Source organism: Staurois parvus, unplaced genomic scaffold (genome assembly GCF_062004578.1).
Source record: "Staurois parvus isolate SC_StPar_1 unplaced genomic scaffold, SC_StPar_1.0 ptg000476l, whole genome shotgun sequence".
In the NCBI taxonomy this organism is placed as follows: Eukaryota; Metazoa; Chordata; class Amphibia; order Anura; family Ranidae; genus Staurois; species Staurois parvus.
In genome coordinates this window covers 1,697,009-1,769,097 of record NW_028318272.1, presented here as the reverse complement: position 1 = coordinate 1,769,097, position 72,089 = coordinate 1,697,009, and positions in this window count along the sequence as shown.

The following is a 72,089-nucleotide window of genomic DNA, read 5'->3' as shown; positions in this document are numbered from 1 at the left end:
ACAATAAATTATGTTCTCCGAAATAGACTTAGGGAAAAAAAGCATACCACCAGATGTACATGGGAGCAGCCATCCTTTAAGTAAAAGAATAGTTTCACAGTAGCATAGGTGCAGCCAATTTATGTACAGAGTATACGTATGTCTGTATAGTATTACCGAAGTCTGTGGCTGACTGCTTTTATTAACACCTTATGGTGTAACTGCTTTTAATTCATACCCATGTATATAGGGGTTAAATGCACGACTATCAGTCCTTATTTACCAAAGGTATGCATATACATTATTATCATCCCAGACATTTAGACTCCATGCATACTAGCATTTTTTTTAAGCTAAAAAAATGCTGTATAAAAAACACCGGTAAAAGCGGTTTTTAGTAGTGTTTTAGTAGCGTTCAGAAGCGTTTATGGGCATTAGCGTTTTATCAGCATTTTTACAGTACATGTTGAGGGAAAAAAAAGCTAGACAAAAGCTGTCCTACATCTACAAAACTGATCTGAAAACATTACAGAAGGTTCCAAGCACACTTTCAAGGTAGCCAGCATAAGAAACCTTACCAAACTGTTTCAACTACTGAGGTTTTTCTGTCAATGTGCACCGTTTTTATTTTTTGTTAATTTCAAACTAATCACAAAAACAACTGCCATTGTTGCTTTTTTGAGTTGAAACATTTCATCAATGATCCAAGAGGCTAATTAAAATCTTCTGATGCAATTTCCTTGAATGTAAACATTTATGGGTAGTATATGACCAAAATCAAATTACTGCAATTTAAGGCACAATATTATATTGCAAGATTTGTTTGTAACCATGCACTTCATTTAGGATGCATTTACACTTGTGAATGCACCCTGCCAGTGATTACATGATTGCCTGTGACTGGACTCTATTAGCTGTGATAGCTTTCCGATTTCTTTCAATGGGGTTGTCTGCTTGTAGCTAATCATGCTAACCCTTACTGAGGTTTTTAAATGTAATCACTGGTAGGTGCAATCGAAAGTGTGAATGCCCCCTAAAGCTAGGTTCAGACCTATGCAGTTTGCGTTTGACCCGTTTCTTGAATTCTTGCACCTGTGTTTTTGACGCGTTTTTGATGCATTTTTTTAATTTTTGTTTTTACTTTTCTTGTTGCTAGGCAGATTTAAAAATGCATGACACATCAAAATTACAGCAAAAAAACGCACTAAATGCTTTTCTGCAGAGTATCCATTGAAGTCTATAGAATCAAAATGCAACTTTTTGCATTAAAAAAAGTCCCTGACACTTTACAAAAAATACACCGGGTGAAAATGCAAAGATGTGAACGTGTCTGACTTTCGGTCCGTGTGTACAACTGTCTGTTCTAAGAAGCCGGTCCCATGACCTTCTTCTGGTAAGCAGGCATGCTAGAAAACTGCTATCCACCTTACTCGTTCTATTTGGAGCACCTCAGGTTGCTACATCATTGGATTTCATTGTTTTCTGTAAGACTTTTCCATTTACACAGCCAGCTTCTTGTTCACACCTGGTTCCATATTCTTCCCACGGTGAACTTTTTAACTGCATTTACTGTACTTATGTCTGATCATCATTATTTACTTTCCATCTATAGACTGCCTTCTATTATATTATATCCTGTTGTATTACCCACTTGGTGTCCCCCCCCCATCTTTTTTTCTTTTCCTTTAAGATGGATTTACTAACTCAAGTGGAATCCAAAAAATATGCTACATTAGAAAATCTGTACTGTGTTGTCCACGCGTCCCTATTTCTCCTTACAGTATGGGAAAATTAATTCATAAGCAATATCATACCCTTTGTACTCTCTTTAGAAAACTAGAGAGGATCATCCTGTCAGCCAATATCCAATGGTGGGATAGTTTTTTCCTACAACAATACTCCTCTGCCCACATCACCCCTGGAGGTTTAAGGATCCTTACGGAATGTAAGTTCTTTGACTTTTCCGAAGAATTGTTTTCCATCTCGGAGTTTTGTACCACAAAATGGATCCAGCTGATCACACAGCAGAGAGACATTAATTGCACACAACTAATCCATCAAGCACAAATTATTTTCCAAGATATTTCAAACATCACATCCCAGCTACCAGCCAGATGGCTCACCAAAATTACGCAGGGACCTTAATGATTATAACCACAACAAGGTATTTTCTTGGAAAATACACAACTCCCCCTCCATTCCCCCACTTATGTCACTCACCATTCTTCCCCCACCACAGCCCATAGACCCCAGGTCCACACGCAGTACATATAGACCCTCGTCTCATTCCCCACTACCTCCAAAAGGAGCCGCCTTGCACTGTTCCAGTTTCCATACCACCATCCCTTCCATCATCTAGGAGATCCTTACCTCATCTCAAAGACCACAACAAGAATAATCATCACAATACCAGTCATACTCATTACACACACTCCTACCACAATAAACATCAATTACAAAACACCACTTAAGATCCATTTAAGATACCCTCCACCACTGCTAGGGGGAAGACCACCCCCACTGTCTCCCCCAAGTACAACTCATACATAGGACCACTCCATCAACCATCGGATTCTAATAATTCTTTGACCTCCTCTGGCATCATTGCACAAACTAGTCATCACTGTGTGACGTGTGTTACATCCCCCACCCACACCCACCAACCATCATACACAGCTGGTCCCGTTACTTCATCTTCTATCATAGAGAACACCCCCCAAACTAATATCACTTCTATTCCCAGTTCCACTGCCCCCATAGTGACTTTTTTAGGAACCAGCCTCCTCCCCCACAGACCTCCCAAAAGAAAACTTATTGTAGAGGAGGGAGGGATAGAGGAGGCAGACCTACGTTCATATCCCAGAAAGCCAGGTCATCAGAAAAAATTTTAAATGTGTCCACCCATCAGTTAACGTCAGAGGAATACAGCTTCCTAAGTCGGGGCCTTTGCTTCGCTCCTACCACCCAACCCAACCCTTTTCAGCTGATTCAAGATCTTCATAAATTTATTAGAAACCTTACACTCAAAAGATTTTACAACATCAAATTAGCCAAATCTGACCCATCCCATGATACCGATTAAAACCACACTGCTCCATCATAGGCCATTGACAATTCTTTAGTATTAAAATTATAACAAGAACTGTATATTGATGACCCGGACTTTCCGGGCCAATCGGTTGTTTCTGATGAGGATCTATCCCTTTTCACCCAACATCTGACACAATTTCCTCCTATCACACATACCCAATTACGACCCCAATCCAATTTCTACCCTACCCAATCCAAAGGGCCGAGCATAGAGGCCTTTTATCGAGTTATCTATGCAGAATTCATGCTCATGTGTAATGCCACCAAAAAAACCACAAATAAAGTACATAACCTGACCGCCCCTGAATGACTAGCTCTGAAAAATCTCACTAATAACATCAACTTAGTCATCAAACCTGCCGACAAAGGTTGCAGTATAGTTATCCTTAATAGAACAGACTACATTACAGAAGCTATACGCCTCTTATCTGTTACACACACCTACATGAAACTAAGAAGTGACCCATTGGCCGTCTTCCAAAAAGAAGCTAAGAATTTAGTCAGCCAGGCATGTCTTGACAGAGTTATTTCCCAAAAGGAAGCTTTCTTCATTGTCAAAGAATACTATCACACCCCCTTCTTCTATTACTTACCCAAAATACACAAGAACACCATGCATCCATCGGGCAGACCCATAATGGCAGCCATGAACAGTGTCACTAGTGGGTTTTCACTTTATATAGACAATTTTCTGCAACCTCTGGCACAAAATCTGCAATCATACATCAGAGATGGCATACTCCTGTTGGAAAAAATCACTCTTTACCCCTGGGAACAAACCTGTCTTTGTGTCTCATTAGACATACAATCTCTTTAAACCTCAATACCACATGATATTGGTATCAGAGCATTACAATCCTTTCTGTCTGAAGATCCCACGATCAATCCCAAGCAAGCCCAGTTCATAATAGATGCCATTCAATTCTGCTTAACACATAATTATTTTGAGGTATTTTGGGAGGAGCCTGAACATGGCGCCAAGCGGGAGATCAATGTGAGATCTCCCAGCACCAGGCGTCTCTATTGTCCCGCTAGAGCACAAGAGGAAATCCCCTAGGAGCAGCCGCAATGACCTACCTGGGAGAGGGAGTGGTCCCCTGTGGAGGAGAGCGAGGCGTGCAGACCCTTCCAGGTTGGGCTGGCCGGCCGGTGACGGAGAGTGAGAGTGCGGCTGAGGCTGGATGAGGAGAGCAGAGATCCAGCGTGGATGCCGAGCGGTCACATGACTCGCCGGAAAGGAGTCTTGGGAGCTGGGAGAAGCCGGCCGGTGTGAAGGAGTGCAGGAAGCGGCGGACCTCTCTCCCCTCTCCTTACCACACCCCCCCTCCTGCATACCATCAGGCTGGAGCTGCCGGGTCCCCTGTAGGGGCGCTGAGGGAGCCCCCCCCTTGAAAGCTGTACCAACAGCCAGGGAAGCAGACATCTCACTCATTCAGGATAAGACCCATCTGAAGACTGAATCATCTCGTGGGGAGGAAAAAGAGATCAGGATGGTAAGTGAGATGAAATGAAAAGGAAATTTTAAATGAAATAACTTATTATTTATTTATTTATTTATCGAGTTTATATAGCGCCAAAGGGTTTGCTCAGCGCTGTACAATAGAGGGGGGGACAATACATGAAACAGAACAGTAACATGAAACAGTACACAAGGGGTAAGAGGGCCCTACTCTTTCGAGCTTACAATCTAGGAGGGAGGGGGTAGAGGCACAGGAGGAAACGGCTGTGGGGGATGGAGTGGTAGGAGGAGGGAAGGGCAGAGGCTGTTAGGTGAGGGTGGGGTAGGCTTCCCTGAAGAGGTGGGTTTTCAGGGAGTGCCTGAAGGTGAGGAGGGAAGGTGACAGTCTGATGGATTGGGGTAGTGAGTTCCAGAGGATGGGGGAGGACCTGGAGAAGTCTTGCAGTCGTGCGTGGGAGGAGGAGACCAGGGAGCAAGATAGAAGGAGGTCCTGTAAAGAGTGAAGGGTACGGGTAGGGTGGTACCTGGGAATCAGGTCGGTGAGGTAGTTAGGGGCAGTGTTGTGAATGGCCTTATAGGTCAGGGTGAGCAATTTGAATTTAATGCGTTGGGCAATGGGGAGCCAGTGGAGGGAGAGGCAGAGGGGGGTGGCAGAGGTGGAGCGGCTGGTGAGGTGGATGAGTCTGGCCGCTGAGTTCAGGATGGTCTGAAGCGGGGAGAGCCTGCACTGGGGGAGGCCGGTGAGGAGGGAGTTGCAGTAGTCAAGGCGTGAGATAATCAGGGAGTGTACGAGTAGTTTAGTGGTGTCTGGGGTGAGGAAGGAGCGTATCTTGGCGATGTTCCGGAGATGGAGCCTGCATGTGTTTGTAAGTGTTTTGATATGAGGTTGAAAGGAGAGGTTTGAGTCCAGAATGACGCTAAGGACCTTGGCTTGCTGGGCGGGATTGATGGTGGTGTTGTTGGTAGTGATGGAAAGGATGGGGGGGGGCGTGGGCTGGGGGGAAGACGAGAAGCTCGGTTTTGGAGAGGTTGAGCTTGAGGAAATGGAGCGACATCCAGTCAGAGATGTCGTTTAGGAGGTGAGTGATGCGGGCGGAGAATGTGGGGGTGAGGTGAGGGGTGGATAGGTAGATTTGAGTATCATCAGCGTAGAGGTGGTAATTGAAGCCGTGGGAGTGTATGAGTTTGCCAAGGAAGGAGGTGTAGATGGAGAAGAGAAGGGGTCCAAGGACAGAGCCCTGAGGGACCCCAACAGAGAGGGGGAGGGAAGAGGAGGTGGCATCGTTGTAGGAAACGCTGAAGGAGCGTTGGGATAGATAGGACGAGAACCAAGAGAGAGCGGTGTCTCTGATGCCAAGGGAGAGTAGTTTATTAAGGAGGAGGGGGTGGTCGACTGTGTCAAAGGCCGCGGAGAGGTCTAGGAGGAGGAGGACAGAGTAGTCGCCTTTGGCTTTGGCGGTTAGTAGATCGTTGGTGATTTTGAGGAGGGCAGTTTCGGTGGAGTGTAGGGGACGGAAGCCGGACTGTAGTGGGTCAAGGAGGTTGCTGTCAGTTAGGTGGGCGCTTAGGCGATCGAAGACCAAGTGCTCAAGGAGCTTGGAAGTGAGTGGCAGCAGGGAAATTGGTCTGAGGTTGTTGAGGTCAGTGGGGTCCAGGGAGGGCTTTTTGAGTATGGGGGTGATGTGCGCATGTTTTAGGGGGGAGGGGAAGACGCCAGTAGAGAGGGAGAGATTGAAGATGTGGGTAAGGGAGCGGATGAGGGAAGAGGGGGGTGACCGGAGGAGTTGTGACCGGAGGAGTTATTATAATTGATTGGAACTGTGACGTAAATCTGAGGGGGAGAGGCAATCAGGGGACAGAACCCAGGGGATCCTGTCAAAAGAAGAAGGGGAAGGAAGATAAACTAAAATCGATAGGACCGAAAAAGGGAATGGATACTTTAGCAGGGGGAGAGAAAGGAGAAAAGAAAAAAAAAATTTCAACAGTATGAAAAATAAAGGGATAAACGGGAGGAGGGCCAAAGGCCTCCCAGACAAGCTCAATTAAAAAATATATGCCCCAACAAGAGAAACAGACCCCCGAGAGACAGTAAGGAATAAGTGGAAGAACAGAGATGGAAAACAGCACTGGAGAATGCTCTAGATTATCCCTGGACAAGACAAATGTTAGTAAAGATATAGAGGAAGGAGATATAGGAAAAACAGCGGATTTGGAGAACATAGAACAAAAAAAGAACTCTCAATTACCCACTAAAACAGAAATTGCAGAAATGTTTAAAGGGTTAGAAAAGTCAATAAAACAGAAGATTGCGAAACTGCACAAAGATTTGGGGCAGGTATTGAAGAGGGTAGAAGAGACAGAGGAAAAATTGGATAAACATACCCAAGCCATAATAAATTTAGAGAGACAGATGATGGAAATGAGAAAAGAACAGAGGGATCTGCTATATAAATTGGAAAATCAGGAGAACAGGGATAGAAGATGCAATTTAAGGATTCAAGGTTTCCCAGAGATTTCCCAAGGAGAAAAGTTAATGGAAACAATAGGGAAAATGCTTGTGACAGTAATGGACACACCTGCAACAGAGCCACTTAAAATTGATAAAGTATATAGAATTGGAAGATTATGGCAAGAAGGTAGAAGAGAAAATTCGAGAGATGTGATTGTACAATTTCATTATTACTAGAGATGAGCGAATCGAAGTAGGCGAAGTGGAATTCGAGTCGAATATTGGAAAATTTTCGATTCGCGCCGAATCCGAAAAATAGCCTACTTCAGACGCGCGAATCGAAATTTTTCCTAAAATGGCGGCGGACATGTGCGGCGACGGAGCGGGGATGTCTGGGAAGGCGCGCAGACAAGGCGCGCTGACCCATAATGCATTCCTTAATGACATGTGATCGCATTAGCCAATCAGCAGCCAGCCAGCCAGCACTGTGTAATGGTCGAGCTATAAATAGCGGCCATTTTAGAATTCTTCATTTGCCTCCAGTCATTCAAGAGAGGCAGACCGCTCTGTATTAGGGACAGAGTTAGGGCCACAGAAACGTTACTTGGGGACAGAGAAACGTTACTTAGGGACAGAGAAGCATTACTCAGGGACACAGAATTGTTAATGAGGGCCACAGAATCGTTACTTAGGGCCAAAGAAACGCTAGTTAGGGCCACAGAATTGTTACTCAGGGACAGACAGAATTGTTACTGAGTGCCAGAGAATTGTTACTTAGGGCCACAGAAACGTTAGTTAGGGCCACAGAATTGTTACTCAGGGACAGACACAGAATTGTTACTGAGGGCCACAGAACTGTTACTTAGGGCCACAGAAACGTTATTAGGGCCACAGAATTGTTACTCAGGGACAGACACAGAATTGTTACTGAGTGCCAGAGAATTGTTACTTAGGGCCACAGAAACGTTAGTTAGGGCCACAGAATTGTTACTCAGGGACAGACACAGAATTGTTACTGAGGGCCACAGAACTGTTACTTAGGGCCACAGAAACGTTAGTTAGGGCCACAGAATTGTTACTCAGGGACAGACACAGAATTGTTACTGAGGGCCACAGAACTGTTACTTAGGGCCACAGAAACGTTAGTTAGGGCCACAGAATTGTTACTCAGGGACAGACACAGAATTGTTACTGAGGGCCACAGAATTGTTACTTAGGGCCACAGAAACGTTACTCAGGGACACAGAATTGTTACTGAGGGCCACAGAACTGTTACTTAGGGCCACAGAAACGTTAGTTAGGGCCACAGAATTGTTACTCAGGGACAGACAGAATTGTTACTGAGTGCCAGAGAATTGTTACTTAGGGCCACAGAAACGTTAGTTAGGGCCACAGAATTGTTACTCAGGGACAGACACAGAATTGTTACTGAGGGCCACAGAACTGTTACTTAGGGCCACAGAAACGTTAGTTAGGGCCACAGAATTGTTACTCAGGGACAGACACAGAATTGTTACTGAGGGCCACAGAATTGTTACTTGGGGCCACAGAAACGTTACTCAGGGACACAGAATTGTTACTGAGGGCCACAGAACTGTTACTTAGGGCCACAGAATTGTTACTCGGACAGACACAGAATTGTTACTCAGGGACACAGAATTGTTACTGAGGGCCACAGAACCGTTACTTAGGGCCACAGAATTGTTACTCAGGGACACAGAATTGTTACTGAGGGCCACAGAACTGTTACTTAGGGCCACAGAATTGTTACTCAGGGACAGACACAGAATTGTTACTGAGGGACACAGAATTGTTACTGAGGGCCACAGAAACGTTAATCAGGGATACAGAATTGTTACTGAGGGCCACAGAACCGTTACTTAGGGCCACATAAAAGTTAATCAGGGACACAGAATTGTTACTGAGGGCCACAGAACCGTTACTTAGGGCCACAGAATTGTTACTCAGGGACAGACACAGAATTGTTTCTTGAGGGACACAGAATTGTTACTGAGGGCCACAGAACCGTTACTTAGGGCCACAGAAACGTTAATCAGGGACACAGAATTGTTACTGAGGGCCACAGAACCGTTACTTAGGGCCACGTAAACGTTAATCAGGGACAGACACAGAATTATTACTGAGGGACACAGAATTGTTACTGAGGGCCACAGAACCGTTACTTAGGGCCACAGAATTGTTACTCAGGGACACAGAATTGTTACTGAGGGCCACAGAACTGTTACTTAGGGCCACAGAATTGTTACTCGGACAGACACAGAATTGTTACTCAGGGACACAGAATTGTTACTGAGGGCCACAGAACCGTTACTTAGGGCCACAGAATTGTTACTCAGGGACACAGAATTGTTACTGAGGGCCACAGAACCGTTACTTAGGGCCACAGAATTGTTACTCAGGGACAGACACAGAATTGTTACTGAGGGACACAGAATTGTTACTGAGGGCCACAGAAACGTTAATCAGGGACACAGAATTGTTACTGAGGGCCACAGAACCGTTACTTAGGGCCACATAAAAGTTAATCAGGGACACAGAATTGTTACTGAGGGCCACAGAACCGTTACTTAGGGCCACAGAATTGTTACTCAGGGACAGACACAGAATTGTTTCTTGAGGGACACAGAATTGTTACTGAGGGCCACAGAACCGTTACTTAGGGCCACAGAAACGTTAATCAGGGACACAGAATTGTTACTGAGGGCCACAGAACCGTTACTTAGGGCCACGTAAACGTTAATCAGGGACAGACACAGAATTGTTACTGAGGGACACAGAATTGTTACTGAGGGCCACAGAACCGTTACTTAGGGCCACAGAATTGTTACTCAGGGACACAGAATTGTTACTGAGGGCCACAGAACTGTTGCTTAGGGCCACAGAATTGTTACTCGGACAGACACAGAATTGTTACTCAGGGACACAGATTTGTTACTGAGGGCCACAGAACCGTTACTTAGGGCCACATAAACGTTAATCAGGGACACAGAATTGTTACTGAGGGCCACAGAAACGTTACTTAGGGCCACAGAATTGTTACTCAGGGACACAGAATTGTTACTGAGGGCCACAGAACCGTTACTTAGGGCCACAGAATTGTTACTCAGGGACACAGAATTGTTACTGAGGGCCACAGAACTGTTACTTAGGGCCACAGAATTGTTACTCGGACAGACACAGAATTGTTACTGAGGGACACAGAATTGTTACTGAGGGCCACAGAACCGTTACTTAGGGCCACATAAACGTTAATCAGGGACACAGAATTGTTACTGAGGGCCACAGAACCGTTACTTAGGGCCACAGAATTGTTACTCAGGGACAGACACAGAATTGTTACTGAGGGACACAGAATTGTTACTGAGGGCCACAGAACCGTTACTTAGGGCCACATAAACGTTAATCAGGGACACAGAATTGTTACTGAGGGCCACAGAACCGTTACTTAGGGCCACAGAATTGTTACTCAGGGACAGACACAGAATTGTTACTGAGGGACACAGAATTGTTACTGAGGGCCACAGAACCGTTACTTAGGGCCACAGAAACGTTAATCAGGGACACAGAATTGTTACTGAGGGCCACAGAACCATTACTTAGGGCCACGTAAACGTTAATCAGGGACAGACACAGAATTGTTACTGAGGGACACAGAATTGTTACTGAGGGACACAGAATTGTTACTGAGGGCCACAGAACCGTTACTTAGGGCCACAGAATTGTTACTCAGGGACAGACACAGAATTGTTACTGAGGGCCACAGAATTGTTACTGAGGGCCACAGAACCGTTACTTAGGGCCACATAAACGTTAATCAGGGACACAGAATTGTTACTGAGGGCCACAGAACTGTTACTTAGGGCCACATAAACGTTAATCAGGGACAGACACAGAATTGTTACTGAGGGACACAGAATTGTTACTGAGGGACACAGAATTGTTACTGAGGGCCACAGAACCGTTACTTAGGGCCACATAATTGTTACTCAGGGACAGACACAGAATTGTTACTGAGGGACACAGAATTGTTACTGAGGGCCACAGAACCGTTACTTAGGGCCACAGAATTGTTACTCATGGACAGACACAGAATTGTTACTCAGGGACACAGAATTGTTACTCTGGGACACAGAATCGTTGAATTAAAGAGTATGTCAGACAACATGCAGAGGAGTGGCAGAGGAGGCAATGTTTTAGGAGCGAGCAGACGTGGCAGCAGAGGAAGGGGTCGAGGCAGCACTATTCGCAGCCAGAGGCCAGTGCTCCCGGTGTCATCCAGCGGTCGTGTCTCCACCAACAACCCTGCCGTCATCGATTGGTTGGCTCGGTCGTCTTCCTCTTCCCAGGTCACCTCTGACACCTACAGCCAACGGTCGGTGGGTACGTCAGACACAACCGTTAGTTGGCATGGCCCGGGACCAAGCCCACTGAAATCACGTGTCCTCTACCTGCCCCTGTCCTTTGGTGTTCCCTCACCAAGCGAAGTATCGCATGCTGTGGGCTCAGCCCCACTGTACAGTGAGGAAGAGCTAACAGAGGGCGGTCAGGAACGGGGGGAGACATCCGCCTTTTCAGCAGCCAGGCGAAGAAGTAGTGGCGAGGAGAGTGGCTCGGTAGCCGATCTAGAGACAGGTCCTGACCCAGACGCAGCCGAGGGGGCTAGTAGTGAGGCGGAGACCCTACTTGATGATGAGGAGGTTGATCGCACTTGGCAGCCTTGTCGTCATCAGGCAATTTCTTCCGCATCATCAGGAGAAGAGGGTGGCAGCTTGGCAGCGAGCGAAACAGTCGGTGGGTTGCCCAGGAGGCAGCAGGGTCGCAGCAGTGTCAGTGGAGCCAAACGGCCACGGAGTAGAGCACCAGCTCCACTGCAGCCTACCACCACGGCCAGTAGTGGTGCCGGTGTGCACGGAGGAAGCAGCAGTCAGCCAGTGAGGAGTATCGGGGGCAAAGTTTCCTACTCGGCGGTGTGGCAATTTTTCGTCAAGCCGCCCGAGGAAGTAAACGTAGCCGTATGTCGACTATGTGGCCAGAAAGTCAAGCATGGCCAGGGGGCCCATGTTGGGACTACAGCGTTGCGGCAGCATATGCAGCGTCGCCATTTGGTGGCCTGGGAAAACCGTGATAAAGATACGGCGGTTCTGCCCGCCCCAGCCCCCGCTCCATCACCCGCTCCGTTACTTGCTCCGTCACCCGACGTCAATCGCCCTCCATCAGCCAGTCAAGGCTCCAACACCTCTGCTGAGGGGAGTTGTCGCTCGTTGGCATCTTCCGCTCGTTCAGATGCTCCTTCTCCTGCTACTCCTCTTCACGGATTCCGTCAGCAGTCTTTCTTGGAATCCGTTTCCAAGAGACAACAGTTTGCGAGCACGCACCCGACGGTGCAGAAGCTGAACGTCCTCCTGTCCAAGTTGCTGGTGCTGCAGTCCCTCCCTTTCCAAGTGGTGGACTCAGCACCTTTCCGAGAAATGATGGCTTGTGCCGCGCCGCGGTGGAGAGTGCCAAGCCGTCATTTCTTCGCCAAAAAGGCAGTGCCAGCCCTGCATTCACATGTAGAAGAGATGGTGGGCCAGTCTTTGAGCATGTCGGTCTCTGCCAAAGTGCACGGCAGCGCCGACGTGTGGAGCTGTAACTACGGTCAGGGACAGTACATGTCATTTACAGCCCACTGGGTGAACGTGGTGCCGTCACAGCCGCACCAGCAACTTGGACAGGTCACGCCGCTTTTGCCTCCACGTTTGCACGTCCTTGGTCCACAAAAGATGTCCGCCTCTACCACCTCTTCTTCCGCCGTGTCCTCAGCCGCCACCCCCGTGCCAAGTCCCATTACCCGACCGGCATATCACATGTGCAGGGCGCAACGGTGTCACGCTGTTCTGCACCTGGTATGCCTTGGCGAACGTAGTCACACAGGGGAGGAACTTCTGAGTGTAATGAACAGAGAAATCGACAGATGGCTGTCTCCGCGCAAACTGAAAATCGGAACCATGTTGACCGACAACGGAAAGAACATGGTGTCTGCTCTGCGTCAAGGAAGGTTGTGCCATGCGCCATGCATGGCTCACGTGTTCAATCTGGTTGTCAAGCGGTTCCTAAAATCCACCATCCCACTGCAAGACATCCTTAAAATGTCACGTAAACTTTGCATGCATTTCATCCATTCCTACACCGCAAAGCACACCCTCATTGAGCTGCAGCGGCAGAACGGAATTCCACATCATCGCCTGATCTGCGACGTTGCAACAAGGTGGAATTCAACCCTACACATGTTAGACCGCCTTTACGAGCAGCGAAAGGCCATCACCGATTTCCTGATGTTACAAGCGGATAAAGGTACTCCCCTGTGTAACTTCGATGTCAGCCATTGGCAGCTCATGCGTGACACCTGCCGCTTGCTCAGGCCCTTTGAGGAGGCCACGCTATTCGTGAGTCGGCAGGACTATGGGATGAACGACGTCATTCCTCTGTTGCACGTCCTTGAACAAATGCTGTTAACAATGGCTGGTCAGGGTGCGGTAGACGTGGCGCACAGATCTCAACGCCACATGACCCCTGTGGGGGCAGGACAGGAAGAAGAGGAGGAGGTAGACGAGGGCATTGGTGCTCAGGAATTATTGAGTGAAATGGGTGGTTTTTCCACTCAGCGGACAGGAGTGGAGGAGCAGGAGCATCTGGTAGAGGAGGAGGAGGAGGAGACAGAGGACCCAGACGCACCGTGGCAGTATGCTGTGGAGATGGAGGCAGGGAGTCCCTCGCATTCCTTGGCACAAATGGCCCATAGCATGCTCGGTTGCTTGCGTAGCGACAGCCGAATAATAACCATCAGACAGAGGGATGACTTTTGGCTGTCCACCTTGTTGGACCCTCGCTACCGTTCAAAAATGGTGGCCTTTTTCACACCTGCTGAGAGGGAGGCCAAAATAACGTACTATAAAAACCACCTATGTAGTCAGTTGGTCTCTGCCTTTGTGCGCCAACGTCCATCCTCAGACACTGTGGGCCCTGTGCGCTCGCGTTCCACTGCCATGGCAGCAGGGGAGGGGTGGGGTGGTAGGAGCAGTGGCAGCTCCACCAGCAGCGGCTGCCTCAGTCTGCAGTCGATGATGAGTAGCTTTCTTCACCAGCGCAGTGAGGAAACTACTAACCAGCCGCAGCAGCAGCAGCAGCAGCAGCAGCAGCAGCAGCAGCATCAGGTGGACCTGGAGCAGGACCTCAAACAACAGGCTTGGGCCTACTTGGACAGCACCCTGCCAACCGAGGTAGACAATCCCCTTGACTACTGGGCAACGAAACTTGACCTTTGGCCCCAACTAGCTGAATTTGCCCTTGAAAGGCTGTCATGCCCGGCCAGTAGCGTGGCATCGGAGCGCGTGTTTAGTGCGGCAGGAGGTATTGTAACTCCACGGAGGACACGACTGTCCACCCAAAGTGTGGAGAGACTCACGTTTGTGAAAATGAATCAGGCGTGGATTAGTCTGGATTTCAAACCACCAGTTCCTGACACAACTGACTAAATCCGCCATGAATCATGCCTCAAACATGTGCCACTTTCAGGTCTCCTCACACACTGCTGGTGTGTTCCATTTTTTGTCATAGGGTGCTGGCAGATTACGGGCCTCCCATAGCTGCTGCCAGGCCCCTAATCTGCCATAGGCCCCTATATACCGCCTCCTCATGCTGCTGCCAGGTCCAGAGTCTCTCATGGGTCCCTGTACGGCCTCCCATTGCTGCTGTCTCCATCGCCACACTCTGCCATGTGCCACATTCAGGTCTCTTCACACTGCTGGTGTGTTGAATTTTTTGACATAGGGTGCTGGCAGATTACGGGCCTCCCATAGCTGCTGCCAGGCCCCTAATCTGCCATAGGCCCCTATATACCACCTCCTCATGCTGCTGCCAGGTCCAGAGTCTCTCATGGGTCCCTGTACGGCCTCCCATTGCTGCTGTCTCCATCGCCACACTCTGCCATGTGCCACTTTCAGGTCTCCTCACACTGCTGGTGTGTTGAATTTTTTGACATAGGGTGCTGGCAGATTACGGGCCTCCTATAGCTGCTGCCAGGCCCCTAATCTGCCATAGGCCCCTATATACCGCCTCCTCATGCTGCTGCCAGGTCCAGAGTCTCTCATGGGTCCCTGTACGGCCTCCCATTGCTGCTGTCTCCATCGCCACACTCTGCCATGTGCCACATTCAGGTCTCTTCACACTGCTGGTGTGTTGAATTTTTTGACATAGGGTGCTGGCAGATTACGGGCCTCCCATAGCTGCTGCCAGGCCCCTAATCTGCCATAGGCCCCTATATACCGCCTCCTCATGCTGCTGCCAGGTCCAGAGTCTCTCATGGGTCCCTGTACGGCCTCCCATTGCTGCTGTCTCCATCGCCACACTCTGCCATGTGCCACTTTCAGGTCTCCTCACACTGCTGGTGTGTTGAATTTTTTGACATAGGGTGCTGGCAGATTACGGGCCTCCTATAGCTGCTGCCAGGCCCCTAATCTGCCATAGGCCCCTATATACCGCCTCCTCATGCTGCTGCCAGGTCCAGAGTCTCTCATGGGTCCCTGTACGGCCTCCCATTGCTGCTGTCTCCATCGCCACACTCTGCCATGTGCCACATTCAGGTCTCTTCACACTGCTGGTGTGTTGAATTTTTTGACATAGGGTGCTGGCAGATTACGGGCCTCCCATAGCTGCTGCCAGGCCCCTAATCTGCCATAGGCCCCTATATACCGCCTCCTCATGCTGCTGCCAGGTCCAGAGTCTCTCATGGGTCCCTGTACGGCCTCCCATTGCTGCTGTCTCCATCGCCACACTCTGCCATGTGCCACTTTCAGGTCTCCTCACACTGCTGGTGTGTTGAATTTTTTGACATAGGGTGCTGGCAGATTACGGGCCTCCTATAGCTGCTGCCAGGCCCCTAATCTGCCATAGGCCCCTATATACCGCCTCCTCATGCTGCTGCCAGGTCCAGAGTCTCTCATGGGTCCCTGTACGGCCTCCCATTGCTGCTGTCTCCATCGCCACACTCTGCCATGTGCTACATTCAGGTCTCTTCACACTGCTGGTGTGTTGAATTTTTTGACATAGGGTGCCGGCAGATTACGGGCCTCCTATAGCTGCTGCCAGGCCCCTAATCTGCCATAGGCCCCTATATACCGCCTCCTCATGCTGCTGCCAGGTCCAGAGTCTCTCATGGGTCCCTGTACGGCCTCCCATTGCTGCTGTCTCCATCGCCACACTCTGCAATGTGCCACATTCAGGTCTCTTCACACTGCTGGTGTGTTGAATTTTTTGACATAGGGTGCTGGCAGATTACGGGCCTCCTATAGCTGCTACCAGGCCCCTAATCTGCCATAGGCCCCTATATACCGCCTCCTCATGCTGCTGCCAGGTCCAGAGTCTCTCATGGGTCCCTGTACGGCCTCCCATTGCTGCTGTCTCCATCGACACACTCTGCCATGTGCCACATTCAGGTCTCTTCACACTGCTGGTGTGTTGAATTTTTTGACATAGGGTGCTGGCAGATTACGGGCCTCCTATAGCTGCTGCCAGGCCCCTAATCTGCCATAGGCCCCTATATACCGCCTCCTCATGCTGCTGCCAGGTCCAGAGTCTCTCATGGGTCCCTGTACGGCCTCCCATTGCTGCTGTCTCCATCGCCACACTCTGCCATGTGCCACTTTCAGGTCTCCTCACACTGCTGGTGTGTTGAATTTTTTGACATAGGGTGCTGGCAGATTACAGGCCTCCCATAGCTGCTGCCAGGCCCCTAATCTGCCATGGGCCCCTATATACCGCCTCCTCATGCTGCTGCCAGGTCCAGAGTCTCTCATGGGTCCCTGTACGGCCTCCCATTGCTGCTGTCTCCATCGCCACACTCTGCTATGTGCCACTTTCAGGTCTCCTCACACTGCTGGTGTGTTGAATTTTTTGACATAGGGTGCTGGCAGATTACGGGCCTCTCATAGCTGCTGCAAGGGCCCTAATCTGCCATGGGCCCCTATATACCGCCTCCTCATGCTGCTGCCAGGTCCAGAGTCTCTCATGGGTCCCTGTACGGCCTCCCATTGCTGCTGTCTCCATCGCCACACTCTGCCATGTGCCACTTTCAGGTCTCCTCACACTGCTGGTGTGTTGAATTTTTTGACATAGGGTGCTGGCAGATTACGGGCCTCCCATAGCTGCTGCCAGGCCCCTAATCTGCCATGGGCCCCTATATACCGCCTCCTCATGCTGCTGCCAGGTCCAGAGTCTCTCATGGGTCCCTGTACGGCCTCCCATTGCTGCTGTCTCCATCGCCACACTCTGCCATGTGCCACTTTCAGGTCTCCTCACACTGCTGGTGTGTTGAATTTTTTGACATAGGGTGCTGGCAGATTACGGGCCTCCTATAGCTGCTGCCAGGCCCCTAATCTGCCATAGGCCCCTATATACCGCCTCCTCATGCTGCTGCCAGGTCCAGAGTCTCTCATGGGTCCCTGTACGGCCTCCCATTGCTGCTGTCTCCATCGCCACACTCTGCCATGTGCCACATTCAGGTCTCTTCACACTGCTGGTGTGTTGAATTTTTTGACATAGGGTGCTGGCAGATTACGGGCCTCCTATAGCTGCTGCCAGGCCCCTAATCTGCCATAGGCCCCTATATACTGCCTCCTCATGCTGCTGCCAGGTCCAGAGTCTCTCATGGGTCCCTGTACGGCCTCCCATTGCTGCTGTCTCCATTGCCACACTCTGCCATGTGCCACATTCAGGTCTCTTCACACTGCTGGAGTGTTGAATTTTTTGACATAGGGTGCTGGCAGATTACGGGCCTCCCATAGCTGCTGCCAGGCCCCTAATCTGCCATGGGCCCCTATATACCACCTCCTCATGCTGCTGCCATGTCCAGAGTCTCTCATGGGTCCCTGTACGGCCTCCCATTGCTGCTGTCTCCATCGCCACACTCTGCCATGTGCCACTTTCAGGTCTCCTCACACTGCTGGTGTGTTGAATTTTTTGACATAGGGTGCTGGCAGATTACGGGCCTCCTATAGCTGCTGCCAGGCCCCTAATCTGCCATAGGCCCCTATATACCGCCTCCTCATGCTGCTGCCAGGTCCAGAGTCTCTCATGGGTCCCTGTACAGCCTCCCATTGCTGCTGTCTCCATCGCCACACTCTGCCATGTGCCACATTCAGGTCTCTTCACACTGCTGGTGTGTTGAATTTTTTGACATAGGGTGCTGGCAGATTACGGGCCTCCTATAGCTGCTGCCAGGCCCCTAATCTGCCATAGGCCCCTATATACCGCCTCCTCATGCTGCTGCCAGGTCCAGAGTCTCTCATGGGTCCCTGTACGGCCTCCCATTGCTGCTGTCTCCATCGCCACACTCTGCCATGTGCCACTTTCAGGTCTCCTCACACTGCTGGTGTGTTGAATTTTTTGACATAGGGTGCTGGCAGATTACGGGCCTCACATAGCTGCTGCCAGGCCCCTAATCTGCCATGGGCCCCTATATACCGCCTCCTCATGCTGCTGCCAGGTCCAGAGTCTCTCATGGGTCCCTGTACAGCCTCCCATTGCTGCTGTCTCCATCGCCACACTCTGCCATGTGCCACTTTCAGGTCTCCTCACACTTCTGGTGTGTTGAATTTTTTGACATAGGGTGCTGGCAGATTACGGGCCTCCTATAGCTGCTGCCAGGCCCCTAATCTGCCATAGGCCCCTATATACCGCCTCCTCATGCTGCTGCCAGGTCCAGAGTCTCTCATGGGTCCCTGTACGGCCTCCCATTGCTGCTGTCTCCATCGCCACACTCTGCCATGTGCCACTTTCAGGTCTCCTCACACTGCTGGTGTGTTGAATTTTTTGACATAGGGTGCTGGCAGATTACGGGCCTCCCATAGCTGCTGCCAGGCCCCTAATCTGCCATGGGCCCCTATATACCGCCTCCTCATGCTGCTGCCAGGTCCAGAGTCTCTCATGGGTCCCTGTACGGCCTCCCATTGCTGCTTTCTCCATCGCCACACTCTGCCATGTGCCACTTTCAGGTCTCCTCACACTGCTGGTGTGTTGAATTTTTTGACATAGGGTGCTGGCAGATTACGGGCCTCCCATAGCTGCTGCCAGGCCCCTAATCTGCCATAGGCCCCTATATACCGCCTCCTCATGCTGCTGCCAGGTCCAGAGTCTCTCATGGGTCCCTGTACGGCCTCCCATTGCTGCTGTCTCCATCGCCACACTCTGCCATGTGCCACATTCAGGTCTCTTCACACTGCTGGTGTGTTGAATTTTTTGACATAGGGTGCTGACAAATTACGGGCCTCCTATAGCTGCTGCCAGGCCCCTAATCTGCCATAGGCCCCTATATACCGCCTCCTCATGCTGCTGCCAGGTCCAGAGTCTCTCATGGGTCCCTGTACGGCCTCCCATTGCTGCTGTCTCCATCGCCACACTCTGCCATGTGCCACTTTCAGGTCTCCTCACACTGCTGGTGTGTTGAATTTTTTGACATAGGGTGCTGGCAGATTACGGGCCTCCCATAGCTGCTTCCAGGCCCCTAATCTGCCATGGGCCCCTATATACCGCCTCCTCATGCTGCTGCCAGGTCCAGAGTCTCTCATGGGTCCCTGTACGGCCTCCCATTGCTGCTGTCTCCATCGCCACACTCTGCCATGTGCCACTTTCAGGTCTCCTCACACTGCTGGTGTGTTGAATTTTTTGACATAGGGTGCTGGCAGATTACGGGCCTCCTATAGCTGCTGCCAGGCCCTTAATCTGCCATAGGCCCCTATATACCACCTCCTCATGCTGCTGCCAGGTCCAGAGTCTCTCATGGGTCCCTGTACGGCCTCCCATTGCTGCTGTCTCCATCGCCACACTCTGCCATGTGCCACATTCAGGTCTCTTCACACTGCTGGTGTGTTGAATTTTTTGACATAGGGTGCTGGCAGATTACGGGCCTCCTATAGCTGCTGCCAGGCCCCTTATCTGCCATAGGCCCCTATATACCGCCTCCTCATGCTGCTGCCAGGTCCAGAGTCTCTCATGGGTCCCTGTACGGCCTCCCATTGCTGCTGTCTCCATTGCCACACTCTGCCATGTGCCACTTTCAGGTCTCCTCACACACTGCTGGTGTGTTGAATTTTTTGACATAGGGTGCTGGCAGATTACGGGCCTCCCATAGCTGCTGCCAGGCCCCTAATCTGCCATGGGCCCCTATATACCGCCTCCTCATGCTGCTGCCAGGTCCAGAGTCTCTCATGGGTCCCTGTACGGCCTCCCATTGCTGCTGTCTCCATCGCCACACTCTGCCATGTGCCACTTTCAGGTCTCCTCACACTGCTGGTGTGTTGAATTTTTTGACATAGGGTGCTGGCAGATTACGGGCCTCCTATAGCTGCTGCCAGGCCCCTAATCTGCCATAGGCCCCTATATACCGCCTCCTCATGCTGCTGCCAGGTCCAGAGTCTCTCATGGGTCCCTGTACGGCCTCCCATTGCTGCTGTCTCCATCGCCACACTCTGCCATGTGCCACATTCAGGTCTCTTCACACTGCTGGTGTGTTGAATTTTTTGACATAGGGTGCTGGCAGATTACGGGCCTCCTATAGCTGCTGCCAGGCCCCTAATCTGCCATAGGCCCCTATATACCGCCTCCTCATGCTGCTGCCAGGTCCAGAGTCTCTCATGGGTCCCTGTACGGCCTCCCATTGCTGCTGTCTCCATCGCCACACTCTGCCATGTGCCACTTTCAGGTCTCCTCACACTGCTGGTGTGTTGAATTTTTTGACATAGGGTGCTGGCAGATTACGGGCCTCCCATAGCTGCTGCCAGGCCCCTAATCTGCCATGGGCCCCTATATACCGCCTCCTCATGCTGCTGCCAGGTCCAGAGTCTCTCATGGGTCCCTGTACGGCCTCCCATTGCTGCTGTCTCCATCGCCACACTCTGCCATGTGCCACTTTCAGGTCTCCTCACACTGCTGGTGTGTTGAATTTTTTGACATAGGGTGCTGGCAGATTACGGGCCTCCCATAGCTGCTGCCAGGCCCCTAATCTGCCATGGGCCCCTATATACCGCCTCCTCATGCTGCTGCCAGGTCCAGAGTCTCTCATGGGTCCCTGTACGGCCTCCCATTGCTGCTGTCTCCATCGCCAAACTCTGCCATGTGCCACTTTCAGGTCTCCTCACACATTGCTGGTGTGTTGAATTTTTTGACATAGGGTTCTGGCAGATTACGGGCCTCCCATTGCTGCTGCCAGGCCCATAATCTGCCATGGGCCCCCGTACCGACTCCTCATGCTGTGACGTTGCAACAAGGTGGAATTCAACCCTACATATGTTAGACCGCCTTTACGAACAGCAAAAGGCCATCACAGATTTCCTGATGTTAAAAGCGGATAAAGGTACTCCCTGTGTAACTTAGATGTCAGCCATTGGCAGCTCATGCGTGACACCTGCGCTTGCTCAGGCCCTTTGAGGAGGCCACGCTATTCGTGAGTCGGCAGGACTATGGGATGAACGACGTCATTCCTCTGTTGCACGTCCTGGAACAAATGCTGTTAATAATGGCTGGTCAGGGTGCGGTAGACGTGGCGCACAGATCTCAACGCCACATGACCCCTGTGGGGGCAGGACAGGAAGAAGAGGAGGAGGTAGAGGAGGATATTGGTGCTCAGGAATTATTGAGTGAAATGGGTGGTTTTTCCACTCAGCGGACAGGAGTTGTCAGGAATGGACTGGCCAGCAATGGTGGGACTCACCTGCCTTTTGATCTGCAGTACCAGGGCTGGCCAGCGGGTGCTCCCAGCAATCAGAGACTCAACCTTTCAGCCAGCTAACACCTGGAACTGATGATACTGGTGTATTTAAGGGATGGCCAGACTTGCAGACTCTGCCTTGGTGTTGTGTTTGTCCTGGGCCCTGTATCCTGTTTCTGTCCTGCACGATCCAATGTCTGACCCAGTGCCCGCGGTCATACCAGTTGACTCGGAGCCCACTGCCTTGCCAGTTGACGCGGTGCCCGCTGTCGAGCCAAATGACCTGATGCCTGGTGACCCAGTGCCCGCTGTCATACCTGGTGACCCGATGCCCGCTGTCGAGCCAGACAATCCGGTACCTGATGACCCGGTGCCCACTGTCGTGCCTGTTGACTCGGAGCCCACTGCCTTGCCAGATGACGCGGTGCTCGCTGTCGAGCCAAATGACTTGATGCCTGGTGACCCGATGCCCGCTGTCCAGTCAGACGATCCAATGTCTGACCCAGTGCCAGCGGTCATGCCAGTTGACTTGGAGCCCACTGTCGTGCCTGGTGACTCGGTGCCCGCCGCTTCGCCTGGGGGCCCGAGACCTGTCGCTCCGCCTGGGGGTCCGGCGCCCGCCGCCCGCCGCTCCGCCTGGGGGTCCGGCGCCCGCCGCCCCACCTGGGGGCCCGAGACCTGTCGCTCCGCCTGAGGGCCCGAGACCTGTCGCTCCGCCTGGGGGTCCGGCGTCCGCTGCTCCGCCTGAGGGCCCGAGACCTGTCGCTCCGCCTGGGGGTCCGGCGCCCGCCGCTCCGCCTGAGGGCCCGAGACCTGTCGCTCCGCCTGGGGGTCCGGCGCCCGCCGCTCCGCCTGAGGGCCCGAGACCTGTCGCTCCGCCTGGGGGTCCGGCGCCCGCCGCTCCGCCTGAGGGCCCGAGACCTGTCGCTCCGCCTGGGGGTCCGGCGCCCGCCGCTCCGCCTGAGGGCCCGAGACCTGTCGCTCCGCCTGGGGGTCCGGCGCCCGCCGCTCCGCCTGGGGGTCCGGCGCCCGCCGCCCCACCTGGGGGCCCAAGACCTGTCGCTCCGCCTGAGGGCCCGAGACCTGTCGCTCCGCCTGGGGGTCCGGCGCCCGCTGCTCCGCCTGAGGGCCCGAGACCTGTCGCTCCGCCTGGGGGTCCGGCGCCCGCCGCTCCGCCTGAGGGCCCGAGACCTGTCGCTCCGCCTGGGGGTCCGGCGCCCGCCGCTCCGCCTGAGGGCCCGAGACCTGTCGCTCCGCCTGGGGGTCCGGCGCCCGCCGCTCCTCCTGAGGGCCCGATGCCTGTCGCTCCGCCTGGGGGTCCGGCGCCCGCCGCTCCGCCTGGGGGCCCGGCACCCGCCGCTCCGCCTAGGGGCCCGATGCCTGTCGCCCCGCCTTGGGGCCCGATGCCTGTCGCCCTGCCTGGGGGCCCGGCGCCCGCCGCTCCACCTGGGGGCCCGGCGCCCGCCGCTCCGCCTAGGGGCCCGATGCCTGTCGCCCCGCCCGGGGGCCCGGTGCCTGTCGCCCCGCCCGGGAGCCCGGTGCCCGCTGCTCCGCCCGGGGACCCGGTGCCCGCTGCTCCGCCCGGGGGCCCGGTGCCCGCTGCTCCACCCGGGGGCCCGGTGCCCGCTGCTCCGCCTGGTGGCCCGCTGCCTGCTGCTTCGCCTGGTAATCCGATGTGCCTCTGCCCGGAGTCCAGCCCGATGTGCCTCTGCCCGGAGTCCAGCCCGATGTGCCTCTGCCCGGAGTCCAGCCCGGTGTGCCTCTGCCCGGAGTCCAGCCCGGTGTGCCTCTGCCCGGAGTCCAGCCCGGTGTGCCTCTGCCCGGAGTCCAGCCCGGTGTGCCTCTGCCCGGAGTCCAGCCCGGTGTGCCAGTCTTTGATATCCCGCCAGTTACCAGACCCGGGCGGTGGAACATTTTGCCCAGCTAGGACTGTTTGGAGCGTCCTGAGGCCGCTCCTTGGGGGGGGGGTACTGTCAGGAATGGACTGGCCAGCAATGGTGGGACTCACCTGCCTTTTGATCTGCAGTACCAGGGCTGGCCAGCGGGTGCTCCCTGCAATCAGAGACTCAACCTTTCAGCCAGCTAACACCTGGAACTGATGATACTGGTGTATTTAAGGGATGGCCAGACTTGCAGACTCTGCCTTGGTGTTGTGTTTGTCCTGGGCCCTGTATCCTGTTTCTGTCCTGCATCTTGTTTCTGAACCGCTGCTGACTTCTCTTGCTCTGATCCCGGCTCGCTCCTGACCATCCCTGTGTCTGACCCTCTGTACCACACTGCTTGCTACCTGTTCTGATCCCTGGCTTGTGACCCTGACCATCCCTCTGCCTGACCCTCTGTACTACGCTGCTTGCTACCTGCTGAACCTGGCCTGTGACCCCGACCAATCTCCGCTTGCTCCCCCTGTACCTACCTGCCCTATTGATATTGACCCCGCCTGCCTGACGACGCTTGCTTGTATGTACTGTTATCTGTGGGTGGTTGGTTTGGTTTGGTTTGGTTGCACTGTATTATGTTTTAATATTGCACTGCGTTTATGTTTGTATTGTTAGTGTTAATAAATTATATTGTTTATAACATATCTGAGGTCTGCGTTTCCCTGCGTCAGCCACACACCTCTGGTCACACCTGGGAGCCCTGACATTACACCAAGGCCAATCCTGACCAGAAGTGGCTGCACAGGGAAGCCATCTTGGCTTGTTGCTGGGAAGGATGGATCTGGATGAGGTTGTGTATTTATCTCTGCTAGTGTTTGATGACAGGGAGTATGCTTATCAAACTCTGAAGGAGTATACCCGGGATCAACTACTATAATGTATACGGCTTGCTCATGTTCTAGTAGATCAGGGCACAGAGTTCTCTGAGGTGCAGCCTTTGATTGAGGTTTGTGCTGAGTTGGTTTCATCTGGTTCCCCCGAATGCAGGGATGAATTTTTGCCACCATTTAGTGCAGACCAGGTAGAGTCCCTGGTGTGGTTATTAGAGGATGATGTGGGTTACTTTCTGGAGCGTTATTCTGCATGTTCACCACAGATACTAAGTGATTGTATAAACGCAGTGCAGTCATTGACCAGACAGGCTTTGTGTAAGCTCAGCTTTGTTCAACCCATACTGCAGACATGGACAGACTTGTTGCACCCAGCCTCAGTCAGCTTACAAAAACCCAGTCCTGCTTCTAACTCTACTCCTGTATTCCCACCAGCTCCTACAGTTACAGCCCAGTATACTTGGCTATCTACCGCATGTCAGTCCCCTGTTCCCACTCGCTGCACCTATCCTGCCTTTAACCCTGTAAAAAAGCCCTCTGTAGCAACTGCTCCCTCTCCTGTTCCATCCTCCAGTTTTTCTCTGTCTCCAGCTGCTCCATTCGTTTGCAGACCTGCGTTTACTTGCAGTGCTCCAGTAGTTAAAACCAGAAAAAAGCTAAAATTCTTTCCAACCAATACCATCCTGCCAGTATCCAAACCGGTGAACCTGCCTTCCGTGGTTCAGCCTGAAGCCTCTACTCGGCCTGAAGCCTCTACTCGGCCTGATGCCTCTACTCGGCCTGAAGCCTCTACTCGGCCTGAAGCCTCTACTCGGCCTGAAGCCTGTACTCAGCCTGAAGCCTCTACTCAGCCTGAAGCCTCTACTCAGCCTGAAGCCTCTACTCAGCCTGAAGCCTCTCTTCAGACTGATGCCTCTCTTCAGCCTGATGCCTCTCTTCAGCCTGATGCCTCTCTTCAGCCTGATGCCGCTGCTCAGCGTGATGGACTGATCCAGCCCGGCGATCCTATTGGGCCAGTTGACTCGGTGCCCGCTGTTGATCCAGATGATCCGGTGCCTGATCCGGTGCCCGCTGTCATGCCAGTTGACTCAGAGCCCACTGTCATACCTGGTGACCCGGTGCCCACTGCCTTGCCAGATGACGCGGTGCCCGCTGGCAAGCCAAATGACCTGATCCCTGGTGACCCAGTGCCCGCTGTCATACCTGGTGACCCGATGCCCGCTGTCGAGCCAGACAATCCGATGCCTGGTGACCCGGTGCCCACTGTCGTGCCTGTTGACTCGGAGCCCACTGCCTTGCCAGATGACACGGTGCCCGCTGTCGAGCCAAATGACCTGATGCCTGGTGACCCGATGCCCGATGTCCTGTCAGACGATCCAATGTCTGACCCAGTGCCCGCGGTCATACCAGTTGACTCGGAGCCCACTGCCTTGCCAGTTGACGCGGTGCCCGCTGTCGAGCCAAATGACCTGATGCCTGGTGACCCAGTGCCCGCTGTCATACCTGGTGACCCGATGCCCGCTGTCGAGCCAGACAATCCGGTACCTGATGACCCGGTGCCCACTGTCGTGCCTGTTGACTCGGAGCCCACTGCCTTGCCAGATGACGCGGTGCTCGCTGTCGAGCCAAATGACTTGATGCCTGGTGACCCGATGCCCGCTGTCCAGTCAGACGATCCAATGTCTGACCCAGTGCCCGCGGTCATACCAGTTGACTCGGAGCCCACTGCCTTGCCAGATGACGCGGTGCCCGCTGTCGAGCCAAATGACCTGATGCCTGGTGACCCGATGCCCGCTGTCCAGCCAGACGATCCAATGTCTGACCCAGTGCCAGCGGTCATGCCAGTTGACTTGGAGCCCACTGTCGTGCCTGGTGACTCGGTGCCCGCCGCTTCGCCTGGGGGCCCGAGACCTGTCGCTCCGCCTGGGGGTCCGGCGCCCGCCGCCCGCCGCTCCGCCTGGGGGTCCGGCGCCCGTCGCCCCACCTGGGGGCCCGAGACCTGTTGCTCCGCCTGAGGGCCCGAGACCTGTCGCTCCGCCTGGGGGTCCGGCGCCCGCTGCTCCGCCTGAGGGCCCGAGACCTGTCGCTCCGCCTGGGGGTCCGGCGCCCGCCGCTCCGCCTGAGGGCCCGAGACCTGTCGCTCCGCCTGGGGGTCCGGCGCCCGCCGCTCCGCCTGAGGGCCCGAGACCTGTCGCTCCGCCTGGGGGTCCGGCGCCCGCCGCTCCGCCTGAGGGCCCGAGACCTGTCGCTCCGCCTGGGGGTCTGGCGCCCGCCGCTCCGCCTGGGGGTCCGGCGCCCGCCGCCCCACCTGGGGGCCCAAGACCTGTCGCTCCGCCTGAGGGCCCGAGACCTGTCGCTCCGCCTGGGGGTCCGGCGCCCGCTGCTCCGCCTGAGGGCCCGAGACCTGTCGCTCCGCCTGGGGGTCCGGCGCCCGCCGCTCCGCCTGAGGGCCCGAGACCTGTCGCTCCGCCTGGGGGTCCGGCGCCCGCCGCTCCGCCTGAGGGCCCGAGACCTGTCGCTCCGCCTGGGGTCCGGCGCCCGCCGCTCCGCCTGAGGGCCCGATGCCTGTCGCTCCGCCTGGGGGTCCGGCGCCCGCCGCTCCGCCTGAGGGCCCGATGCCTGTCGCCCCGCCTGGGGGTCCGGCGCCCGCCGCTCCGCCTGGGGGCCCGGCACCCGCCGCTCCGCCTAGGGGCCCGATGCCTGTCGCCCCGCCTGGGGGCCCGATGCCTGTCGCCCTGCCTGGGGGCCCGGCGCCCGGCGCTCCACCTGGGGGCCCGGCGCCCGCCGCTCCGCCTAGGGGCCCGATGCCTGTCGCCCCGCCCGGGGGCCCGGTGCCTGTCGCCCCGCCCGGGAGCCCGGTGCCCGCTGCTCCGCCCGGGGGCCCGGTGCCCGCTGCTCCGCCCGGGGGCCCGGTGCCCGCTGCTCCACCCGGGGGCCCGGTGCCCGCTGCTCCGCCTGGTGGCCCGCTGCCTGCTGCTTCGCCTGGTAATCCGATGTGCCTCTGCCCGGAGTCCAGCCCGATGTGCCTCTGCCCGGAGTCCAGCCCGATGTGCCTCTGCCCGGAGTCCAGCCCGATGTGCCTCTGCCCGGAGTCCAGCCCGGTGTGCCTCTGCCCGGAGTCCAGCCCGGTGTGCCTCTGCCCGGAGTCCTGCCCGGTGTGCCTCTGCCCGGAGTCCAGCCCGGTGTGCCTCTGCCCGGAGTCCAGCCCGGTGTGCCAGTCTTTGATATCCCGCCAGTTACCAGACCCGGGCGGTGGAACATTTTGCCCAGCTAGGACTGTTTGGAGCGTCCTGAGGCCGCTCCTTGAGGGGGGGGGGTACTGTCAGGAATGGACTGGCCAGCAATGGTGGGACTCACCTGCCTTTTGATCTGCAGTACCAGGGCTGGCCAGCGGGTGCTCCCTGCAATCAGAGACTCAACCTTTCAGCCAGCTAACACCTGGAACTGATGATACTGGTGTATTTAAGGGATGGCCAGACTTGCAGACTCTGCCTTGGTGTTGTGTTTGTCCTGGGCCCTGTATCCTGTTTCTGTCCTGCATCTTGTTTCTGAACCGCTGCTGACTTCTCTTGCTCTGATCCCGGCTCGCTCCTGACCATCCCTGTGTCTGACCCTCTGTACCACACTGCTTGCTACCTGTTCTGATCCCTGGCTTGTGACCCTGACCATCCCTCTGCCTGACCCTCTGTACTACGCTGCTTGCTACCTGCTGAACCTGGCCTGTGACCCCGACCAATCTCCGCTTGCTCCCCCTGTACCTACCTGCCCTATTGATATTGACCCCGCCTGCCTGACGACGCTTGCTTGTATGTACTGTTATCTGTGGGTGGTTGGTTTGGTTTGGTTTGGTTGCACTGTATTATGTTTTAGTATTGCACTGCGTTTATGTTTGTATTGTTAGTGTTAATAAATTATATTGTTTATAACATATCTGAGGTCTGCGTTTCCCTGCGTCAGCCACACACCTCTGGTCACACCTGGGAGCCCTGACAGGAGTGGGGGAGCAGGAGCATCTGGTAGAGGAGGAGGAAGAGGAGACAGAGGACCCAGACGCACCGTGGCAGTATGCTGTGGAGATGGAGGCAGGGAGTCCCTCGCATTCCTTGGCACAAATGGCCCATAGCATGCTCGCTTGCTTGCGTACCGACAGCCGAATAATAACCATCAGACAGAGGGATGACTTTTGGCTGTCCACCTTGTTGGATCCTCGCTACCGTTCCAAAATGGTGGCCTTTTTCACACCTGCTGAGAGGGAGGCCAAAATAACGTACTATAAAAACCACCTATGTAGTCAGCTGGTCTCTGCCTGTCTGCGCCAACGTCCATCCTCAGACACTGTGGGCCCTGTGCGCTCGCGTTACGCTGCCATGGCAGCAGGGGAGGGGTGGGGTGGTAGGAGCAGTGGCAGCTCCACCAGCAGCAGCTGCCTCAGTCTGCAGTCGATGATGAGTAGCTTTCTTCACCAGCGCAGTGAGGAAACTAATAACCAGCCGCAGCAGCAGCAGCAGCATCAGGTGGACCTGGAGCAGGACCTCAAACAACAGGCTTGGGCCTACTTGGACAGCACCCTGCCAACCGAGGTAGACAATCCCCTTGACTACTGGGCAACGAAACTTGACCTTTGGCCCCAACTAGCTGAATTTGCCCTTGAAAGGCTGTCATGCCCGGCCAGTAGCGTGGCATCGGAGTGCGTGTTTAGTGCGGCAGGAGGTATTGCAACTCCGCGGAGGACACGACTGTCCACCCAAAGTGTGGAGAGACTCACGTTTGTGAAAATGAATCAGGCGTGGATTAGTCTGGATTTCAAACCACCAGTTCCTTACACAACTGACTAAATCCGCCATGAATCATGCCCCAAACATGTGCCACTTTCAGGTCTCCTCACACTGCTGGTGTGTTCAATTTTTTGACATAGGGTGCTGGCAGATTACGGGCCTCCCATAGCTGCTGCCAGGCCCCTAATCTGCCATGGGCCCCTATACCGCCTCTTCATGCTGCTGCCAAGTCCAGAGTCTGTCATGGGTCCCTGTACGGCCTCCCATTGCTGCTGTCTCCATCGCCACACTCTGCCATGTGCCACTTTCAGGTCTCCTCACACACTGCTGGTGTGTTCCATTTTTTGTCATAGGGTGCTGACAGATTACGGGCCTCCCATTGCTGCTGCCAGGCCTGTAATCTGCCATGGGCCCCCGTACCGCCTGGTCACGCTGCTGCTGGGTCCACAGTGTGACATGGGTCCCTGTACCGCCTCCCATTGCTCCCACTGTGCCATGTGCCACTTTGAGGTCTCCTCACACTCCTGCTGTTTTCCATTTTGTCATAGGTTGCTGGCAGATTACAGGCCTCCCATAGGTGCTGCCAGGCCCCAAATCTGCCATGGGCCCCCGTACCGCCTGGTCACGCTGCTGCTGGGTCCACAGTGTGACATGGGTCCCTGTACCGCCTCCCATTGCTCCCACTCTGCCATGTGCCACTTTGAGGTCTCCTCACACTCCTGCTGGTTTCCATTTTGTCATAGGTTGCTGTATGGCCTCCCATTGCTGCTGCCTCCACCGCCACACTGTGGCTCCAAACACTGGTTTTGGCCCCGTGACTGGCCAAATGAGTGAAGTGTGCGGTGATTCTAAGATCGACGGCACTCATCTGCATGTCATACTGACTGACAGTATTATTTCTCTTCCCCAGCAGACTCCAAGGGCATTTAAATTAGAGGTACAGTGTTCTGCACTAATATTAAGTCTCTCTGAAGCCTAGAAACACCCTTTTTTAAGTTAAATTCACAGCGAATATATTCGACTCGAATCGAATATTTTCCACGAATTCGCCGAATCAGTCGAATCGAATTTTTGAATACTTCGCTCATCTCTAATTATTACCATGATAAAGATGAGCTTTGGAAGAAGATAAAAGAAAGGGCAGCAACAAAATATGGAAATATAAATTTGCAGATCTTTGCTGACCTAGCAGTGGAAACTTTAACAAGAAGGAGAACATTGAAACCATTACTTGAACAAATGAGAAAGCAGAACGTTAGATATAGCTGGGGATTGCCAGCATGTTTAATCGGATGGAAAAACGATCGTTCAGCAAGAATGAGATTCCCAGAGGACTTGAGAGATTTTTGTGAAAGACTCGACTTGCAGAAAATAGTCATTCTTGGTTGGGGGGAGGGGGAGAGGGAGATAGGGGGTATAGAAAAAGAGAGGTGGCAGGTAGCTCATAGGGGGAACAAGTAGCAGAAATAATGATGTGGGGGAGGAGAAGGAGAGATGTGTGGTTTTTTTTTTATATATATACCTTTCTCTCTCTCTTTATCCCTACTTATGTACCATTTTCCCCATATGTGAATCGTGGGGAAGGGGGGATTTTTTTCTTTTTTCTCTCTCTTTCTCTCCTCCCTCCTCTCCCTTGGTTACTAGAGAAAGGCATGACAAGGGAGATGGGACTAACAACCTGGAAGAAGTACATGGTCAGAGTTCCACCTTAAAGTTGAATCAAGGGTGGGATTAGGACCACAAATGATTCGTAGGCAAATCATAGGCCTAAAGGGGGTAGGGGTGGGCTGTGGGGGGGGGGGGATTATGGAGGGGAGAGGGGAGGGGAGAGGGGAGGGGAGGGGAGAGGGGTCAGGGGGAGTAAGGTATGTGGAGTGGGTAGGTAGTTTAAGACTCTGCGATATAGTAGGAGATATATTAGTCTGGAGAAAAATACCCTGTGATATAGTATGAGATACATTAGTCTGGGGAAGATATGAAAAAGAGAGGAGAAGGGACAGTGGAGAGGAGAGGAGAGTAAGGAAAGAATAGAAGAGTTACAGTTTGTAACTTACAATGTCAATGGATTAAATAGCCCTGAGAAGAGATTTAGGTTATTTAAGGAGCTTCAACACAGACTGTCTTCAGTGGATTTCTTACAGGAGACACATTTGGGGAGAGAAACAAACGTGAAATTAAATTCTAGATACTATCCAGTGTGGTTCTATGCAGATTCCCCAATTAGAAGAGCTAAGGGAGTGGCAATAGGATTCACGAAAAATATAAGGTTTAAGTTGGAGGACAGATTGGTAGATCCTGAAGGGAGATTTCTGTTTTTAAAGGGTAGATTACAGGAAATAGATTGTACATTAGCAAATATTTATTGTCCAAATAAGAAACCGGAGATATTCTTGAAAAATGTCTTGAAAAAATTAATGGATTTTAAAAAAGATTTCAATCTTTGCATGGATCCGCAGATAGATATGACATCTCCTGTGCAGAGGGAGGAGAGTAACTCTCTGAGATCCTTGAAGAAGATGATATTTCAGTGTCAACTTGTGGAAATATGGAGAATTAAGCATATGAAGGACAGAGACTATACGTTTTTCTCACATGCACATGAGATGTATTCAAGATTGGATTATATATTGTTGGAACATCGACTTATAGAGTCTCTGGCCAAAGTAAAAATAGAAGTAATGTCAATATTGGACCATGCTCCTGTTACAATGAAATTAATATGGGGAAAGGAGCTGAAGGGGGGAAAAGTATAGAGATTAAATGAGACACTTTTCCTGGATCAAGAGACTGATCAAAGAATTAAAAAAGAAATAGAGCAATTTTTTGAGGAAAATTATACAGGAGATGTGTCTGTAGCAACAGTGTGGGAGGTTCATAAGGCTTATATTAGAGGAATCATTAATTGTGATTGGAGCAAAGAAGAAAAGGGAAAGAAGAGAAAAAATTAATGGGCTCCTCAAGGGACTCTCTGAACTTGAACAGACGCATAAAAGTAGAGTAACAAAAGAGATAATGCAGAGGGTAATAAATAAAAAAGAACTAAATAATTTTCTGGAAGAAGAAAAGAGAAGAGTATTTAATAAAATGATAAGTGAGAGGTATAGATGGGGAGATAGGCCAGGAAAGTATTTAATGAGGGCTCAGAGGAAAAACAAATCTAGGAATTATATAGAAAAAATGAGAGACCCCCAAAGGAGAATTAGTACATTCAACCAAATACATCACTAGGGTGTTTAAAGAATATTATAGTAATTTGTATAATATTACTCCCCATAATTTTACAAATAAGGATGGAATAAGAAAAGCGTAAAAAAGGAGGACATATCTAAAAAACGCAGGATTACCGAAAATAAGCGAGGTACAATTGAATTCCCTAGAATCAGAAATAACGCAGGAGGAAATACAATTGGCATTAAAAGGTACCATGGTTGGGAAAAGCCCAGGGCCAGATGGCTATACGGTGAGGTATTATAAAAAATATAAAGAACTTTAGTACCTAAATTAAAGATATATATGAATGCATTGGGGGGAGAGATGGAAATGAGGCGGGAATCCCTACAAGCACATATAGTTTTCATTCATAAAGAAGGAAAGGATGTTACTCAATGCTCAAGCTATAGACCGATTTCTTTACTGAACACAGATACTAAATTATTCGTAAAAGTTCTGGCAAATAGGTTGAAAGACCTAATGGTTGAATGGATACATATAGATCAAGTGGGCTTTGTTCCAGGGAGAGAGGGTAGAGATAACAGTTTGAGATCCTTGTTCCTCATCCATAAAAGTAGAAAGATCGACACCGAAAAGGCATTTGATAGAGTAGATTGGGGATATATGATGGATACACTGGAAGTACTGGGGATGGGAGTTAGAATGAGAGAATGGATAAGGAAGTTATACAGTACCCTCTGCAGCAATCATGGTCAATTGAGATCTATCAGAGTATTTCGGGATGCTAAATGGAACAAGACAGGGATGCCCTCTGTCTCCACTATTATATGTTTTGTCATTAGAATCTCTATTGTCTACAATAAGGAATAATGTGGATATAAGGGGAATATGGATAGGAGACACAGAGCATAAGGTGGCAGCTTATGTGGATGATATGTTGTTCTATGTGGGGAACCCTAGGATAACTTTACCAAACTTAATGAAATCACTGAAAGAGTATGGGGAGATATCAAACTTAAAAATGAATCCAACAAAAACAGAGATCTTAAATATAAACCTTCCAAATAGAGAGAAAAATAAGATACAAGAGGAATTTCCCTTCGTTTGGCAAGAAAAAGAATTAAAATATCTAGGAATAAAATTAACTGCCTCCTCCAAAAACTTATATAAATCAAACTATATTCCATTGTTAAATGAGATTAAGGATGAACTAAGGAAACTAAGAGGGGGAACCCCATCATGGATAGGTCATATAAATCTGATAAAAATGGTGATTGTTCCAAAAATCTTATATAAATTTCAAATGATACCAATTAAACTCCCAGAAGCATATTTTAAAATAATTAAAAAATTATAACAATATATATTTGGAGGAATAAAAAACCAACAATAGGTTATGACATTTTAAGTAGAAATAAAGAGAAAGGCAGACTGGGAGTACCAGATATTAAAAGATAATATAACTCAGTAATATTGGCGAGAATTTTTGACTGAAAATGTACTAAGTAAAACTAATTTAAGTAGGATCATATGGGTGCCCACACAATATCGAGGATCAGCAGAGAGCACAAGATGGTTCACATTAAATGTTTTAAGAGTATGGGATATATTGCACAGACAGAAGGGATGGCAATTTAATTCACTGTTAATGCCCTTAGGGTCTACAGAGTTTTTTCTCCCGGGTAAAGAAGGCATCACAGGGAAGTGGGATTAAGAAGGAGGATGCACAATTGAGGGATATAATGGTGGGGGAGGAAATTGGTTCATTTAAGGATTTGGAAAAGAAAAAGGGAAAAGTTTTTACGAGAATGGATGAGTGGCGTTATTTTCAATTGAAACACTTTGTAGAGAAGCTTCCAAAACCCTTTAGAACAAGAAAGGATTGGAACCCCTTCAAGCGGTTATTAGATACACGGGGGGATGGGAAACACGGAACTTCTAAAATATATAAGATTCTCACTGAAATAAACACAGATATAAGGCCACCATATATAGAAAAATGGGAAAGGGATATTGGTGTAATAATAGATGTAGAAAAACAGAGGAAAATGTATAGATTAATTCATGAAAATATAAATATGCGGGAGGTAGAAATGAACTATAAATGTATGGCAATATGGTATATCACACCGTGTGTGGCACGCAGACTGAGTGGAGATAATTCACCTTTGTGTTGGCGGGGATGTGGAGGTACAGGCACTATGTATCACATGTTATTATTATAGAGTATTTATAAAGTGCCAACAGTTGGCTCAGCGCTGTACATTACAATAGGAGACAGTACATGCGACAGTACAAAACAATACAATGTGATACACGTGGGGTTCGAGGGCCCTGCTCTTTCGAGCTTACAATATAGGAGGGAGGGGATATTGGTACAGGAGGAAATGGCTGTGGGGGATGGAGTGGTAGGAAGAGTGGAGGAGGTCGGGGTAGGCTTCCTTGAAGAGGTGGGTTTTCAGGGTGCGCCTAAAGGAGAGGAGAGTAGGTGATAGTCTGATGGATTGGGGTAGGGAGTTCCAGAGGATGGTGATGCCCTGGAGAAGTCCTGGAGGCGGGCATGGGAGGAGGAGACCAGGGAACTAGAGAGAAGGAGGTCTTGTGAGGAGCGGAGAGTGCGTGTTGGGTGGTATATGGATATTAGGTTGGTGATGTTGTTTGGGGCAGTATGATGGCCAGCTTTGTACGTCAGTGTTAGCAGTTTGAATTTGATCCGTTGGGCAATCGGGAGCCAGTGGAGGGATTGGCAGAGGGGGGTGGTGGAAACAGAGCAGTTGGTGAGATGGATGAGTCTGACTGCCGTATTCAAGATCAACTGAAGCAGGGGTAGCCTGTGGCGAGGCAGGCCAGTGAGGAGGGAGTTGCAGTAATCGAGTCGTGATATGATGAGGGAGTGGATGAGCTGCTTAGTGGTTTCCGGGGTTAGGAATGTGCAGAATTTGGCGATGTTGCGGAGGTGAAGTCTGCAAGAGTATGTTAGTGATTGGACTTGGGGCTGGAAGGATAGATTGGAGTCAAGTATGACACCAAGTACTCTGGCTTGTGAGGCGGGCCTGATGATGGCATTGTTGTACGTGATGGAGAAGTCGATGGAGGGTGGTGTGCGGGCTGGGGGGAAGATGAGGCACTCAGTTTTGGAGAGGTTCAGTTTAAGGAAGTGGAGCGACATCCAGTCTGATATGTCGTTCAGTAGGCTTGTGATTCTGGCGGAGACTGAGGGGGTGAGGCGAGGGGTCGAGAGATAGATTTGCGTGTCATCGGCATAGGTGGATAGTAGGAGGTGATAGTTGAAGCCATGAGAGTGTAGGAGTTGGCCAAGGGAGGAGGTGTAGATGGAGAAGAGAAGGGGCCCGAGGACAGAGCCTTGAGGGACCCCAACAGAGAGGGGGAGTGAGGGGGAGGTAGTAGCGTTATAGGTAACGCTGAAGGAGCATTGTGATAGGTAGGACGAGAGCCAGGAGAGAGCGGAATCTCTGAGGCCGAGGGAGTGTAGCTTTTGAGGAGGAGGGGGTCGTCAACTGTGTCGAAGGCAGCGGAGAGGTCGAGGAAAAGGAGTACTGAGTAGTGGCCGTTAGCTTTGGCGGTTAGCAGGTCGTTGGATAGTTTGAGTAAGGTAGTTTTGGTGTAGTGTAGGGGCCGGAAGCTGGACTGTAGGGGATCGAGAAGGCTGTTGTGGTTGAAGTGGGAGCTTAGGTGATTGTAGACTAAGTACTCGAGGAGTTTGGATGTAAATGGCAGCAGGGAGATGGGTCTAAGGTTGTTCGGGTCATTGGGGTCCAGGGAGGGCTTTTTAAGAATAGGGGTGATGTGCGCGTGCTTCAGAGGGGAGGGGAATGCGCCGGAAGAGAGGGAGAGATTAAAGATGTGGGTGAGGGAGCGTAGGATGGAGGAGGAGGGGGGTCGTAGGAGTTGTGAGGGGATAGGGTAGAGGGGGCAGGTGGTGAGGCGGGCATTAGAGAAGACCTTGGTGACCTCCTCGATGGTAGTGAGGTCGAAGGAGTGGAGTGTTGAGGGGGCTTCAGTGTGAGGAATGTTAGGTGGGGTGGAGGTCAGAACAGTGGTAAGGCCGCGGGAGAGGGGTGATGAGGGAGTTGCTGTGTGAGAGGGGACGGGTGGGGAGGAAGTTTGAGCAGCGGCGATGTCCCTGCGAATAGTGTCAATCTTATTTTTGAAATGATTGGCAATCTCAAGGGCAGTGAGTGAGGTGCTGGATGGAGGTGGGGGCGGAGAGAGCAGAGAGTTAAAGGTGGAGAAGAGCCTGCGAGGATTGGAGGAGAGGGTCTTGATGAGGGTCAGGAAGTAGGCTTGTTTGGCAGCGTGGAGGGAGGAGGTGTAGGTGTGGAAGGCAGATTTATAGCAGGTGAAGGCTAATTGAGATCTGCTTTTGCGTCATAGTCGCTCCAGCGCATGACTGCGTCATTTGAGAGTTTTGGTGTGTTCAGTCTGCCAGGGCTGGAGCGGTCGGGGTCTGATGTTTCATGTGGTTAAAGGCGCTAGCGAGTCAAGGGCGGCTGACAGTGAGTTGTTGTAGGTAGTCATGGCCAGGTCAGGGCAGGACAGGGAAAGGATGCTGTCGTAGAGTTGATCAGCTGTGGAGTGGAGAGGGGCAGGGTTCAGGTTGCGGAGGTTACGGCTGGTAGTAGTATGACACTTGGAGGGGTAAGCGTTAGAGGATGAGGAGACAGAGAAGGTAATAAGGTTGTGGTCAGACAGAGGGAAGGGGGTGTTTGTGAGGTTGTGGGGAGCGCAGAGATGGGGGAAGACAAGGTCCAGGATGTTCCCGTCGGAGTGGGTGGTGGATTGTATGCACTGTGTGAGTGCAAAAGAGGAGGTTAAGTGGAGGAATTGTGATGTGGCCGGGTTGTCGATGTTGACAGGGATGTTGAAATCCCCAAGGATGAGTGGGAGTGTCCTAGAATACAGGAGTACTGGGAGAAAAAAGTGAATTTGATTCGAAAAATTACACAGGTTGATATAATATTAGATCCAGAGACTTTCCTTTTCCTTAGTACTAAGCTTTCAGTCAAAAAGTATAAAAAATCTGGTGTATTGTATTATTTGAATGCAGCAAAAGGCTTGATACCCAAGTTTTGGCGGAGACAGGAGGTGCCGAAAATAGAGGACTGGGTTGATAGGGTGGATCAAATATGTAAGATGGAGGAACTATACCATATGAACGAGGATAAGATGGAGAGTTACTTATTTAAGATGGAACAAATGGGAAGATTTTTAAAATTCAAAAAGTCAAAGTTAAATAAAGAATGTATGAGGGATAATATAATATAAAACAATATGGCTATACTTTTCTCATCTCTTTGGAGGATGTGGATCTCCAGAAAGGAATAGGAAAATGCAGAGTGGAGGGGGTGGGGGCGGGATGGGATGCAGATGGGAGGGCAGGGGGGTGTAGGGGGGGTAAAAAAGGTGATATGATAAATGTATTGAAAATGCGTCAATGTTTTTAAAAGAGTATGTTTGTATAATTTATCTATTTGAAAATCAATAAATATTTAAATAAAAAAAATAAAAAACATGATTATTTTCAGTTTGATGGTGATTATTACCTCCAAATTCAAGGCTCTGCCATGGGCGCCAACTATGAACCTTCATATGCCAACCTCACCATGAGCTACTTGGAGTCACTATACATTTGGAATAATAACCTACACTCATCACACATCGTATACTACGGAAGGTACATAGACGACATCATCATCATCTGGGATGGCGATGTTGACAGTGTTCAACAATTCATTTCCCACTACAATAACAACAATATGGGTCTGACCTTCACATCTGTGGCTGATCAAAACACCTTAGCATTTTTGAACTACTCATGTGTCATAAAAATCATCTTATCTTCACCCAAAACTACACAAAACTAAGTGCAGGTAATTCTTTCTTACATTACAAGAGCTGAAACTACCCCAGGTGGTTGAGTAACATCCCTAAAAGTCAGTTTTGTTGATTAAGACATAAAACTGTACCAAACTTCAAGACTACTCAACACAAAGTATTACCCTTAAAGAAAAATTCCTTGAGAAAGGCTACCCACCCTCATTGATGAAGCCCAGACAGTCTACAACACCAATACCATGCATTTTGCCCTGAAGATAATAATTCCACCATCAGATTTACCACTCAGTTCCATAACTGACACACACACATGGAAAGGATAGTGCGTAAACACTGGTCTATCTTTTTACAAGATCCACACCTGCTTGACAGCATACCTACCAAACCTAAATTCTCTTACCAAAAAGCTTGTAATATTAAAAGCAAATTAGCACCTAGCAAATTAAAACCAATCAAGTCAGACACTGCCCCCCTAAGTTTATTCCCCTTTACAAGCATGCAGCGATGCAAAAAGCCACTCTGTTTAACCTGCCCATTTGTCCACCATGGCCAAAAAGACTTTAACATTAAAGGTGAAACATATAAGATCCCTGCCTTTTACATATGTTCTTCTGAGTTTGTGGTATATTGTTTGGCTTGTCCTTGTGGTCTTTATTAAGTAGGAACAACCATCCATACCCTGATTAAACGGTTTGGCGAACACCATCGCCTTATTGAAGACGGTTTTGACAAGTACAGTGCCCCCTGACACTTCTCAGAACAACATAGTAAATCAACTTCGGATCTATGAGTCTGGGTAATTGAAGCCATGCCCACTGACCTCCCGAGAGCCAAGAGATTCCAACGCTTAAGCTGTAGGGAGACCTACTGGATTTACTCATTAGATGTACTAGCTCCTGGTGGTCTGAATGAGGACCTTGAAATCCATACCATCCTATGCACCGCGTTCTAAATTATTATGCAAATTCTATTTAAGTGTCACAAAGATGATTTCAGTTTAACTCATGGATGGCATTGTGTGTCAGGGCTCTTTTGATCACTGAAAACAATCTCAGACACCTGTGATAATTAGATTAGCTGGTGAGCCCAATTTAAGGAAAAACTACTAAAGGAGGGTGTTCCACATTATTAAGCAGAGCACCATTTTCAAGCAATATGGGGAAGAAAAGGGATCTCTCTGCTGCCGAAAAGAATGAAATAGTTCAATGCCTTGGACGAGGTATGAAAACATTAGATATTTCACGAAAACGTAAGCGTGATCATCGCACTATTAAGAGATTTGTGGCTGATTCAGAGCATAGACGGGTTCGTGCAGGTAAAGGCCCATTGAGGAAGATTTCTGCCAGATCCATGCATCGGATCAAGAGAGCAGCTGCTAAAATACCATTACATAGCAGCAAACAGATATTTGAAGCTGCTGGTGCCTCTGGAGTCCCACGGACATCAAGGTGTAGAGTCCTCCAGAGTCTTGCAACTGTGCATAAACCTTCTATTCGGCCACCACTAACCAATGCTCACAAGCAGAAACGGCTGCATTGGGCAAAAAAATACATGAAGACTAATTTTCAAACAGTCCTGTTCACTGATGAGTGCCGTGCAACCCTGGATGGTCCAGATGAATGGAGTAGTGGATGGTTGGTGGACGGCCACCCTGTTCCAACAAGGCTGCGATGTCAGCAAGGCGGTGGTGGAGTCATATTTTGGGCCGGAATCATGGGAACAGAGCGGGTCGGCCCCTTTAGAGCCCCCGAAGGTGTAAAGATGACCTCTGCAAAGTATGTGGAGTTTATGACTGACCACTTTCTTCCCTGGTACAGAAGGAAGAACAATGCTTTCCGTAATAAAATCATCTTCATGCATGACAATGCACCGTCTCATGCTGCAAAGAATACCTCTGCATCAATGGTTGTTATGGGGATAAAAGGAGAGAAGGTCATGGTGTGGCCTCCATCCTCCCCTGACCTCAATCCTATTGAGAACCTTTGGAGCATCCTCAAGCAAAAGATCTATGAGGGTGGGAGGCAGTTTACATCCAAACAGCAGCTCTGGGAGGCTATTCTGACATCTTGCAAACAAATTCAAGCAGAAACTGTCCAAAAACTCACAAGTTCAATGGATGCAAGACTTGTGAAGCTGTTATCAAATAAGGGGTCCTATGTTAAAATGTAACGTGACCTGTTAAAATGTAACGTGACCTGTTAAAATGTTTAAAAAGTTAAAATGTTGTTAAAAGTTTGATTGAAATAGCTTTTGATTTCAGTAAATATGCTGCAAACACAACAAATGACAATTTTCAGTTCTTTACAACCTGTAAAGTGTTTTGAAACTTACTGTGTGTAATAATTTGGAACAGTGCATTGTAAGTGTTTTATGTTTAAAAAGAATACTGTTATCATTAGGAGGTTTGTTCAATAAAATTTTAATTGTACTCTTAATAGTTGATAACATGAGAATTATGCTGACTGTTATTTACATCAATTATTTAGGTAAATGTGAAAAATATCATTTGCATAATAATTTGGAACACGGTATAGTACTGTAAAATTTGTTTTGTGCTGGGCATTACGCCTGTGTGTGCCAATGCATGTGAATGCATGTTTATATGGAGTTGTGTGTTTGTGTGTGCATATATGCACGTGCTTTTGTGCGTGCATCTATGCACATATACATATATTGTTTCTTCTCTGCCTGTGGCTACACACACACATTTATGTAGTAATCCTTTGTTTAGACTGTACTTATGTGCTATGATTATGCTGTAACCTCTTGACTATAATTTTTAGATTTTATTTTTTAATTTCTAATATGTCCAGGTTACCTATGTGTATCATTTGTCACACCAGGGCAGATACCCGTCTGCACTGTCAATCCCCCCCCCCCCTTATTTTCCCTCTTAACCATATCTCAATTGTAATTAAAATCACATTATTATCCTTATTTTTATTACTGTTTTTATATATCTTCTTAGATAATATTCAAATACCGTTTTTAACTATTCTTCAATATGCTATACACCCCCACTCAGTCCATTTTTTGCCTCCATTTTATTCCTCTTTGTTTTTTAATTTCTTGCTTTCCCAGACTTCTATTGTTTCACACCAAACAATCTGCTCCGTATTTACATCCAGCTTGGTCTTCGGGAGGCGTGTACCTTCCTTCCTACTGACTGCCCCTTTTCCTGCCTCTTTACCGTATTTAACTGGCTCTCCCTAAGCCTGGACATAAGTCTTGAAGAAGGAGCTCTGCACATGCTCCAAAACGCGTTACCGCTCCATGTTCGCGTCACTTCCGGTCCGCGGACAGCTTGTGTTCCAGCGTGCTCTCCAGCAGTCCGAACAGAGCGATGGATATACAGTATTTAACACCTCTCCTCAAGCTCCACCTGCAGCTGCTGGCTGGTACAGCGGCTCCATCGCTTAGAGGACAGAGCCCTGCTACTGATGGATTACATTAGAGCCTGTTTTTGCTACCACATTGTTAGTGTTTTTAACCGATTTTTATTAAATTGACCTGGCATACTGCGCTTAGAAGTGCCTCTTTCACCTTATGCTGGAAAAACAGCATCTGACAGCATATGATCAGTGTGTACCCAGCTTTAGTGCCAGCTCACACTGATGAAGTGCAGGATTCACAGTGGTTCCTGTGTGTTTCCAGCACCGCATTATGATCGCACTCCATTCATGCGAATTGCTGCTGGTTAAATTAATGACACCCCAAAAATGGTTCGCAAAGCACAGTGTGATTGGCTGAATTTAATCGCATGGGTGAGAACACCCATGTAATCCAATCCCAGTGCAAAAAAAAAAGGTTCCTGCACCTTTTGTGCAAATGCAGTGCTATTTGCAGTGCATTTTGAGCCATACAAAATGAATGGCTCAATTTGTACTGCAAAGAATTGCATGGGATTCGAACAGGAATGCAGTGCAATTTCTGTCCCAATCACATGTGGTTTCCCACACTGCAATCATGTGAACCAAGACTTAGGTAGGAGTTAATAAAGTTACATTAGTGGAGGTGTGTAACTGCTTGGTAAAAAAAATTAGGAGAGAATTGTAAGTTAGTGATAGGTGGTGTTGTATGCCTCCACCTAAAAATATCCTATATTGGGCTAATGGCACATATAGTAGATAGTCCCCATTCAGATGTCATTAGGAACAGGACTCACAGTCAGTGACAACTAGTGAGAGTTATAGCTATTTGCACACTGCTTACACCTGTCATCAGAGTGCCTGCTTGAGGAAAGTCCTCCAGCTTCAACTTCCATTGTGGCTGTGAAATTTTATATGACCCAGTGCAGAGAGATGCAAGAAAGTTCATGCTGGCAGAATGCTAAAATGTGCAATGTGTTGTGCTCGTTTGACACAAGGAGCTGAGTGACAAGTGTTATTTGTGTAGAGAGGATTTAGTATTTTATATAGGTGAATCCAGATTATTTTTTCAGGCAGAAGTCATCTTGTTTAGCTCATAAGATGCTTCTTCATTTACTATTCATCTTTTACAATCCTCTAAAATGTACAAGAAACAAAAAGTGCATCGAGCTAATGAAATATATAACAACATTTTTTGACAAAAAAACAAAGTGTAATTTCTGCTTTCAAGAATCAGCAAGTAGGCAGGTTGTCAGTGGCCCGTGGTAGTGTATGAGCGTTGTTGAGTCAAAGCCAGAAGTGGAAGACTCCAAGGTTTACACTGGTCTATACTAGAAGTCTAGTAGAAAATGGTCAGCCCACTTTATGGAAGTGGTGGCACCCTGTTTTTTAGTACTCTGCACTAAAAGACCAACATGCTGCACTGATTGACCTACATTTTAGTGGTACCTCTAGTGAAAGAAATATCAGTCAATTGTTTTGATTTTAGGGTCTGCAATTTTTTTAATATGGTCATTTAATATGTATGGGGTGGAGTGTGATCTTCATCTTCATTCTTGTGTGGTGGTGTTGAAGGTTTGTGAAATGACTATCTTCCAGTGACATAAGGTCAAAAGTTGACCTCCGGTAATGCAGGAAGATCCCCCTTTTCTAAGAACCTTTTAACAAAATGATGCATAGTTACATAGTTAGTCTGACTGAAAAAAGACAAAAGTCCATCCAGTTTAACCATAGAAAAAAAAAGTTATAATCCTATACCCACAGTTGATCCAGAGGAAGGCAAAAAAACCCAGTAAAGTATGATCCAACTTGCTCCTGCAGGGAAAAAAATCCATTCCTGATCCCCCGAGAGGCAATCGGAAATTCCCTTGATCAACTTTACCTATAAATGTTAGTATCCAGTTATATCCTGTGTATCTAAGAAATAATCCAGGCCTTTTTAAAAGCAATCCACTGAGCTGGCCAGAACCAACTCTGGAGGGAGTCTATTCCACATTTTCACAGCTCTCACTGTGAAGAAACCTTTCCGTGTTTGGAGATTAAATTTCTTTTCCTCCAGACGTAAAGCGTGCCCCCTTGTCCTCTGTGATGACCTCGGTGAACAGCTTGACACCGAGTTCACTATATGAACCACTAATGTATTTATACATGTTGATCATATCCCCCCTTAGTCTCCTCTTCTCAAGAGAGAATAAATTCAGTTCCTCTAATCTTTCCTCATAGCTGAGCTCCTCCATGCCTCTTATCAGTTTGGTTGTTCTTCTCTGTACTTTCTCCAGTTCTCCAATATTCTTTTTGTGCATTGGTGCCCAAAACTGAACTGCATATTCCAGATGAGGTTTTACTAATGATTTGTACAATGGTAATATGATATCTCTCTCTATGGAGTCTATACCAAGAGAGGATTTTGCTCGCTTTAGAAACTGCAGCTTGGTATTGCATGCCATTATCAAGCTTGTGATCTACCAGAATTCCCAGATCCTTCTCCACCATTGATTCCCCCAGTTGTACCCCCCCTAGTATGTACGATGCATGCATATTCTTAGCCCCCAAGTGCATAACCTCACATTTATCAACATTAAAATTCATTTGCCACATAGTTGTCCAATTAAACAGTGCATTGAGGTCAGCTTGTAAGTTGGAGACATCCTGTAAGGACGTTATTCCACTGCACAGCTTGGTGTCATCTGCAAAGACTGAAATGGGATTTTTAATCCCAAACCCTATATTGTTTATAAATATATTAAAAAGTAAGGGTCCCAACACTGAACCTTGGGGTACACCACTGACAACCCTAGACCATTCAGAGTATGAATCATTAACCACTATGAATACGATCTTTTAGCCAGTTTTCTGTCCATTTACATATGGATTTTTCAAGCCCGTACACTTTACCTTACACATTAGCCATGTGTGGGGAACTGTGTCAAACACTTTTGCAAAATCCAAGTATACCACGTCCACCGCCACCCTTCTGTTCAAGGTTATACTCACCTCCTCATAAAAAGAAATCAGATTTGTTTGACAACTTCTGTCTTTCATGAATCCATGCTGTCTGTTGCTTAACATATTTATTTCTAGCAAGAACTCTTCTATGTGGTCTTTTATTAAACTCTTCAGTATCTTCCTAACTATAGAAGTTAAACGAACAGGTCTATAATTACTTGGTAAAGATTTTGACCCCTTTTTAAATATTGGCACCACATTGGCCTTACGCCATTCCAATGGTACCATGCCAGTCATTAAAGAGTCCCTAAAAATTAGAAACAATGGCTTTGAAATGACTGAGCTCAATTCTTTAACCTCCTTGGCGGTATTCCCGAGTGTAGCTCGGGGTAACATTTCAGTACCAAGAGCGGTAACCCCGAGCTACACTCGGGAATACCATGCGGCACTGCTCCGGCGTTTGTTCTTCACTTACCTTACCCTGCGCTCCCACGATGTGTCCCCTGCAGCGTCCCCGGCCATCTCCTCCGGCCGATGCCGGCATCCGGCTTCTGTGTCCTGTCCCTGTGACGTCGGGACGTACGGGCGCCGCCGCCGCTGGCGGCGGAAAATTTAAAAATTTTAAAAAATGTCATTTTTTACATTTTACATAGTAAAACATTGCTGTCTCAACCAATTTCACATACATTTTGTCCCTAGTGCTGTGTTCTGCGCCCTGCCTGCATTTTGTCTGTTCTTTCTGCCTGGAAACTGAGAAACGTCCATGGCGTCCAAAAAGTGTCCCTTTAGGTCAAAAGCGGTTTAGATCGGCTAGAGAACAGCGATAGTAAATCAGAACCACTTGCAGAATTGAGTGATAATGATTCGTGGGGAAATTCTTTATCAGACACTGAAAACGATTTTGCGACTTTGCTCAGCAATGTGCGAACTTATTGTGGTGCTATATTTCAAATTTCAGTGTTTTTGGTTGGATTATATTATTGAATTAAATGTATTATTATTATATTATTATTTTTTGTGATTATTTATTAAATTATAATTTATGATTTCGTGTTTCAAATTTTATCCTCCCCGGGATGTTTACTAGACTCTTGTTAGGACAGATTTCAGTGAGTTATTCCTAAAAATTACAGCCTACAATAAAAAAACTACATATTTCCATGCAAAAAAATGGTACCGCTTTCAGCACCAAAAATCGGAAAGAATCAGACCGCCAGGGAGGTTAAGGACCCGTGGGTATATACCATCCAGTCCAGGTGCTTTATTCATCTTTATTCTGTTGAAATATTTTTGGATGATATCAATTGTGAGCCAATGTGGATCATTTGGAGCTGTGTCAATACCATGCTCAGAGGCGGACTGACAGCTCATGGAGCCCCCGGGCAATAGGGGATCATGGGGCCCCTGTGTCCTTTCCCAAACTCAAAAAAGCCTATGAAAAAGGTACCAGGGGCATCTCATGGGGCCCCCTACTGACCCCAGGCCCTCGGGCATTGCCTGAGCTTCCAAATGGTCAGTCCGCCCCTGACCATGCTTATTATGGACAAGAGCTCCCCCATGCTCCTTTGCACAGAGCTGAAGAAGGTATTTAATAAATTTGCTTTGTCTTTGCCCCCAGTCACCCACTCTAGATTATTTTGTAAAGTGCCTACATGCTTGGACCGGACCTTTTTAATCTTTTGCAATCTGTCATTCGTTTTCAGTTTTTGTGGCTTTATTTCCTTTTTGCATATTCTGTTATATTCTTTGTAATGTTTAAACAATGATAGCGTTCGTTCATTTTTATATTTATTAAAAGCTCTTTTCTTATCATCTATAGCTTTTTTAATTTGGCTGTAAGCCAAATAGGTTTCATTTTTAGCCTGTTAAATGTGTTGCTCATGGGAATATATTTTGCAGTGTGTTCACATACAGTCTTTTCGAAGAACTCCCATTTCTGTGTTGTGTTCATTGATGCTAATATTCCCTCTCAGTCTAAGTCTTGGAGAGCAGCTCTCAGCCTTGGAAAATTAGCTCTCTTAAAATCGAGCATTTTTATTTTTCCCGTATGTACTTGCTGTTTACAGCTAACAATAAATGAAATCATGTTATGGTCACTGCTACCTAGATGTTCTTTTATATGGACATTCGTAGTAAGCTCTGCATGGTTTGAGATTACCAGGTCCAGCAGAGCATAATTCCTAGTTGGGGCCTCTATGAACTGTACCATAAAATTGTCCTGTAGTAGGTTTAAACATTTTTGTTCTTTAACAGTTCCTGCAGTACCATTACTCCAGTCAATTTCCGGGTAGTTAAAATCCCCCATTATTATCACTGTCCCAGCCCTTGCAGCCCTTTCGATCTGTGCAAGGAGCTGAGTCTCCACCTCCTTATTAACACTGGGAGGCCTATAACAAAGTCCAATGATTCCCTTTGTAGTACGCACTCCCATGTGCAGTTCCACCCATAATACTTCAGCCTCATCAGTCTCATCACACTCTCCATCAACTAGGTGCCCTTTCACGCTCGCTCTGAGATCACTTCTCACATAGAGACAGACACCACCACCTTTCCTATTTACCCTGTCTCTCTGAAAGAGAACATAGCCAGGAATATTAAGGGCCCAGTCATGTGAAGAATGAAGCCAAGATTCAGCAATATCAATTAAATCATAGTTCTCTTCATGCAACAAAGCTTCCAACTCACCTATTTTGCTTGACAGACTTCTGGCATTGGTGAACAAACACTTTCATCCATTGACACCTTGTTCACACGTATTTTGCATTTTTAACAATGCAAAACAAAGCATGGTGTACAACTTGTACCATGCCTGTAACATTTCGCAATACAACCATATGATGTACACAAATTAAGTAAAGGAAAATGTAATATTATCACAAATAACATGTATCCACAATGCACAGGAAAACATCTTAAGCAATTTTACACCTTCCTGCCCAGGCCATTTTTCAGGTTTCAGCGCTCTCACACTTTGAATGACAATTGCGCGGTCATACAACACTGTACCCAAACTAAAATTTTATCATTTTCTTCACACAACTAGAGCTTTCTTTTGGTGGTATTTAATAATCACCGCTGGGGTTTTTATTTTTTGCTAAATTAACAAAAAAAGACCAAAAATTTTGAAAAAAAAACACATTTTTCTTTGTTTCTGTTATAAAAGTTTACAAATAAATAATTGTTCTTCATAAATTTAGGCCGAGATGTATTCTGCTACATGTCTTTGGTGAAAATAACCCAAATTAGGATGTATTTGTTAGTTTGTAGGAAAGTTATAGACTTCACAAACTATGGTATAGATCTGAATATTGATCAATCCTGAAGTACTGACAGCCAATCTAATTTCTTGAGGTCCAAGAATGTCAGAACAGTACAGATATCCCCCAAATGACCCCTTTTTGCAGAGTAGACAGTCCGACGTACTTCATAAGAGGCATGGCGAGTTTTTTGAAGTTGTATTTTTTTGTCATAATTTTTCGGAAAATGAAAAAATGAAAAAATTATTTTCACTATTTTTTTTTTACATACTGTCACCAGTGCAGTACAGCATCATCATATAACTGGCATGGCGGTTAACAGGGACACTGATTGGTGACAGTATGAAAAAAAAAAAAATTTTTTTTTTTTTTTTTTTTTTTTATTATATTTAATTTTTTATTACTTTTGTTTTTTTTTTTTAAGATTTTTTTTTCATATTTTACTATGACCAAAGTAGTACAATGTTACCATAGTAACATTGTACTACTTTGGGGAAGTGATCAGTATTTTTTTTTTTTTTACACAATTTGCTTATAGCAAAGAATTACTTTGCTATAAGCAAGCATTTACCTGAATGAAATCGATTCATTCAGCTTTTTTTTTTTTTGTGCTTAGCTGTGATTTGGTCACAGCTAATCACATGACATGTGCATGTGATTAGCTGTGACCATTCACAGCTAGGCACTAGTATACAATGAATGGCATAATGAATGAAGCCATCCATTGTATACAACTGTCATGTGACCTGCTGTGATTGGTCACAGCAGGTCACATGGTACCAGCAATGGGAGCCGGTACTCAGATCTGTCATCGGCCGTGTCCGAGGTGCACGGCCGGTGACAGATCGCACTGCTGCGCCGCTCTGCATTAGCGCAAACTGCGCATGTGCGGGAGCACGCCAAATGGCGTGCACCCGGAGTGCAGAGACACATTTGAAGCCGCCAAACAGCCATTGGCCGGGCGGCTAATGGTTAATAATACTTTTAAACTCTCAAGAAGCTGAAAAAGTTATTTTACTAGTGCATTGGGGTTGATTTACCAAAGGTAAATAGGCTGTTCATTTTGCAAGAGAATGTCTCCTAGAGATTAGTGAATGCGGTGAAATTTCACATTGCAAAGAACACCCAATCACATGCAAGTAAAATAAAAAAGCAGTGTTTTGCTTGCACATGCTTGAATGATGGCAGTTATCAGAGGTTCATCTCATTTACTAACCTCTGGGGAAAATTCCCTTGCAAAAGCACTTCCTTTGCAAAATGAACATTTCATTTGCCTTTAGTAAATCAACCCATTGGAGTTTATAACTGCTAAAAATATCTCCTATCAAATGCAGAACTTCAGAAGCAGGAACCATTGATGACGTGAAAGAAAGACTCTTAGGTGATCTAAAAGAGGAGCTAGCAGGTAGCAGGTGTTGAATCTAATTATTAATGGTCACTCCACACAGTCAAGATAAACATTTTATTTTCTAGTGCCCAATGGTTGACACTTATTTTAATCAGGAAAACAAAACCACAACTTAATACCTCCTTTTTATGATCTGAAACTCTAATTATGTAGAAACCATCCAGACATTATGGGATCGTAGGCAAAACGTATTAACATTAATGATTAATAATACAACACTAGACTCAAACCTGTGGATTGAATAGGCCATGACCCTTTATTATAGGTATTAAATAAATCTTTATTTTGTTACATAACTAATGTAAATAATTAAATAAACAACCATCTTAACGTAAATACGTACTTATGTATACAAATATATATATAGGTGGTATCAAAAAGATTCAAGACTAGTTTTGTAGCACGCCAACAGATGGCAGCCCAAGGCAGCATTCATAGTCACAGGGAACACTAGCCTTCATAAGTCAGTGTGTCAAAAGTCATCGTCCTGAGTACATCAGAAGCTGTGCAACAGGTGCTATTCTGACCACTTGCGTTACCACTTTTGCTATTTCATCATGGACAGCAAGTTAGAACAAAGTATATTAGAGGGAATCATCCCATACAAAAATGTCAGAAAATAGAAAGCCCGAGACCTGCTTTACGCGGTAGCAATTCAGAGACTCTAAATGCAAAAAAAAAAAAAAAAAACCACAAGGAAAAAAGCAGATTTAAATAGCAAAGGCTCATAAGAGGAGAAACAGACATCCTCCGTAGCTAAACAAAAGTGACTCAAAAAATCAGTCGATATAGGCAGTCTAGAGCAGGCCTTGAAATTCCCCCAGGGCCGTCTTGCTGAGCAGGCTCGGAGCTCAAGCTGGATCTGTCATTGGCACTGGGAGCCGTCAGACTGCTCAATAGCTGAGCGCAGTGAAAGCAAAGGAAGGAGTGTGTGCTGTGCTCTCTGCCTCCCATTAGAGTGCAGTACCCGGCTCTGTGAGTGAACAACGAAGTACTGCAACTTTTTATAGGGCTGTGTGTGTGTGTGCATGTCTCTACCGAATTTCAGCTCACTCTGGTAACATGATCATCTATGACAGCCAGTGGTGGCTTCAGGGGAGAGGAGAGAGCACTTAACTGCGTGTGTGTACATGTTTGTGTGTGTCTGTGTATGCATGTACATGTGTCTGTGTGTATGTATGTGTGTATCTGTACATGTGTCTGCGTGTATGTACATGTATGTGTGTGTGTGTGTGTGTGTACATGTGTATGTGTGTGTGTGTGTGCATGTACATGTGTGTATGTACGTACATGTGTCTGTGTGTACATGTGTCTGTGTATGTATGCACATGTTTCTGTGTGTATGTACATGTGTCTGTGCATGTGTATTTCTGTGTATGTACATGTATCTGTGAGTCTACGTGTCTGTACATGCCTGTGTGTGTGTATACATGTGTGTGTGTGTACCTGTGTCTCTGTGCGTGTGTGTACATGTTTCTGTGTGTGTATGTACATGTTTGTGTGTGTGTACAGGTGTCTCTGTGTGTGTTTGTTGGTGGCGAGTAACTCTTAAGGCCTGGCTAGTAGCTCAGGACTTTAAATTTTAAGCCCTGGTCTAGAGTCAGCTGCAACATGGCTCTTCCAATAACCCTTTAAAGCGTATTTAACTGAGATAGAAGGCCATGCAGCAAGGAGCTCCCTGCATGTGTATAAAAAAGTAAACTCCAGATAAAGTCTTTACAATGTATGAGTGAGAATAGTTACAGGACATTAATGAACTAAGAGACAATAAAACCAGGCCTTAAGAGAATGGAACATGTTGTAGGCCACAAGATTCCCAGAAAGAACACCATAATGACCATGCTGCTTTGTAGCTTGTCAATGTAGCAGGTGCAACAAAAGTTTGTATTGCATTAAGTACTGGATTCAAAGTAGGTTCCATAACTGTGGAGGGAACGCCAGACCAGGGGTGTCAAACTCAATTTCATTGCGGGCTGCATCAGCTTTGTGGTTGCTCTCAAAGGCCCAGTTATATCTGCAAGACTATATAAATGTATTTACTCTTTATCATAATAAATAATTGCCTCTAAATTCGATTATTACTGATTTTAGTGATAACTGAAGACTTAAGCCGTAAAGAGCAGGTGCAGACTGGCATGTAGTCCCCTCACATTCCTATAGTATATGAAGTCTAAAAAGGAGAGTCGCACACCACTCCACAAGAAACTTTATTGGAGGCTGCTCAGACAGAACATGGTTCTGCCATGGTGAGCATGTTCTGAGTAGTCTCCATCAAAATTTCATGTGGATGATATGATCGGAGTGTGACCCTCCTTTTCAACTGGCAACTGGAATAACGTCCTTACAGGATGTCTTCAACTTAAAAGCTGACCTCAATGCACTGTTTAATTGGGCAACTATGTGGCAATTGACATTTAATGTTGATAAATGTAAGGTTATGTACTTGGGGGCTAAGAATATGCATGCATCATGCATACTATGGGGAGTACAACTGGGGGAATCAGTGGTGGAGAAGGATCTGGGAGTTCTGGTAGATCATAAGTTTAATAATGGCATGCAATGCCAAGCTGCTGTTTCTAAAGCAAGCAAAATCCTCTCTTGTATTAAAAGAGGTATAGACTCCAGAGAGAGAGATATCATGTTACCCTGTACAAATCATTAGTAAAACCTCATCTGGAATACGCAGTTCAGTTTTGGGCACCAATGCACAAAAAGAACATAGAGGAATTTGAGAATGTACAGAGAAGGGCAACTAAACTGATACGAGGCATGAAGGAGATCAGCTATGAGGAAAGATTAGAGGAACTGAACGTATTCTCTCTTGAGAAGAGGAGATTAAGGGGGGATATGATCAACATGTATAAATACATCAGTGGTTCATATAGTGAACTCGATGTCGAGCTATTCATCCTGAGGTCATCACAGAGGACAAGGGGGCACTCTTTACGTCTGGAGGAAAAGAAATTTAATCTCCAAACATGGAAAGGTTTCTTCCCAGTGAGAGCTGTGAAAATGTGGAATAGACTCCCTCCAGAGTTGGTTCTGGCCAGCTCAGTGGATTGCTTTAAAAAAGGCCTGGATTGTTTTAGATACACAGAATATAACTGAGTACTAACATTTATAGGTAAAGTTGATCCAGGGAGGTGGGGGGGGCATGGTTTGCCGCGAGCGGAGATGGCCGCTTAATCCCTGAGCTCCCGCCGGCCGGATTCAGCCTCAGCTCAGGACGGAGGAGACGGGTGAGACAGCCTCTCCTGAACATGGGGAAATCAGACCGGCTAATCAGCAGGGGGGGCATATAAAGGAGCTCTTCTGCTCCCAGCAGAGAGAAGGGCCGCAGCCCTCTCCCTCACCATCTCCATCCCCCCCCCCCCTCCCTTTGCAGCCACAGACACGAACACCTCTCCCTGCTCTGCTGCACACGCTGCTCTGGACACAGTGCCTCAACATGTTTTCTCTTCTGCCACCCAATCTCTATCACTAAGGGATCTCCAAGCTGTGGCTGCTGACATCAAAATCACTTTAGCTACCACACTAACTAATGCCCTTAATGAATTGCGTGAAGATATTCGGTCAATGGGCTTAAGATTGGATCAGGTGAAGTCCGCTACTAGACACAATGAGGCCACCATAACTGATATACAACAACAGTCAGCGATACACACTTCGACTATTCGAGAATTTTACAGGCATATTGAGGATTTAGACAACCGTGGAAGCAGACATAATATTAGACTCCGTGGCCTACCAAAATCGGTGGAACCTAGTGATGTCCCTAAGGCGGTAGTGGCCATTTTTAACGACCTCCTTGGTCGCCCACCCTCAAACCTGATTGATCTTGAACGTGCGCACAGGGCGGCCCGTCCTAGGGGGGAGACGCAGACCCACCCAGAGATATAATTTGCTGCCTTGTCAGTTTCCCGCTCAAAGAAGATATCCTTAAATGTGCCATGGGAAGAAGACATCTTTTTCATGAGGGGGCAGAGATACAACTATTCCAGGCCTTATCCAGTCTGACCTTATGACAAAGGCGTGCGTTGCGCCCCCTACTGGATACTTTCCGCTCACGCAATATTCCCCACAGATGGAGGTTTCCCTTCTGCCTCTCTGCACAAGCGAACGGACAAACCTTCAACCTACGAGTCCCTGAAGAATTGCCACCTTTTTGCACCGCCTTGGAAATCCCATTGATCAACCTACCTGACTGGTACAGGTCCATGAGACTACCGTGTGCCCAGGATACGAGATCGGAAGACAGCACAATGGTCTGGCAAGGCCATTCCCACCGCAGGCGTCAGATGGTCCCATTGACTCCTCCACAACTCCCCACAGGGGGCTCCATGGCCACCTCCAGCCCAACGGCCTCCCCTGTGCACAGAAAGCCACAGCAAGAGATCTACTGTAACAGTCTGCAACAGACACCGACTCCAGACCTCTTTACACACAATTTAGTACATGTCTGGCCTCTCACCACTGCTCCTCGAAGGGCCTCACCGTTCCGCTCCGAGAGTTCCTGCTGTGCATGTACGCCCTTTTCAACGCGCATTGGACCTCCAATTTCTTCTTCTTTCTCCCTATGCTATATACCTGCCAAAATATAGCTAATGTTCTGGGAGATACACCTACAGTCATTAACCGGTGATCATCCGACAGGCCGACAGGCTTCATTTCTGCCATACAAGGGGACGAGCTCTGACCATGCTACAGATATCTCTACCTCCCATACTGGTGAGCCAATTCCCAGCTCTACCTCTGTTGCTGTTGCAAAGCTTTCCTGCCCCCACAGCAAGTCTTCTGCGTCCATCTGGCTTCCATTCCTCTTCCCTATCTGAACTTCTTCACGCTCCAGCCCGACGAAAGCTCTCTGGAAGATCAGCATTTTTTAGCTTTATCTACCCTGCAATTCCAGACACTTGTCCTGCTACATTTGAAGGTGTCCTGCTGCTCCTAAGGGACTGTCTAGACAAACTCGACTGATCCTCCACCTGTTTCGGATTTCCTCGCCCATCCTGATCCCTTGGAAGCGACCTATGCCTACTCCGTACAGTATACAACATGTGGGAATGTGTTGGGGGCCCTGTGCCTCCCATGGGGGGGGGGGGGTTTGGGGAGGTGGGGATGTTGATTATAAGAAAATGTGGAAGCCCCTAAGGGATTGATGTAGCTATCACCTCACTTTGACTCTAGCTTTGTGAACGAGCATCACCTCTCCGCACTCCCTGCTAGACCACTCCATTTGGAGTTGTCCTCCCCCTTGTGGTTTATCTTCATTTACCGACTTTACTGAGGAGGTAGAGTTGGGGTATTCCGCACCTCCGACACTCCCCATAGATCGTCCCCCTGCCTTCTTGTTCCCCCCACTGCTCAGACATGTGAGAGGTTATGCTCGTCCCCTCTGTCACTTTAGAGGCCTTAGACACTACTTTTTCTCTTTTTGTTTTTTTTTCCCTTTCATATAATACTTGGCTGCGCCCATTTTTATGGGTAATATGTCCTGATTCTTTGGAGCCTAGATGGTTAATGTACGTAGATTTGGGGTTCAATGTCTTTTTTTTTTTCTCTTCTTGTTTTTTGTTTTTGCGCTGACTTTTATCTGTATGGAGTATGTTGATTCGTTATACCTCTGCATTTCGATAATGCCTGTGATACTCACTGCGACCTTTCCACTACCTCATTTAGAAACATGTCTCCCACACCTGTTCTGATCTCGTTTCGGCTTAGTTTGCTTCACAAACTCACCTGCCTCGTTCGCACCCGGGCATTTCTTCCATACAACAAATAGATATACTCCATGCTTGGAATCCTATTATTACTGTTGCACTCACTTACCATTTTCTCTGCGGGCACCCCAGTACACCACACATCATGCCATCTTCCAGAGATGTTCGGTGATTCATCCTCTTTACTCAGCCCCAAGGTCTAACTGCAATACCCCTCTCGAACCCCTCCTCTCCAAGATCTACTCCTTTCTCCTTAACTCATCATAAGAAGCGACCGGCCGGTGGTTGCTCTATTCTCGGTTCAACATCTACTTCGTTCCCCACACAGTGAGCTCTGTGAGCTCTCACTGAACTTTTATTTCCGGCAACTATCATTATTTATTTTCTTTCTATTTGTTTCCCTCTTCTTTCTGTTTTCCCTTTCCTGTCTAGCTCTCCCCCCCCTTTCCAGTTTCTTCCTCCCTCACATGGACGAGTGGGACTTCTCCTCAAGCTGTTTAATACTTACACCTTTTCTTCTCTCTCTACTTTTTCTCCTGGGAGTACTCACATTCCTTCTCCTCTCTCCTCTTCTTCCCCCCCCCTTTTTTTTCTCTCTCTGTCCTCCCCATTCTTCTGACCCTTTGTGCGTTGTGTCATTGGTTTCACACAATACTGATCTGTAGCCATGCCCTCTCCCACCTCAGTATCGGGACCACTGTCCTTGAAAATTCTCTCACTCAAAGTCAAGGGCTTCAACACTCCCGAAAAGCGCTCCATGCTGCTTTCTTATTTGCATAAACAAAAAGCGGATGTGGTCTTTCTCCAAGATTCCATTCCCAAGCTTATTAACTTCCACTTTCCTACTGTCCTCCATGCCACCAACCCCTTGGCTAAATCGAAGGGGGTAGCTATCCTGTTCGCCAGACATCTTCCTTTCACTGTAACAGACTCCCTCGCAGACCCCAAAGGTAGATATCTGTTTATAAAGGACTCTTTTGCCAATAGACCCATCACATTTGCTAACATTTATGCTCCCAACTCCAAACAGGTTTCTTTCATGCGCTCACTCACCACTGCCTTGGCCGATTTCCAATCAGGTATGTTGATATTGGGGGGTGACTTGAATGTTCCTTTAAGCCCACTGCTAGACTCTTCCTCGGGAAGCTCCTTTTTACCTTTCAAGGCCCTCAAGAGAATACGCATACAATTACAGCACCTGCAACTACATGATTCCTGGCGAACCCTCTACCCGACTGTTAAGGACTACATGTTTTACTCCTCGCCACATAATAAATACTCGAGGATAGATTATTTCTTTTTGTCGCAATCAGATCTCCCACTCCTCCATGCAGCTTCCATAGAGCCGATGGTCCTTTCCGATCATCACCCCATTACCATAACATTGTGGTTCCCTTAGAAATCTATACGCTCGAAATTTTGTCGCCTAGACGCTTTGCTTCTTGCGGATATTGCTATTGAACAAGAGATTCGCTCTAATCTGACTGAATATTTCTCCTTGAATTTCTCTTCGGATACCTCCCCCTCACCCAGTGGGAAGCCCATAAGTGTGTTATCCGTGGAATCCTCATAGCTACTGTGTCGAGACGTAAAAGAGACAGACAGAAGCGCCTGGACCCCCTTACAGATAAGATTTATTCTTTCACAAAAGCTATACTATGAATTTGCTAATAAGAGTGGGAAGTTTCTAGCTAGAGCCCTCCGCGAGAAACGATCGAATATGACGGTACATAAAATAAGAGGCTCCGACGGCACTGTGGCTACATCTAACCCTGACATAGCCTCCCATTTCGAACACTTTTATAAATCCTTATACAATCTTCCCCCTGAACGACCTCCGCTGCATACCGACAAGTCTAGAGCTTCCTTGATCTCTGAATTCCTCCATCTCCACGGCCCGAATGCTCTCCCCGAGGAGAAGGTTCTTTTGTTGGAACAAGATTTGACTTTGAATGAGCTGCAGTGTGCTATACAGCAGATGAAACCTGGGACCGGATGGTTTCTCAGTAGCTTATTACAAATCTTTCCTAGATATCCTGAGCACTCCCTTCCTTTCTGCTTTTAATACTCTTTCTCAATCGCCCAGGCCACAGAATAGGCTTTTGGAGGTGCATATTACAGTTATCCCCAAAAGCGATAAGGACAATACCCAGGTTTCCAATTACAGACCCATTTCCCTGCTGAATGTGGATATCAAACTATTCGCGAAGATACTCGCTAACCGACTCCTTCCTTTGCTCCCCTCCCTGATCAATTTGGATCAAGTGGGATTTATCCCTGGCAGAAAAGCTAGGGACAATACGATTAAGGCCCTTAATCTCCACCACTGGCTTCATAAATCTAACTCTCACAGTTTTTTCCTTTCTTTGGATGCAGAAAAGGCCTTTGACAGGATTGCATGGGATTACTTGCAGGGGTCTTTGATGGCACTAGGTTTGGGTGAGAAGATGTTGAACTTCATAATGACCCTATATTCTGGCCCAACAGCCCGTGTACGGGTTAACGGGAATCTGTCAAACTCTTTCCACCTTGGAAACGGAACTCGTCAGGGGTGCCCCCTCTCCCCGCTCCTGTTTGTCTTATCCCTTGAGCCTCTACTATGGAAAATTTGTTCTAACCTCGATATCAAAGGGATCAAGGTAGCAAAAAAATATAAGCTTGCTGCTTATGCAGACGATATCCTCCTGTTTCCAGCTGATCCTCATACCACGTTGCCGAACCTACTGAAAGACTTTGCTTTCTTTCGTTTCTTGTCGAATCTCAAAATCAACTTCTCCAAGTCCTTCGCCCTTAACATCACCCTTCCCACTGACCTAGTCGCTTTCTGTGAGTCCCATTTCCCTTTTCAGTGGGAAAGGGAAGCCTTTCCCTATCTTGGTATACAGCTAGCCCATAAAATCGACAACCTTTACGCCAAAAATTTCCTTCCTGTTCTTCGTTCCATACAAGAGGATTTCAACAAATGGCACCGCCCTTGTTTTTCATGGTCTGGAAGGGCAGCGGTAATTAAAATGAATATACTCCCTCGCCTTCTCTATCTCTTTCAAACATTGCCAATTCAGCTACCTCTTGCATTTTTTACCTCTTGTATGAGAATGTGCTCACTATTCTTGTGAAACCACAGGTGTCCGTGTATTGCTTTCTCTCAGCTGACCCTTTCTAAACTTAGAGGGGGAATTGGGCTCCCTGACCTATACCGCTACTATTGGGCATGTCATCTTTTCCATATAGTCAACTGGCACGTCCACACTGCCTCCAAAGACTGGGTCCATTTAGAAAATGCCTTCTCACCCTCACCCCTGGCTTCGATCCCATGGCTATTGCCGAAGCATACGCCTCAAACTCTTCTCACTCACCCTATGGTGGAGCCCACGTTAAAAATTTTCCACTTGGCATGTAAATCTGCTTCCATCTCCGACTCACCTAATCTCTTGACTTCCATCCGTCTCAACCCAGACTTCCCCCCTGGCATGCACAAAGACTTCCTATCCAAAACACTGGCCGTATGACCAGATCTTAGTAAAACATTTTCTCCAAAAAGGTAAGGTGAAATCACTACTTGATCTGCTTGCTAGCCTGGATATCCGTGAATTCCCTTTTTGGGCCTATTTTCAGATTAGACACTTCCTGCTTTCACATAAACTCCGTCATAATTGGTTCCGCCCTCTTACTCCTTTTGAATCTCTATGCTCTAAAGCTGAACCACGGAAACATTTGATCTCGGAGATCTACAATCTCCTCGTGGAGAACAGGACCTACAACTCACTTCCCTCCTGCTGTGCGTGGAGCAGAGGCCTAGAGGCTGACTTGTGAGACTCAGACTGGGACCTAATATTTATGTACTCCCATAAATGCTCTATCAATGTTTTGATGCAGGAAAACAGCTATAAACTGGCCTATAGATGGTATCGAACGCCTTCCAGAATTCATCGTTTCAATCCCTCCTTTCCTAACAGCTGTTGGAGATGTGGGACATCAGATGGATCATTTCTCCACATCTGGTGGTCTTGCCCGATTATCCAACCATTCTGGCAAGAGGTCCATCGACTTGTAGTGTCCGTAACCACCTTGCTCATAGATTTCTCTCCAGCCCAGCTTCTGCTCCATCATTCCTCCCTTCCCAAGAGACAGTATTTCAAATCCTTAGCCATGGATATGGTCAACACATCCAGACTCTGTCTTCCTGTCCTATGGGGCTCCACCCGCCCTCCCTCAATACGTGACTGGCTTACTCGCGTGGGCAAAATGGCGGAGATGGAAGAATTGATTGCGACCGCACTTGATACACCGACTAAATTTTCCCATGTATTGGCCTGTTGGACCCACTTTCAAACCACTCCTACATATCGATCCCTCATGGGTCTATCTATCTGACTTACCTTAGCCCTACCGCTGGTGATATTCTTTTACCCTTAATGGAATGGATAACAACGATTTCCCTTCTGTGCTCTCCACCCAATTGCTCTACACCGGTGATAGTCCAGATTACAGGCTCATCCACTTATGACCAATTGTACTGACGATGACACAAACTCTGCAAGTCACCACCTCCTATACTCTATTCCCTCCCATTGCTCCCCCCCTCCCCCTTTTTTTTTTCTCTTTTCTCTCGCTCCCATCTTATCTTCTCTTTTCTTGCTCTTCTTATATGCTCCTATACATTTTAGTTACTCATTACAGGAATATTTGGCATGTTGATAGCATACCCCCCTTATTATTTTTATTAGCGGCCCTCACGACAACTTACACCTGCATTCCGATATCTCTATCGTTTTACGATTGTGGTAATACCTTGTAGTGCCTTTTGAAGTTATTGATCAAAACATAACTTTATTTCAGCAGCAGACCAGCCTAGCCGCCTGTTAAGAGTTAAATTTTCTTGGTTGAAATTCAAAGGACCCTCTAGTGAAGACATGCAGATAATGGGTGAAGGGAACTTTTCCCAGAGACAATAGACTGTTTGACTATCCACAGGTGGCCTAAGACCACAATTCTGAGAGGTTTAAATTGGCGACTATGAGACTAACTAAAAGGTGCATATATCAACAAATACTGTTTGTATATTGAGGTTGGGGAGAAGGCATATACAAAAGTTAATTAGACAGTCAAATAAGACGTTGGACCTTCAAACATTGAGTCACCACACAACAAGTGAACAATATATGAGACGGAAACCTAACTGGCTGAAGGTTCACCCAAAACCTTGGAGAGTGTGATGAACAAACAAACTTCTCGAACTGTCACAATATACTATTATCCACTAAGGTTACAAGTATAACTGGTTGTTTACCCTAACTCCTACACAATGGACAGGTAAACAGAGGGTCTTTTCTACTCATGGGAATTTTTTTTTCTCTAAAACAAAAAGGTTAAACTTAGGACATATAAAGCTAAGAACTGGATATATCTACCCACAGAGACATTATCAAAAAGCATATTATCAATGGGATGTTATAAAGAGTATGTTTCACACACAAAAATATATTCAGCAGAGTTGAGGATGGTATACCACTAAATTGAGTATGAAATGATGAAAAGAAAGATATATTGTGAATTAGCATCAGTTGTATGTTGTATCAGAAAACAAATGCTTTCACACAAGTTTGTATCTCAGGGAAATGAATAACTGAATATACATATATCTTCTATAGTCCTATCCAGAACATTATAGGTATAATCAAATATATATCTGGATAAGACGTATATTTTAATACCTGAAATCACCTTGGGTTCTCCCGAGGTGTGAGTCATCATAAATACTCAAATTGTTCTATGAGCCCTGACTGCCACCTAGTGAACAGGTGAGAGATAGCTTAGGTACATACATTTCTCGACCGGCCAATCAAAAAGCCTGTAGGGAGGGTCTTTTAGAACAATAGTTTAGATGGTATAAAAAGCCATGCACCTCATTTAAAAAAACAAAAACTCATTGAAAACCCTCACTGAAAAACCCTCACTGAAAAAAAACCTCACTGAGAAAAAAAAAGGAACCTGACTGAAAACTTACTGAAGAGGCTGAAGAAATCTGAAGAGGCTGAAATCCATCCCTGCTGAATAACCACTCTTTCACCCTTCCAAACTTTTAAAAACTTTTTACTAAATCTCTAAACTCTCTGAATCTCTACTATACTACATATCCATCACTTCTCCCTGTGGCCATCATTCTGAAGGCGTTCCATTGCCAGCTGAATCCACTGGGAAGGTGTCATAGTCCAAATTCTGGGTGTGGTGAGACTGTCCATCTAATTTTGTATTGCATATTTCCTTTGTTGTTTAGAATGATAAGAATTACCTTAGAGTGATAACAACTGCATTGGGTGTTCATATATATATATAGAGAGAGATCCTGTATTACTGTTAGATATTGTTGGTGTCATATTGAAAATTTTTCATATTTCATAATTATTAAATTTTAGTAGTTAGAGTATAATTTATCAGGGAATATTTTCTCCCATTCCTATGGCCACGTTATGTGAGAAAATGACCTCTGAGATACTCTAAATTATCAATTATTACTAAATTTAATTTTTAATCATTATCATCTAGAAAAATTGTTATCTTGTTTTTCATTATTTAGAAATATTGTATCGTGTATGATATTGGTAGAGTATATCTTTGATCGTGTGTATCAATATTCATTCATCACCAGTCTTTTGCGTTTTGTGTTAATATATATATAATTTTTGTACATAAATAAATTTATATATTTATCTATTATAAGGCAAATTTTGTGTGTATGGTACGAAATCATACTGGCTAAAATGATTCAAGGTATAATAATAGGTGGTGATCAAATTATCAAGGTGTCCAAATTATTGGTTCACTAAATATTTGCCGTATTTTAACGGCTGGAGGCACTGTAACATTTCATCTAAGGGAAAGGGACACCGCCCTTTATAAGTAGAATAAATCCTTACATAAACCACCACAACCTTTTACATATGCTCCGAATCTATCCTCCCGTTCTTTACAGATCTGCACTTCGACATGTATTTGAAAAAGGTACGGCGCCACAATCCTCCATATCACTTTATAATAACGCCTGAGTAATACAAGCTTATCCCTGTCGCGGCCCAATATATTAATAACAAACAAGAGATCCCTGTGCTCAAATCCATACAGCTAGTGCATGCATTTATCCATCAGGTGCTAAAGGGGTGTAACCACATTAACTCTAGAAATTCTGAAGGACCCTCTGCACACTGGTATATACCCTTTCAAGCAAACTATGCAACAAATAGGGATATTTGGTTCACACATATTGCAATACATGTTTAAGCTGGCCAACTGCGTCAAAGTAATCCCTCCATGGCCAGTCCTACTCTGCCCTGCCTACACAAGTGCTACTGTGGACAAAATGCTAACATAGGGGAAAAGACACAATGGGGAGAGCTACAAGGTTCAGGTCTGGCTACTGACCCAACAATACAACAAACAAGAGATCCCTGTGCTCAAATCCATACAGCTAGTGCATGCATTTATCCATCAGGTGCTAAAGGGGTGTAACCACATTAACTCTAGAAATTCTGAAGGACCCTCTGCACACTGGTATATACCCTTTCAAGCAAACTATGCAACAAATAGGGATATTTGGTTCACACATATTGCAATACATGTTTAAGCTGGCCAACTGCGTCAAAGTAATCCCTCCATGGCCAGTCCTACTCTGCCCTGCCTACACAAGTGCTACTGTGGACACAATGCTAACATAGGGGAAAAGACACAATGGGGAGAGCTACAAGGTTCAGGTCTGGCTACTGACCCAACAATACAACAAACAAGAGATCCCTGTGCTCAAATCCATACAGCATTGTGTCCACAGTAGCACTTGTGTAGGCAGGGCAGAGCAGGACTGGCCATGGAGGGATTACTTTGACGCAGTTGGCCAGCTTAAACATGTATTGCAATATGTGTGAACCAAATATCCCTATTTGTTGCATAGTTTGCTTGAAAGGGTATATACCAGTGTGCAGAGGGTCCTTCAGAATTTCTAGAGTTAATGTGGTTACACCCCTTTAGCACCTGATGGATAAATGCATGCACTAGCTGTATGGATTTGAGCACAGGGATCTCTTGTTTGTTGTATTGTTGGGTCAGTAGCCAGACCTGAACCTTGTAGCTCTCCCCATTGTGTCTTTTCCCCTATGTTAGCATTGTGTCCACAGTAGCACTTGTGTAGGCAGGGCAGAGTAGGACTGGCCATGGAGGGATTACTTTGATGCAGTTGGCCAGCTTAAACATGTATTGCAATATGTGTGAACCAAATATCCCTATTTGTTGCATAGTTTGCTTGAAAGGGTATATACCAGTGTGCAGAGGGTCCTTCAGAATTTCTAGAGTTAATGTGGTTACACCCCTTTAGCACCTGATGGATAAATGCATGCACTAGCTGTATGGATTTGAGCACAGGGATCTCTTGTTTGTTGTATTGTTGGGTCAGTAGCCAGACCTGAACCTTGTAGCTCTCCCCATTGTGTCTTTTCCCCTATGTTAGCATTGTGTCCACAGTAGCACTTGTGTAGGCAGGGCAGCGTAGGACTGGCCATGGAGGGATTACTTTGACGCAGTTGGCCAGCTTAAACATGTATTGCAATATGTGTGAACCAAATATCCCTATTTGTTGCATAGTTTGCTTGAAAGGGTATATACCAGTGTGCAGAGGGTCCTTCAGAATTTCCAATATATTAATAATACCCACGGTTTTGCATTTCATTCCATGCTTTTCCGTTTCTTGTTTTACGCATTGTCAACTGTCTGGTATACTTTATACGCATATTTACTGTACCATTCTGTATTTCACTAATAAACTTTTATGGAATAAAAAAAAAAGTTGATCCAGGGAATATCCAATTGCCTCTCGGGGGATCTGGAAGGAATTTTTTTTCCCAGCAGGAGCAAATTGGATCATTCTTTGCTCGTATTTTTTTGCCTTCCTCTGGATCAACTGTGGGTATAGGAATATAATTTTTTTTCTATGGTTGAACTGGATGGACTTTTGTCTTTTTTCAGCCAGACTAACTATGTTACTATGTAAGTCCACAGAAAGCAATACTAAACCAGTAAATCCTGTCTGATATCAGGTTTTGATTCTCACATAATGAAACGGTGACGAAATCCCAGAAATTGCACGATATAACCTTTTAGGAATAATGTGACCCATTGACATTACTCAGGAAGCAAAGACCCAGCAAAATGTAAGAAACAAGCTAGCATATAATGTATAATTTTGTTACATGGCTCACTACCCCGCTCCCAGATGGTCATCAGTTCAAATCATCTTGGGCTCAGCTCCTTCTACCTATATGCATTACCCCCCCCCCCCCCAGATTTGGGCTTCCTCAGTACTGGAATCTGAGGCATAACGTGTATAGGAGGAAGAAGCTGAGCTCTAGATGTTTTGAACTGATAACCATCTGGGACAGCGGGGTGGTGAGCCATGTAATGAATTTATACATTATATGCTGGCTTGTTTCTTGCATTTTGTAAGTGTTTTTAATCTGGGCTCTAATAAATTGTTTTATAATTAGAGAGCACTATGGTTCAACTTTTCTGTTTTCCATAAAACATAATATATGAGAGCGTCAGCTGGAGGAGTGTATACTGTGGCAGTGCTGGGACAGGAGTTGGAGGAAGACCACAGAGGGTGTACACAAGTCTGTCCTGATGAGGTCATAAAGTAAGGTGAGCTTATTTTTAACCTAATGGTGGTGGCACGCTTGGCACTGAAGAAGAGAGAAGATTTACCTTATACACATTGCCCAGGAGTGTTATAAGAGACTTTTTCATTGGACTTTAATTATTATTTAATATTTATTTTTATAAGAGATATTAGTCTGTTGCGTTACACTTTATTGTTATTCATTTCGGTGCAGGTGTTGTGAAGTCACTAACAGTGTTTTAGCAGCAACTATTTAGAGCACTATCGTATTATTTTAGGGTTTGTTGCGCTGATTGAATAGGGGCTTAAATGCAAATTTAATCCACTTTTGCCAGCAGAGCAGTTAATAACTTGTCTTATTTTAAATAAAGCATCATCAAACGAAGAGTATTGGACAAACAGAAATCTGGATCTATTTTGTCATTCAAAGAAAGTCCAAGTGGATAGGACACATCCTATGATGTATTAATCTAAATGTATTTGGTTCTTTCTTGGGAAGAATACCTAAAGGAAAACTCGAAAATTTCAAAAAGGAAGCGAAGCAAATGGACCTATTACCCTCTCTTTGTGGATTTCTTTAAAAATGTTTTCTTCGACAAGATCAGCATGTAAATGTATTGGAGGCAAATTATTATAGACAAGGCAACCAACACCTGAGAAGGATGGCAGCTGGAAACCATAACAAAATCCTTCATGCAATATGACCACTTTCTGGCAGTCTGGGTACTGCTGAAGCCATGGTAACATGCTTGCCAGTCTCACTGGTTCTACCGCCTTTAAGAAAAAGCTCCTTCAATTGAGTGGGGTTACCTGTTCTTATACGCTCCGAGAATAATTTCAACATGTTGAAATAAACTGCAGCAATGTTCTGGTTGCTTTTCACCTAAGACACGTGCGTATATACAAAACGCTTGTAACCAGTTGTAAAAACGTAGAGGCACCAATTTACGCTTGTCATCATCCAATTTATCATCTTTTTTTCTAATCCGTTATCCTTAGCAGAAAGGGAGAAATGACAGAAGGTCAACAATCACCTCTCCAGATTTTTTCTTTGACCAAACTTTGTAAATTAAAAGCTAAAAGGAGAAATTTTTCACCAAAAGACCTATTTTAAACAAGATTCTGTTACTAATGCAGAAACAACCAGAGAAGCAGAAGGCGGAATATAAGCCGCCACATTAGAGATGCACAGAGTTGGCTGTAACGGATCACAAGTGGCATCATGCCACACTGATGCAATACTTGCATCCAATGTCACTTTTGGAGCAACAGAAGAAGAAGGTACAAATTTAGATATAAAGTTAGAAAAATAGACAGTAAAATGTTTAATAAATTACATATCATTAGACTCACCAACAGAAGGCTCAACCGCAGGAACCGATGGGTTAACACTACTGATGATGACTGCGTTGATAGAGGGGCCTGTAGAGGAAAGGAGGACTGGAATGATGTCAGCAGGAGGAGGGTCACCCACCGAAGGAATCTGAAGAGGACCCGACCTGGAAGTAGAAGGCACTGAGGAGGCCTGGTCACCCAGAGAAGGAAGCTGAGTAGCGGTGGACATCCTGGGCTGGGGGGATCACAATAACCTGGATGGACCTGGGAGGTCCTGCTGAAGACACAGCTGCATCCATGGATCGCCATCTTCAGCCTGGGCTTGCTCCAGCATCAGTGTGAGGGGAGATTTCCTGGTAAGGGATGATGCAGGGCTGTGCTCTTTTGAAATCAACTGCTGATTGCACAGTTAATGACGCATTCTCTGCCTTTTTATAGGTGACAGCTCCTGCTGTCCATTAAGACCATTAGAAGACATGTGGCAGCCCATTTACCAATCACTGTAAGTAAGCCAGTTTTTAAAAAACATCTAAGACTGTGCTTTGTCTGCCAGGATCCCATAGTTGGTGGTGTGGGGGACATTTGCATGCCCCACCCTCACCTTTCACTCTCACTGTAGGCTCCTAGTATAAACACTAATGGCTTGTAGACTATCGGATATGCGCTTAATGTGATTGCGACTTTACTGAGAAATAAAACAATATCATTTAAAGAAATATTTAGTAATAATAGCTATGCCAACTACATACAGCAAGAGGGTGCAGTGGATACGAAACTGAAAAATACTAGATTTGCTATGTTAAAAGAGAATTTCTAGAAATGTTAATAGTGCCTTAGCAGTATCCAGAAAAAATACCTTTTGTCTTGAATTCCTCCTAAATTTTAGCAGTGCACTTCCTGTGTCTAGTAGGGATGGACTTGATGTTTGGGTTGAACTTATGTCAGACTTGAACATTGGCCATTCCTGTGTTTGCCATACAGTGCATTGTGAGAGCCATGATTGGCCAAAGCAATGCACCTGAAGGGAATGAAACAATGTCAGTACTGGGGTTGTTACATTTTAGAATGTCTTTAGAGTTCTCTTTTTACCCTTTGCCATAATCTATATCCTGATTTTTGTTTTCTAGCACTTTAAAATGTTGTCATAATACAACATTCTTGTGGCAAGGGTTATGTGTGATGCCATAATTTAAAGGAGAAGTAATGCCAAAGCTAGTTTGTTCTGCACTCCTGTGATCCATTTTCAGCCATCAGCAGGCTAAAACCCACTGTTGGCTGAAGTCAAAGAACCGGTACAGACTCTAAAAAGATCCTGATCATATGGTCAGGATCCACCCAGAAACCTGGACTGGCACCTGGCTCAGCCTCTCAGTGACCCGCTGAGAGCCTAAGCCAACTGCTCCCACCCCCTCCACAGTCCAGTGCTCCAGTAAACACTGGAGGGGCAGAGCAGAGAGTAGGTGACTGACTGTAATGGCTGTCTGCTCAGAGCAGATGGAAGAATTGAATGATTAGCTGTGTTTGATCACCGAGTTCTCACTGCATAGCCGGAGGGGGGCAGTTGCAGCACCAATTCAAGTATGTGAATATAATTTTTATTTACAAAGCCCATACTTCTTTTTTAAAGGTACTGGATGTCTAAAACAGAGCAGTATAAGAAGGCACAGGAAAACAAGAGTCAGTTTGCGCAAAAAGTTTACACATGTTAACACTGATATCTAAATTTACATTTATCAGATACAATTACACTGGAAAAATAGTTAAGCTTTTTGTCACCTTAGTTAACTTTTAATGTGAGAACAATTTATTTGCCAAGAAAAAGGTTTTGTAGGTCTAATTGCTAATACAGCAGTTTAAAGAATGTCTAGCAGTGCATGTGTTATTAAAGAACAAATCCAGGTACCCATCTTCAATTCAAATTAGTTCAATAATGTGATAGTATTCCATTGTGTATTGACACAAGCACATTTTAAATAGCTAATAATCTCCAAATTATGATATGGGCTAATGGTTATTAAGATGTTTTTGGTCAGCACATTTAGCAAATAAACAGTCTGTTCAGATCATCTTTGTCCACATAAAATCACCCTGGGAAAACCATGAAGTGCTTATAGTATTAGAGTAAATGATTTCAGCGGCACTTAGAATGCACTATGGCTAACCACATCATCAGGGGGACAAAAGAACAAAGGAGATTTTTTAACAGCTACAAATTAAAGGGCCTTTCTATATAAAATCTATATTTCAGTGTTTGCCTGATACATGCTAGTTTAATTGCCTACAGCTTCATATTTTTCTTGAGAATATCTAAGATCATTGCAGTCAGGTTCCCAAGTCAATCGTTCTGCTGCAGTTGTTGTGAATTGTTCTTTGTCCCTATTAGAGGTCTAAGTTTCCATTCAGCACTAAATATTTTACCTTGGAGAATGTATATTTGGACAGCTAAAGTTGTCTCATTACAGCTGCTTTCAAGTCTCGAAACTCCTTGCATAATCTCTAGCTTACAATACAAATGTGTTTCAAGGCATTGCATGCTTGGAGGAAAAATATACCGTTTGCATACCCTTTAGACATTTATCAAAACTGCCCTTAGCAAGAAAAATACCTTTCATAGTAGAAGAAGAAATAAAACAAAAGACTAAATTTTTTCTTCTTACATTTGTCTTTGTTGTTGGACACAGCTTCCACAGTCTAGGTCCTTCTTAACACCCATGGTTTTGGAACTGAATGTTTAATAAACTTATGTAGTTGTGATGTTCAAATGTCCACAAGCTTTCGTCATATAATGTAGCAATGTCAGCCAATATTTGTTTTTGTTGTAACCCTGAGAACCAAGCTCATATGTGCGATGTGCTGACCTGGTGGAGAAGGGGCATGAAATTGAAAAAAAAAATATTTCAAAAGAGAAAGATAAAGACAGTGTCAGATACACAGTGAATAAATATTTTTACCAACTTATATGCCTGATGTTCCAAGCGAAGGAGAAGGGGTCTTTTTAAAAAAGGCAATTCTGATGCAAAAGAAGTAGATCAGGAAATTGAAGATGGGGCATATTTGTATTGTTTGCTTATCTCTAAGTGCTGCCTTGCATCAGGACTGTAGAACAGCTAAAGGCCCCTTTCAGATGGGACAGACCCGTCAGTGGATCTGTCTGCTCAGCGGGGGATCTCTCCGCTGATCCCCACTGAGCAAGCGGATGACATGTCTGTGTCTGCTCCGCTGCTGCAGTAGCTTGGAAACAGACACAGCCCGTTGACTTCTATTGTGCAGTCAAATGGAAACGAACTACTTGTCCGTTTCCACCCAACTGTCATCTGATCTGATCCACCCAATGGATGGGGAACAGATCCCCATTCATCTGTTTTTGGTGTACAGGATTAGATCGGATGCCTTGACTTGTCCGCTGACACCCACCAGTCCATAGAGGTCTACGAATGGTCCAATCGGGTCCGCCTGATAAACTGACAGGCAGACATGATCAGGCCGTCATTGTGAAAGGGTCCAAAGACTCCTCCAAAGACACACACTTTTGGTCTGACATCTATTGCAAATTCATGGATAGGTTTAAGGCCAACATAGGTCTAAATCTCTGTTTCTTTATGTTTCTCTGATTAGCATTGGTAGACCCTTATAAATAAGATCTGTTTGAAGGTGAATTATTTAAGACTTGAGGACTGGGGTGGAGATGTGCTGAAAACTCTAAAACTGGTATACCGGTGAGATAAACAAGCTTACAGGTGCTTCTCAATAAATTAGAATATAATCAAAAAGTTTATTTATTTCAGTAATTCAATCCAAAAAGTGAAACTCATATATTATATCAATTCATTACACACAGAGTGATACATTTCAAGCATTTCTTTCTTTTAATGTTGATGATTATGGCTTACAGCTAGTGAAAACCCAAAATTCAGTATCTTAGAAATCTAGAATATTACATAAGACAAATAAAAAAAGGATTTTTAATGCAGAACTGTTGGCTTACTAAAAATGATGTCCATGTACAGTATAGTATGCACTCATTGCTTGGTTGGGGCTCCTTTTGCATGAATTACTGCATCAATGCGGTGTGTCATGTAGGCGATCAGCCTTTGGCAATGCTGAGGTGTTATGGAATAATCAAGTAGCAATAAACACCTCGCCAACCTATAATAAACACTGGGCTGAGCTGAAGAATAAAGTGTGAATAACAACAAGAACAGTAAAACATGTGAAACATGTATCAGAAATAAAACACCATCACAATAGCAGTAAACATCTGGCTGAGCTGTAATAAACACCCGGCTGAACTGAAGCATAAAGTGTGAAAACCAACAGAAACAGTATTAAGATTATGATTGTAAAATAAATGTACAGCTGAACAATCAGCCCGCCAATGGAATAAATATGTGATGAATCAAGTAAATGTTCACTGGGGCTAGATATTCACAAAAAGTACATAATAAAAAAAAAATGATATGCAGCTCTATTGAATATATACAATAAAAAGATATTGTAACTGGTGAATGATAGATAGCACTTAATAAAGTGCAAAATGCAGTCCAAAAGTAATATAACAGTCTCTTCCTTCCAACTTTTAAAGTAATGCACCGGCGACTTCAATAGGTGTGCAAATCTGTTGTGCTCCTCCACCTTCATGCATGCAAGCTCACCTTAACAGCTGACCCATAGAAAATATAGGCCTTACTACACTATGAGGTGTTTCTTGTTCCTTATCTTTTGAGCGCCTATCCATCAGAGTGGGGATGTAAAGGATTGTTTCTGAGAGTGCCTGGAGAGACCTGTGGAAGCAGAGGATCCAATGGGATAAATATTGAGCGCATGTTTATCTATATTTTCTATAATAAACACCTGGCTGAGCTGATGTGGGAACACATTTAGGTGCTTATCATTTATTTGCGGCAGAGCATGAGTATTATATCCTTATTAATGTTTATGTTTTATTTTATAACAGTCTGGGAGATATTATTGTAGCACTGCATTTTCTAATTTTCATTATGAATTGTATGCATTTTAGTGCTGTATATTTTTCCTGTACTGTCTCCTTTTACTTTCTTTTTTTTGTTTACAAACAATTTTATTAGTTTTTATGAAATAGGCCGCATAGACAACATTACAGCATCAAGTAACATATAAAACAGAAACAAGGCACATCTGTAATATACATTCCAAAAAGGTACAATCATGTAAGGCATAAAAATTAAGTGCATGAGCAAGACAGGTACGAGGGTAGGCAGAACAATAATGGCACCAACAGAAAAACACGATCAATTGAATCATAAATATTAATTATTCAGATAGTAAATGTCTATGGGTTTTCCAAACATCCCACTTTCTGTCAAATAACTACATCCCATCCAGTAACATATAATGAATTCTCTCCATGAGCATCACTGCATCGACTCTCCACAAAACCGAGGGCAATGGCACAGTGGGCGACCTCCAGTGCAGGGCAATAGCCCACAGGACAGAAACACAGATGGTATGGATTAGCCTCATAGCCCCTGTCCGTATTCCCGCGATGCGAGCTCCAACAGACAAGACTGCATAGACAGATGCACAGGTGCACCTGCCACAGCAGAGGCAACTTCAGAGACCCTGCGCCACGCAAGCCCAAATGTGTGCACCAAGGTACCAGCTAGGCCACAACCTCAGAAGCACAGAAGGGATGTCCCCGGAAACATGACACTCAGCCTAGAAGGGGTATATTACCAGTGGGTTAGTACTGTGAGGGCCGTCTCCCGAACAGAAAGAGAAATAGAGCTCTTACGTATACTAACCACCATGGAGTCCCAATCCTCTTCAGAAAAAGTGACACCACTATCCACCTCCCATTTCTGTCTATATAGGGGGGGGTGAGGAATAGATAGTTACCGAAAAAAGACAATACAAGTCTGAAATAAGACCCCTGCTCCTAGGAGAGTCATGGCTAGTACATTCGAAAAAAGTAATCAGTGTCAAATCAAAATGTGTATGAAAACAATGTCTAATTTGCCTATAACGATTGTATTCCCAGTGCGGGATATCAAAAAGTGTGCGCAGCATCTCAAAAGTGATATAAGACCCTCCTCTTTGAAAATCAGATAATCT